Source organism: the organism of the source record quoted next, unplaced genomic scaffold, assembly GCF_019419815.1.
Source record: "Pyrus x bretschneideri cultivar Hongxiangsu unplaced genomic scaffold, Pyrus_bretschneideri_v1 Contig45, whole genome shotgun sequence".
In the NCBI taxonomy this organism is placed as follows: Eukaryota; Viridiplantae; Streptophyta; class Magnoliopsida; order Rosales; family Rosaceae; genus Pyrus; species Pyrus x bretschneideri.
In genome coordinates, this window is record NW_025999779.1 from 466,664 (window position 1) to 538,752 (window position 72,089).

Consider the following 72,089-nt stretch of genomic DNA (forward strand, 5'->3'; position numbering starts at 1 on the left):
TTAAGTATAACATCCACTAGTGTAAATATTTTAAATTGAAGATCGAATTCATTCATTGTATTCATATAGGGTCAAGGAGTGTAGATGTAAAAACTCATCAAAATCGGAGTTAAAATAACCATTAAATCGTGATTTTTCGTTGATAACCGTCTAACAAGTTTTGTCCCGTTACTTGATCTTTGAATGTTTGTTTTTTGCGATTTTTGGCGTATGTGATCTCGAAGCATATACAAATAAGTTTGACAGTTGGATTGTTGAAATTAGTTTCATAGAATACGTATCTCATCAAAACGATAGATTCATTAACACTTAGAGTTTATTTATACTTTCATTAAGTATAACATACGATTTTGTTGTATCCACTAGTGTAAATATTTTAAATTGAAGATCGAATTTATTCATTGTATTCATATAGGGTAAAGGAGTGTAGCTATAAAAAATCATCAAAATCGGAGTTAAAATAACCGTTAAATAGTGATTTTTCGTTTATAACCGTCGAAAAGTTTTATCCCGTTACTTGATTTCTGAATGTTTGTTTTTTTATGATTTTGGCGTACACAATCTCGAAGCATATACAAACAAGTTTGACGGTTGGATCATTAAAATTAGTTTCGTAGAATGTGTATCCCATCAAAACGATAGATTCACTAACACTTAAGAGTTTATTTATACTTTCATTAAGTATAACATCAGATTTTGTGGTATCTACTAGTGTAAATATTTTAAATTGAAGATCAAGTTCGTTCATTGTATTCATATAGGGTCAAGGAGTGTAGCTGTAAAAAATCATCAAAATCAGAGTTAAAATAACCGTTAAATCATGATTTTTCGTTGATAACCGTCGAAAGTTTTGTCCCGTTACTTGATCTCTGAATGTTTTTTTTTTTTTTTTTTGCGATTTTAGGCGTATGCGATCTCGAAGCATATACAAACAAGTTTGACAGTTGGATAATTGAAATTAGTTTTGTAGAATGCGTATCTCATCAAAACAATATATTCACTAACACTTGGAGTTTATTTATGCTTTCATTAAGTACAACATAAGATTTTGTGGTGTCTACTAGTGTAAATATTTTAAATTGAAGGTTGAATTCATTCATTGCATTCATATAGGGTCAAGGAGTGTAGCTGTAAAAAATCATCAAAATCGGAGTTAAAATAACTGTTAAATCGTGATTTTTCGTTTATAACCGTCGAAAAGTTTTGTCCCGTTACTTGATATCTGAATATTTGTTTTTTGCGATTTTAGGCGTATGCGATCTTGAAGCATATACAAACAAGTTTGACGGTTAGATCGTTGAAATTAGTTTCATAGGATGCGTATCCCATCAAAACGATAGATTCACTAACAATTAGAGTTTATTTATACTTTCATTAAGTATAACATAAGATTTTGTGGTATCCACTAGTGTCAATATTTTTAATTGAAGATCGAACTCATTCATTATATTCATATAGGATCAAGGAGTGTAGCTAGAAAAAAACAATCAAAATCGAAGTTAAAATAACCGTTAAATCATGATTTTTCATTTTATAACTTTTGAAAAGTTTTGTCATGTTACTTGATCTCTGAATGTTTTTTTTTTTTTGCGATTTTTTGCTGATGTGATCTCAAAGCATATACAAACTAGGGGTGGGCAAACGGGTCCTGGACCCGCGGGTAGGGGCAGGTACCCGTTGTTTGAGGCGGGTAAGGATCAGGTCCAAAATTTCTAAACACAAAACGGGTGGGGTGGTTCGAGTATACCATATTAGCGGGGTGGGGCGGATCTTGAAATAGAAGTGGACGGGCCCCCAGCCCGGCCCGTTTTTAGAATGAATAATAGAAGAAATTGTTTCCTCTTCCTGGTCTTCTCGAACTCTCCTCCCGACTCCTCTCATTTCACTCAGACTTCTCTCCTCCTAACTCTCTCCGATCGTCCTAACTCCATACACTGCTACCATCATCACTCATACCTCTCTCATCCTGATTTGCTTCTATCTTCCTCCCTTTGTCCGCTGCCATCATCATCAGGCTTCGATCTCTTTTCCTGACTCACTCTCTGGAAATCAGTTTCTCTCCCTCTAATGAACTTAAAGGGACGAACAACGAAGTCGAACAACTCGTGTACCCAGCAAGGTAAATATTTTCTTCTGATTCCTTTCATTTGCTGTGATTTTCACATGGATCTTGCTTGTTTTTTGGTTGTGATTTGATTGAAATGGTCATCTGGGTCTGTTTTTATTTGATTTTTGGAGCTGGGTTTTTGTTCTTTTGGGATTTAGTTTGGTTTCTCTGTTGAAATATGTTGGGGGTGAGCTGGATTTGCAGTGAGTGAGTTCTCTGGGGTGAAGGTTGATTGACTAGGGCAATGTTATTGGTGTGCTGGGTTTACATTTTTATATTCAAAATGAAATTAGGGTTTTCTAGATTTAGGGGTTTTGTTGAGTTCTTAAATTAGAGTGCTCATAGTCCTCTGATTCCAAGGTCCCAGACCATCATCGATTCACCATCGAGAACACTGCTACCATCATCATGCTAAAATTTAGGAAATTCTGAATTAGGGTATTTTTATTTATGTGAATTTTTGGTTTAGGAATTTAGGATTTTTTAATTAGATTTGTAGATGCTATTCTGGGTTCTCAAAGTGAGCAAGACCCCAATTGAAAATTCATGTGGTGAGGTCAGTGTCTATGCTTTTCCCAGTTTGCGTTTTGACCCGTGGGATGGCCTTGGTAGTCTTGTTACAATTTTTCTTCCCCCCTCCTCTCCTCTCTTGCTGATCTTAGGTCTTTTTGGATTTGGCCGAAAATGACATGAAACAAATCAATGCTTTAATCCGGGAGGTAATCTAAGTCTCTTTAGTGAAGTTGATAAGTTGAGAATAAGTAGCTATTGCCCTCTTAGAGTCCCCAACTAGCTGAAGTATGCTCATGTTTTGTTGTTCTGTTATCTTATATGAAGTCTTTTAATATCCTTTTTTCCCATATTTTATTATTTGTATGATTTCATTGATGTGGCACCATGGTTATACATTATTTATGTGGCTTGTAAAGTTTAATTGATACAAGGAAAATTATAATAGAGCATAGCTGATGTTTATCTCCTTTTTGTAGTTGGAACTTGGAAGTGGTGAAAGGGAAATTTAAGGCCTGCCAATCCAAAGAAGAGGTTGATTCACTGAAGTTTGCTGAGAAGGATCTCATTAATAAGGTATTCATGCATTACGCTCGCAGTGTGGGGCACATGGGCAAAGATAGTTCCTTTCTTGTACTGAAAATTCTGAAATAGTCATGCCATTTCTTCTTGTAGTTTTTCTTTTACAATTGAATAGCTTAATTTGAACAGTTTAACGCATTTGTCCTCCAGATATATACGGATTCTACTGAGGCTAAGATCCCAAAAGTTTTGGATTTTGGGCCAATTTTGCGATTTTCTTAATCAATTGTGCAGTTGATTCATCATGCTTGATATATAATACGTTCATAAATTAATCTTTAGCCTTAGAATATGCATGTTATGATTCTAATGGTGATAGCATCTGACTATGAAAGAGTGTGCCATGTAAACAAAGATACCTAATGTTGTCCACAGAAAGGAAACAAAGAGGAGAAAAAGAAGAAACCCACTATCTGATTCCAAACAAAAGGATTGAAAATAGAATACCCAGAAGAAATTAGAACAAAAAGTTGATGAATTTGATGGTGTTAAAGTTAAAGTACAAAGTGTGAATAATGTGTAGATTATTTGCTATTAGAACAAAAAGTTGATGAATTTGATGGTGTTAAAGTAATTATTTGCTATTTTATTTACATGGAGATTTTGCTTTTTTGGGTTTTAATTATGTATAATGTGTAGATTATGCTTACATGGAGATTATGCTATTTTATTTGATTAATGAATATAGTTCCATTATTTAATTTTTACAGATTTTTACATAATGTCTCAATCTCAAAGTCAAAGTACCCCTAGTAGTACTAATGTAGCATCATCTACGACTACATCACCATGTCCTCCACAACCAACACAAGCACAACCCACATAGTCAAAACCATCAATGCCTCCCCCAAACCCCTCATCCTCCAGAAAAAGAAAAGCACCACTTATTCCAAAGACAAAACAACCAACTATAATAGCTTCACGAGAGAGATCTTCTTCTGAGAGATCTTGGGTTTGGGATCATGTCACTAAGTGTACCGTCTCAGAAATACAAGAAGTAGAAAAGGATGGAAAGAAAGAGAAGGTGGAGGTACAAGTATTGAAGGCTAAGTGTAACCATTGTAACGCCCTTTTTGCATGTGATACTAGTGGGGGTGGAACTAGTACTTACATTAAACATATCAATAAACATTGCAAGTCATATAAACCAACTAATGAATTGCAAAAGGTTATAGGCAGTTCTGGACCTTCTGGGGATGTCAAAACATGCTTTTTGCTAAAGGGTGGAGCCAAGAAGAAAGTGTGGAAGGTATTATTGAGTTTATTGTGATCGAGGAGGTACCTTTTAGTATTGTGGAGAGTGAAGGGTTTAGGGGGATGATGTGCAAAGTCCAGCCTAGATTGCATGTTCCATCTTGGAGAACTATCGTGAGGGAGTTATTCAGTATGTATGATAGCATGAAAGATCAATTAAAAAAGGAGATACACAATCATAAAGTGAGTTTGACTACTGATACATGGACAAGTGTGCAAAATTTGAACTACATGGTGCTAACTACTCATTTTGTGGATGATGATTAGAATATGCACAAAAGGATTTTAAACTTTTGTTTGATTTTAAGTCATGAAGGCAAAGAAATAGGGAAGATGATTGAGCAATGTTTGGTTGAGTGGGGGATTGAAAAGGTAATGTGCATTTCAGTTGACAATGCATCGGCTAATAAGGTGGCAATTGAGTATGTTGTTCGTAAAATGCAGAAATGGCCTAATAGTAAAGTGACTATGAATGGCAAGTTTATGCATGTGAGATGGTTAGCTCATATTATGAACTTGGTAGTGAAACATGGGTTGAAAAGATTAGATACAAGTGTGGATGCTCTTAGAAATGCCGTGCGGTTTGTAAGATCAAGTCCCCGAAGGTTAAGTTATTTCAAGAAATGTGTGGAGAATAAGAAGTTGGATAGTAGGGGTCTAGTTGTTATGGATGTGCCTACTAGGTGGAATAGCACATACATGATGCTAGAATCTTGCTTGAAGTTTAAAAAAGCATTTGAAAGGATGATCGACGATGATTAAGCCAATATAAGTGAAAATGTGTTTAATGATGAAGGAGAAGAAGTGGCAGGTAAAGGGAGGGTTGGACCACCTAAGGAGGAAGATTAGGATAGTGCCGAAGTGTTTGTGAAATTTTTGAAGGTCTTCTATCTTGTAACTTTGAAAGTTAGTGCAAGTAAATATCCCACATCTAATACAGCTGTTCATGATGTCACTGCTGTGGAAAACAAGATTGAAAAACTTTTTTTGCCTGAATATATGCAAACTGGAAGACCTGCAGAGTTGGTGCTATGTGATATGGCATTCAACATGAAAGCCAAATATCGAAAGTATTTTGGTTCAATTGAGTCCCTTAATCAAATATTTGTAATTGCCCTTGTCTTAGACCCAAGGTTCAAATTGAGGCACTACATGCACTTGTGTAGAAAGCAATTACAACTTCTTGAAGAAGAGATTGAACAAAAAAGTAATCAAGTGAAGACATTGTTGAAGACAATGTGTGATGAATATGCTAGTCAAGCTTTCGATTCACAAACACAACAAAAGGGTAGAGAAGATTTAGTTCTTGACACTTCTTCTTCAAGGGTAAAACAATCATCTTCTAGTGTGCCAACAGAAAATCGAATGATATTTAGTCAAATCATGGATGAATGGGAAAAGGAACTAGAAGACACCGAGGATATTACACTTACACATGAGGTGGATAGGTATCTCCTTGACACTATAGAGAAAGTACCACATGGTTCACAATTTGACGTTTTGAAATAGTGGAAGTTGAAAGGGAGGAGCACATATCCCACACTTGCTTTGACAGCGAAAGATGTCTTGCCAATTCAAGTGTCAACAGTTGCCAGTGAGAGTGCATTTAGTGGAGGAAAGAGAGTAATTAACCCTTGTAGATCATGTCTCTTTCCTCAAACAGTGGAGTCATTGATGTGCCTTCAAAATTGGATAAGAAGTGAACCAATTGGCAACATTGAGTATGAAGCAAGTCCTGCGGAGCTTGAATTTTCTCAAGAGTGTGAAGAAGGTAATTATCTTGTTTTTTATAGTTTGATTTATAACTTTATATTAATTGGTTTACAATTAACGTTTGTTCTTTGTTGTAGAATATAAAAGAAAAAGAGCAAATACTATATCTACAAGTTCAACCATCTCATCAAGTGTTCCTGAAATTGAAACAACTCGAACGAATAAAGGAAAAGGGAATTGCGGTAATATTTTAAACTCAACTGAATAAACTTTAAATTTCAATAATTCAATTTGAATGAGGATAGATAATATGATGTTGGACATTAAAAATGTCAAGTTTATATTCTATTTTTGCTTACAGATTCAATGAAGATTGTTGTTGGAACTTGGATGTGGTTTTGGATGTTAATTTGAAATTGGATTATTTGATTCTTGGAATTTGGATGTCTTGGATTTTCAGATATTTTGTATGTTGATTTGATTTTTAGATGTTGGAAGATGTAATATTATTATTTTGGATGTATTGTTAATCTATGAATTTGGATGTTGGACTTTGTATTTAGATTGGATGTGAATAATGGTGAATTTGTGCAAAATCTGCATAAATGCAGTATGTGACTTTCTGCAATTGCAATCTGTGCAAATCTGTGCAGTTTGCATTTGCAATCTGTGCAATTTTGTGCTGTGCAGTTTTGTGCAGATTGCAATCTGTGCAAAATTCAATATGTGCAGTTTTTGTGCAGATTGCAATCTGTGCAGTTTTGTGCAGATTGCAATTTGTGCAAAATTCAATCTGTGCAGTTTGCAATCCGTACAATTCTATTTTTTTTTTTTCCAAAAAAAAAAAAAAAAAGGGACCCGTGGACCCGGCTCGAACCAGTGATGCGTGAATTATACGCACACAAATTAAACCCTCTTTTTGTCAATTGTAGTAAGTATGTAAGTAGGGATCGTTCTGGATCGGGGATTAGGAGGGATTGTTAATCACTTGGATTTGACTCAAAAACGTAAATACAAGTTTAAAACACTATACTAAACTCGAAGAATGCAAAACTAAACTTTAAAACACCAAAACAAACCAAAAGACTCAAAATACTTAAAAACACAAAATAAGATAGATTAAGACTAAACAAATATGGGGGGGGGGGATTGAGGTTTTGACGAAATTAAACTAAAATGCACAGATTGTAATTAAGGGCAAAATGTAAATATGAATGTGATGAAAATATGGATGAATGCTAGCTAGAAGGTTCTTCTCCACACATGTTACACTTGCATACAAGATGATTTTCGGTTGGTCTTTCGATGAATTATGAAAATCAACACCCCGGGTTAATTAGGTCCGCTTAAATTAACCGTCAAGTTTTCCTTAAGTTAATGAATTTGATGATTGCATACGACAACCCAAAGCATTCCCCACAAGTTCCCTACATGAATTGCATAATAGAGATACAAGCAAGAATCATTAAGTTCTTTGAAAACCATAAGTGTTGACGAGGCATTCGTTACTATGAATTGCATGAAACTTATGCCAAGAATTTACTTAACGCGATTGTTTATAAGCAACCTCCACTGCTTGTGAATATAAGTTCATAACTATTAGGTGAAACTTACTTATATTCTAGCGTTATATTCATGCATGAAAATTAAGCGTGCACTCTCAATAAACATACATAAATAGGTTATCAATCAAATAGTTAAACAAATTGAATCCACAACTTATGAAACGCAATTGGAAGTAATCAAATCATATTGCAAGCATAAACATGTATTTCGAATCCCCCCTAGCTAATGGGGGGTTTAGTTCCTCATACGTACAAAAGTAAATTTAACCATTGAAATCGAGGAAAAGAAACACCTAAACATTCCAACAACTCAAACTTGAATTGTATGAACGTTTAGGCACTCTTCTCCTCCTCTTTGTTGTAGCACAAGGTCTAAGGATAGTGTTTTGGAGGGGTGGAAGTGTGGAATGAAGTGGGGAGTTATGGAAATGGATGCAATGGTGTGAAATGTGTTGGAGGGATGGGAAGGCACGACACAAAATGATTGTGGATGCTGGAATTGTGTATGAAATGCACGGTTTTGGATTCTAAGGGGAAGATGGTTGTGTGTTTGTGTTGTGAATGGAGGTGTGGGAATGAATGACAATTGAATGATGTTTTGTGGCTGCAATGGATGCTTATTTATAGGTGGATGAATGATTAAAAGAGGGAATATGACAGCTAGGAGAGAATGTGGTTGCCATCATGAAGAGTGAAGCTGGAAATGCAAAGGGGAAAGCTGGAAAGGCAAAGGTTATGCACGGCAAAGGGTGTTTTGGTGCTTGAAATGCATGTGTTAGCATGTGAATTAAAACTAGAGTGAATGATGATGAATGTATGTGGATTAAAGAGTGAATGGTGGCTGCAATAATGAAATGGAATGGCTGGAAATGCAAGGGGAATGCATGTGGAATGACAGCTAGGTTGCTTGGTGGAAAGCTGGAATTTCAAGGGGGGGTGCACGGCAAGCTTTGTTTTGGGTGATGGGTGCATGTGTTGGCTGATTTATTTGTTGGGAATGCATGTGAAAAACAGCTAGGGTGAATGATTGAGGTGGGAATGGAAGAATGTGGCTGCAATGATGAATACATGTGGCTGAAATGAAAGGGAAATGCAATTGCAACACACGGCAAGGGATGTGTTGGTGTGTGTATGGGAATTTCTGGTTCTAAGGCTTTGTTTGATTGGGCTAGGCCCTTTGTTTTATGTCCTAAAGTGCATACAAGGCTTCAATTTCGTCCAACACTTTGGCTCCAAGCATAAGCTATCCATTCTAAGCCCAATTTTGCTCCAAAATGCTCCAAATTGCACCTTTTTGCTTCCTTAGCCACATGAACCTAGAAACACACGAAAATGGCATAAAAGACTAAAATAACTAAAGAAACACAACGTAAATGCATGAGAACAAGCCAATTAAGTCGCATAAATATGCTCCTATCAACCAGCCCGTTTCAACCGGGCCGGGTAATGTCCGGTTCTTATATTAGAAAATGTAATCCCCGGCCCGGCCCACCCCGCCCCGTTCCCTTTGAACCTAGGTCCGGTCCGATCCCTTCAAAATTGGACCCGGCCCGGCCCGTGCCCAGCCCTAATACAAACAAGTTTGACGGTTGGATCGTTAAAATTAGTTTCGTAGAATTCGTATCTCATCAAGTTCAATGGTGTGTGTGTGTGTGTATATATATATTTATTAAGTAGATTTAAATTTATTTATTTTGTACGTATATCTCTTAAGAAATTGAATAGTATGTATATTTAAGCCGATCCAATGGTCACCAATTTTTAAAATTTAATTTAATATATATATAATTATTATAGTTTTTAGGGGTATAAAATTGTTAAATTAATATATATATATATATATATAATTATTATAGTATTTTTTTAGGGTTATAAAATTATTAAATTAATATTTTGCTTATCGTGTATCGTGTTACCTACGTGTATATCCAAACCACCCCGTTATCTTAACACGTGCTTATCGGGTTACCCGATAACGACTCAACTCGTTATTGTGGCGATCCGAACACCTGTTAATTTCGTGTCGTGTCGTGTCGTATCGGGTTATCGTGTCATGTCGTATCGGGTTATCGAGTCGTGTCAAGAATTGACAGGCCTAATATCTACTGATATTTTTTTAATGTAATTCCCTTTTAATTGATAGTTATTCAATCCTAGTAACCCAAAAGCTACACAGACATATCTTTTTGCTTACAGGTGATTTTAGCAAAATCCCAGCAGTCTGCATAAATTTTCTAGAATATTCGATAATTATCTCTAGCAAGAATGCTATATTTTTCACTTTTACTTACCGAAACGTAATGAAAGTTCATAATAATCTTCACTGACCTAATGAAAGAGTAAGCAGCCTAATTAAGACAACATAAGAAAAAACGGGTAGAATGATTAAATGCCTCAATAGATCACTTGAGCCTTAATTTTGTATATATGTTTGGGAAATGATAAGCACACTTTTTTTTCTTTTTCCGCCCACTCATGTTTAATCGTGTCCGTTGTTTTTGTTTGATTTTGTGAGAATGTGAAGGTAAAAAAGTCTCACATCGGTGAAAGGAGATACCTTGCAAAAGCTTATGAGAGATTGAACCACTCTTCATATTATCAATTGGTTTTATGGGAGAACTCAACTTTGTTCATGGTGTCAAAGCAGGTTGGCTCACGTGTGAAGCCCAAAGGCAAAGTGCTCCATGTCACTCAAGTCATGTTGTCCATCTATTTGACTTGAAAATTTGTCACACGTAAGGGAAAATGTAAGGATATGAAGGTAAAAGAGTCTAACATCGATGAAAGGAAAAACTTTGCAATAGCTTATAAGTGGTTGAATTACTCCTCATATCCCCAATTAATTTTTTTGTCGAACCTCAACGTTCTTCAAATTTATTCAATCTAGTGGTCAAAAATAAAAAATGTGTGGGTGAGAAACTAAAAATGTAAGTCAAAATCAGCTCCCTGAAAATTATTGTACAAAAAGAAAATGTAATCCCCAAGCTTGGATTAAAGCCTAGATGAAAATTTATCCTTTCGGTGATTATAGTTGTCATCACTTGAAGGGAAAGCAAAATGATGAAGAGAGGAGTTGCTGTGTTTTTATTTCTCTTTTGTTTAGTATTGACACAATGTATTGCTTCTTCCGATAGTCATGGCAGAACCCTGATCCTAAGCTTGTCAATATAGAATGTAGAATTATTATTGTTTTCAACTTGGTAATTACTATCTGCACAAGCATTTAAGTGTAGGCTCTCATCACAAAAGGCCTTGGTATTAGTTTGAATGAAGTTATGATATTTAAACTCTTTTTTTCTCAAAGACACAGTCAATGTGGGATATTTGAACAGTCAAGTGCCTTGGAACTTACCACACTGCTTCTGCAACTTTTTACCATGAGATTTGCATATCTTACTGGACTCGCAAAGTCGCCATTCAACAAGATTGCTGCAAGACCATTGTGGAAATGGATGACAATTGAGCCAACTATGTTTTCTACAAGTTCAACAACTATTTCTTCCATGCTTTGTTAAAGAATCATTGCTGCAGTAAAGCTTCCCCGGCACCACCAAAAGCTTAAGATGGCTAGTTAGTTTTAGGACTACTAAAATATATAGCTCAGAATAAATGAGTACTATTTTATTTTCCCTGATGTTAGCACTTATTAGGTTTTTATTCCAGCATTCTCCCTTGGGGCATGTATGTATTAGATAGATGTGGTGTTGATGAGATTGAGTTATAACTTATATTCCTGCACCTCGGTGTTTGTGCTCTGCCAGAGTAGGGCCTAGCCTTCACATAATCGTTCGTGGTTCCGACTCGTAGGTGACTTGCGATACTTCACACAGCCTTCACGTGATCGTAGCACTTAAGCGTATTTATTTACACCCAACCTGTCATACAGACCACTTTAGGTGGTTCCGACTCGAGTGTAGGAATTGATTGATGAGTTATATATGCTAGCAATGATTGATGAGATATGTGATGAGATATGGATAAGTCGTACAGGTCACTATAGGTGACTCCAACTTATATATGCTAGCAATGATTAATGAGATATGGGATTGAGATAGATATGTATTCTATTTTCTAGAAAATTATACAAGTGTTATGGCGAGGGGCTACTGCCTTTGGTAATTGAAATTGGTTTGAAAAGTTTTGTTTCACTCACTCACATTTTCCATTTTTGTACCCCTCCAGGTTCTAACAGCAGAGTTCCATATCGACGAGGATTCGTGGCACTTTTCAGTACAGATGTCTTCTTATGTGGTATAATAATTATCTTACCTTACCGTACTATACTTATGCTATGTATCACATGTGAAATGGGTCCAGACCCGCTCATCGCGCACTTGTGTACTTTAGCACTTTTAGGTTTTAATTTATTAACATTTTATACACTATCACACTTAATGGCTTCGTCACCTTCCAGGTGTCGGCTAGCACAGCTCGATTCTGGGTCCTGGTGGACATTCCGGGTCGGGGTATGTCACGATAGTACTAAATGGCAGAATTTTAGTAATCTTTTAAATACATGGTAATAATTGTTGGAAATAAAATATAAAGAGAAAGAAAGAAATTAGAGAGATTAGGAGGAGAAATCAAAATATCTTCCTTCTTATTATAGTGCCTATTTACAAGGCCTAGTGTACATCGAAAATGTCTTAACTAAATACATATTACATATTGATCTAGAAGATGAACAGCCACATAATAAAAGTTATTTATAACACTTTCCCTTGGATGTTCACCAATTAATGAAAGTTGCCTCAATAAACCTTGCATGGAAAACAAGTGGCGTAGCCAGAAAAACTTTGAAAGAGGGTCAACTTTAAATAACTATAAGATTAAAAGATAAAGAAAAACTCATATAAAAATAATAATACTTAGTCTTAATAAGTATTCATAAAACATGATGTCATTCATCCACATCTCCCATTCGGTTTCGCAAATCACTTCCTAATATATTCATAGCAGAAAAAGTTATTTCGACACTAACTCTATGAATTACAATTTTTTTTTATTAAACAAAAAATAATTCTCACCTATAACCAACAAAACCACAAAGAAATTATAACTAAGAGTTAAGAATTACCTATTAATTGGTTGATTCAGAAAAGAATTCCAAGGATGAACTAATGAAGGCTTGCTATCTTGGAGTTGGAAATGCCCGATTCTCTAAATAGAGAGAAGTTTAAAAGTTTGTTTGATGATGGAGGAGAAGTTTAAAGTTTAATGCTAATTGATTGATTACCTTTTCAATTTTTGTAATTTCTCTAATTTTCAAAGTATTTTAAATGCATTAAATAATGAAAGAAGACAAAATTAAGAAATAATTCTTCCATATTAGGACTCTTCGGTCAACTAACAAATAGGGATTAAGTTGTTCAATGGGCTACAAGGGTCAATATATAACAATACAGTAGACCATTAATAAATTATAATATAATACATATTATTTTAATGAGGATCATTACAATTTCACAGGAGTCAAATGACCACTCTAATCACAAGGCGGCTCAGCCCCCATGGAAAACACAGTGGGAAAAAACCTAAGCGAAGGAGAAAAATCGAGCACCACGATTATGAAATATTGCTATGGTGTTGAACATGCATAATGTTGTCTCGCTAAAACCTTGACAAGAAAAAGCCAAGTGGGATATGTCCATTATAGCATATTGTCGAAGACTCCCCTTGATGAATAACTCCACTAAATAAGTGACTACTCCTGATAATAGTAAGTCTTGAATAGACTAGTCATCATTGTCAAGTTTGAAGTAATGTGCTTCAGTATTAAGCTTGAGTGCGATTGACTTAAGGAAGTGCGGAAGTTTATTGGGAGTTGACAATGGGCTTTTGTGTTCCTACAAAGAACAAATACAAAATAAACTCTAGTACTTAAAATAAACTAGGAGTAGTATAAAATTCCATCGTACATATAAACCATATATACAAATAGCCTTGTAGGCTCTCCAAGAGTCATAATAAAACTATTAACTCTTTTAAGAGTATGTTGCAACAATATAACTCAATTTGAACTAACAAAAGTACTCGTTGAGGCAATTGATACTAAATTTATCTAGAATAGGTATTGAGTATGTATTTTGAACTATATGCTCTTCATTTGAAATCTTTGATAAAGAATTTCATGGCATTCTCTATTCTTTATAAAATTGCTTCAAGGGAGATCAACACTTAAAAATCTCAAGTAGTTGCAGTCTCCACATGCCAGTCTCATGTTTAAAATAACACTGTACGTATAGAAATGTGGCTGCAGATATGATGACAAAATAAAAATACTCATGTCTCTACTATGAAGGACCATTCCATATAGTGAGTTTATTTCATTACAAACACATAAGAATAACGTTGGGGTATAAATTATATGTTCTTTTATTCCACGTTTTTCAGTGGCTCTTAAAATGGAATTTGCCTCTTCCAATTTGCCCAACCATTTTACAATTGTGGACATTTAAGGGAAAACGTGACTGAATAGCCCTTGATGACGTGAGTAGATCATCATTTGTGATCCAATTCTCATTTGCATGCTCATGCTTAATTTATAAGTACTTCATTACTTGGGTACAATGCCTCTTCGAGGCTTCCATTGTCAAATCTAGAACAAACATTTGAAGATGAATTACTTAGAGACTTGGACTATAACCTCTTATGGAGCGTTGTTTTCAATTAGGGCTTGAACTTTATTAATGAGACTTATGATGAGTTCAAAGTTTATAACCTCTCTCTCTCTCTCTCTCTCTCTCTCTCTCTCTATATATATATATATATATATAAGTCATGCTTTAGGCATGCAACAAATTAATTAACGTCACCTATGACTTTATATTGTTTGGATGAGATAAATGCAAATGTATCAATGCTAATTCTCGTCGTTCTTTGAAAATTGTCATTTTCCCTTAAAGTCGGGAATATTGTCTAATCAAAGTGACAACCCGCAAAACTGCAGTAACTATGAGCACAACTTAAAACAAATTGACTTGAATCCTAATTTTAGTGGATGAAAAACATCTTTGTACACAATTACTTATTGGTTGGAAAATATACCTCAACCGAACTGATCATTATGATGCATGTGATCAAGATGCATCTCCCAAGCGTCAATGAGCAATGAATAAAATGTGTAAAGCTTGTGGTAAGCCATAAGAAGTTGTGTGCTCAAAATTTATCCCAAGTGGCATGAAATAGCATAAAAATTTTGGGAAATGGTGCTTGTCATAGCAGGCGAATAATAAAAATGATCGTCTTGTAGATACACCTAGGTCACTAATCAAATAATCCACAATATGATGTTGAATAAGCTCACAAAAACACTTATAAGTTCTCAAGAAAAAATACGGGATCCAAAGTCAATTTTAGATGGCCAGAGGACCAAATTTTTGTGTGAGCAATCCTTACAAGGACGTGGACATTGCACTATGTTGAGGCCTCAAAATATGTCCATACATATTTGTAATAATCCTACACATCATTGTGGATATTGAATGGCCAGGATAATTATGCCATGATTTGGTCAATGAACTTCTGGTTTATGACAATGTAAGCATACACTACTTCTATAATTGTGCGATACAACTCATTAGAGAAAGTAGGAGCTTCTCAAATAAATAAAAAATTTAACTAACAAATTCAAAATAATATACGAAAATGAAATAAACAAAATTGAACCAACATAATAAAAGTGAAGAAAAATAAATAAAATGAAATGAAAAGCCAAGCTATTGAGAGATAACTCAACCGTTTATTGTTTGTAAGATCAAGGTGGGAGATAAATTTCAAACACTAAGAATGGAACAAAATGGTTTTCCATCTGTATTAGAGAACAAGTTTGAAAACTCAAAGTACGGGTAATATCCACCAAATTCAAAATTCATGGGAGAAATATCAATTTGTCTCAACAAGTTTTCATTTGTCTTTAACCAAGACTTGGTAAAACTACACCAAATTTTGGTTGGTGTCTGGCAAAGTTGTGCTCGTTGCCTAATTGTAACAGCATAAATACAACCACCGAAAAAAACTTCGTCTAATTTGGTTATGCAATTAAAATGGAGGTTTTAGGTCTCAATTACTTAGAATCAACAAATTCTAGGCTGATTTAATCTAATAACTTATCATCTAAGACGTACAATTTCATTCCTAAACTAAGGGACACAATAATTTTGTGATCAATGTTGAGAAAAAAAAAATACTCCAGGTGAATTGTATCCATCGAGTTCGAGATATTCATATTCCCATTTGAGTTTTGACGCATGCTTCAAATTGTATGAATAGGAACCTCTATATTCATATGTGGGTCTATAGGCCCTTTAACACCACTGACGAAAATTGGGATCAACGGACTAAGGTCCGGATCTAGCTTGTTTGATAGGGATCCTTCATGTCATGATCTTTTATGTGATATTATAATCTTTATCATATTATATTGCGCAGTCACATGCGTTTAACATACATAAGTCCTAAATCTTTTATCTTTTATATATAAAGCCGGCAGTCCCTATTGGGGTCATAGGCTTCACTAAAATAAAGTTGATAGAAATGCTCCTTAAACAAAAAAAAGTTCGAAAATAGTCTAAAATAATGTAGGAGTAACACTCAGTACTACGATCTAATAATATTTCTTTTTACTTGGAAGTGAAAGATCTTAAGTTCGAATTTCGTGGATGACGAATTCGATACCAAATTAGATTGCTCATTATATGGCTTAAGCCGAACTCCCATTCCCCTAGTATAAAAATATCGATGTACTAAAAAAAAATAATAATAATAATATAGGAGTAATTTCGTATTGAAAACAGTGTTTTTTTTTTTGTCATAGAATTTTTTTTTTATTTTTTATTTTTAAATTAGTATCTCACTATTATGTGGTCATGAAAACAAATTTTTTTTTTGTCATATAGAAGGTTTTTCATTTATTTATTTAATTAGTATTTTACCATTACGTGGAATATCCACGGATTTCTTCTAGCTTGATCTAATATTATTCATTTAGTTCAAACTTTCTCACAATGCAACAAGATTGTTTGATATTGTGTAATAAAAATTGATCCGTTTTTCAAAAATGAGACGCTTGCCAAACATATGGTTTGGACTTTGGACATACATAAAAGATCTTTAGGGGTGCGTAGCGCCCGTAATAAAATGTATAAGTCGCGCGTAACACGTCGTAATTCAAAAAATTGATTGCGATAGAAATGAGATTGCTTGTGATAAAGTAAATGCAAAGAAAGTCACATATAATTAATACTGCTTTTTCTCAATCATAGTATAGAGCACTGCTTTTTCTTTAATACTGAATCTGCAAAGAAAGTCACATATAATTAGAACAAATGCAGGTGGAAATAAAGGGCAAGTTACATACATCATCACTATAGAATTTTGAGCAAGAAATATAGCTGCAATGATCTCTCAAGGGGTTTTCTGCAACTGTTGTCTCTCTATTCTCTTCAGTTGAAATTTAAGAACGTCATCGTGTTGATAACGTGTTGGAAATAAAATATAAAAAGGAAAAGAGAGATTGAGAGGAGAACACATGACAAATGCAATGCACATTTCCGTTTCCTTTCGGGATTCCTTATTTACGCACAAATGCAATGCACATTTCCGTTTCCTTTCGGGATTCCTTATTTACGCACAAATGCAATGCACATTTCCATTTCCCTTCCCGACACCTACAGTGTGGGACCCCCAACAGAACGCAGAGTATCTCTTCATGTACCAACTGAATGTTCCTGTAAGCTAGCTATTATAAAATTTGGTCAAAAACCGCGCACTCGATTCCCATAATCTCACCCGCTGTTGAGTAACAGACCAATAACCATCCAACCTTCTGCACGTGTCGCTCTCTCATTTGCCGTTCGGACAATCTTAATTGTGAACTGCGTGTGACCAAAACCAGAAAGTAGAAGCAAACCCCCCAAAACCTCTGCGACTCCCCTCTCCTTCGCAATCAAAGCCGCCGCCCCCACCTTCAACCAACCGACAATGGAGGCCCTCCGCCTCTGCCCCGCCCATTCCCCCCTCATCCGCTCCAAACGCCTCCATTCTCATCACCTCCCCAGCGGGCCCCACAACCTCAGCACCCGCCGTCAGATCCGGCCCTTCGTTTGCGCCACCCTGTCCCGACCGACGGCCGATATTTCCGCCGAACCCTCCACCTCCGCTGCTTCATCGGAAACCATAAAGACGCCGTCCCCGCCTCCCAACCGGGTTTCCACCAATTCGCTCCAGTACCCGCCCGGCTTCCTGGGAGCCGTGCCCGACCGTTCGGCCACAGACGGAAACGACAATGGGAACATTGTCGACGCCATGGAATACTTGACGAACATTCTGTCGTCGAAGGTGTATGACGTGGCCATCGAATCCCCATTGGAACTGGCTACGAAGCTCTCGGAGCGATTGGGGGTGAAATTATGGATGAAAAGAGAGGACTTGCAGCCTGTAAGTGTGTTGCCCAAATGTTGATTTGAGTAGAATTGGATTGGAAAATTTGGGGATTTTTCGATTGAATGTTTTCGTGTTGGAATGTGTAGGTTTTCTCGTTCAAGCTTCGTGGGGCTTACAACATGATGGCAAAGCTTCCAAGGGAGCAATTGGATCGAGGGGTTATTTGCTCTTCGGCCGGAAACCATGCCCAGGGAGTTGCTTTGGCTGCTAAGAAGTTGAATTGCAGTGCCGTGATTGCAATGCCGGTCACCACGCCGGAGATTAAGGTACTTTTTTTTCATTTGGATCTTGTCTTTTGAAACTGTAAAATGTGGGTTTGTTGTTCTGAATTTTTTGAATTGTATATTGCTTGTGTATAGTGGAAGTCGGTGGAGAGATTGGGAGCCACGGTTGTTCTTATAGGGGATTCATATGACGAGGCTCAAGCGTATGCTAAGAAGCGGGCAAAGGAGGAGGAAAGGACCTTCATACCTCCTTTTGATCACCCGGATGTTATTATCGGCCAGGGCACCGTTGGGATGGAAATTATGCGCCAAACAAAGGTTCCATTGCATGCAATTTTTGTGCCTGTTGGGGGCGGTGGTCTTATAGCTGGTATTGCTGCATATGTAAAGAGGGTTGCTCCAAAGGTTTGTCTGGTTTTGGTGTTTTCAACTTTCTTATTATGTCTGTTGAGTTTACATTGCTGGGCAACTGAATTTTTCAAGTTCGTAGGTTTTCTTCTCGGAAAGATTTGATATTTTATTTGTTTTTTTTTTTTTAATGATTCTTTAGTTTCACATCATATAATTCTGAAAGAGCGCTGATTGTGGCATCTCTTATACAGGTGAAGATTATTGGTGTGGAGCCCTCTGATGCAAATGCACTGGCATTGTCACTACATCATGGCCAGAGAATAATGTTGGACCAGGTGGGTGGTTTTGCAGATGGTGTGGCTGTGAAAGAGGTTGGTGAAGAGACCTTCCGCTTGTGCAAGGACATGGTTGACGGTGTAGTTCTTGTCAGCCGCGATGCTATCTGCGGTTCAATAAAGGTGAAATTTCTTTCGAGTCTTGAAACTTGCATGAGTGAGTGTCTTTTGCTTCTCATGCATTCTTTGGTAGTTGGCTTCTTAAAGAAGCCTTCTGGTTGCATTTGCATGTTATAGATTGTAAACCTACTTCTAGCTTTGTAACTGTACATACGCTACCTGCCTTCTTTGGTGTAATAATTGACATATTTACGTACATATGAAGAAATTGAATTCATGGCATCAGAAGCTAAAATTCTTTGTCAGCAGTTAGAATGTGTTTGGGTGAAGAACTAAAGGGTTCGTCGTACAATCTCGGCGATTACTAAAATCAAGGAATATATCCCTCTCCCTTAGTGTCTTTCTACTTAAGGAATTGTGGATTTACTTGAGGACTTCTAAATATGATAATCAGGTCGAGTGAATGTTCTGTTTCTGCATGGGTGGTTTCTGGTGGCAATTAGGTACTGTATATTGGTTACTAGATTATAAATGTATGATTAGAATGTCCAAATAGCCAAAAAAATATTGCTTGTTGTTGTGAATGTTGCTTTTAAGAATAGGAAAAACAGAACAAACTTGGACATCAAAAACAAATAATCAAGATTAGCAACACCAAAAATTAACGTGGTTCGGCTTTATGTGCCTTCGTCCACGGGGCAGCAACAACAATCTTTCACTATATCAATAATGAGTACAACGAATAATCTTGCCAAGAGAGCTTCTTGCTAATGTTGGTTCATTCATGTTCAGGAGTAACCTCTTTCCTTTATTTGACTGTTTGTGACACTGATCGGTTCAAATGCAATTATTGTGCTAGTATACCCAATAGGGAAATGATGAGCAGAACAGTAGGTTACCATTTGAGAGTTTTGAATTCTTAGATTAGAACTAACAATCCTATTGCTTCTTTTGCAGGATATGTTTGAGGAGACAAGGAGCATTTTAGAACCGGCAGGTGCTCTTTCTCTTGCTGGTGCTGAAGCTTATTGCAAGTATTATGGTCTTAAAGGAGAAAATGTTGTTGCAATAACGAGTGGGGCAAATATGAACTTTGATAAATTGAGAGTGGTGACTGAACTTGCTAATGTTGGTCGACAACAAGAGGCTGTACTCGCAACTGTTATGCCCGAGGAGCCTGGGAGCTTTAAACATTTTTGTGAACTGGTATGCTGATGGAGCCAAGTTACACATGCATTCTGCAAGCTCATTGTCTTTGAGTCTCTCTATGTTAAAATATTAATGTATTAGATATCATAAATTAGTATATTAATGTGGATCTTTCCAGATTCATGTACCTAGTAGCCTATCAAAAGGTCTACTTCGTAATCTTTTAAATAAGTATTAGTAAAATGAAATTCTGGGTTTCTGCTTGTGCGTGAGGAACAACAACCTTGGAGTGATTCCAATGCACCTTCAGTGTGAGGCTGAAGGCCGGTGTGATTTTTTTTCTGATTTCTCCAGTTGGAGTGCTTCCATTACACCTTTGGTGCGATGCCAAAGGCCGGGTGTGTCCAGATCTTCTTCTCTGTTCATATCTAGTCCTGTTGTCCTACACCATATGCTAATAATGCTTTAGTCGATTGGTCTTTTTGTTTTCCCCATCGTATTAAAGTTGTCTTCATGGTTTGAACTGAATCACTTTGGTTGACAGGTGGGCCCAATGAATATCAGTGAATTCAAATACAGACACAATTCTGATAAAGAGGCTATGGTATTGTACAGGTAAGCCTTAAGAAGGTTTTAGTGATCACTGTCGTTACTTTTTCCGAATTCAGGGCCAATTTCTTTTGCTTGGTTTAGATGTGTTTAGTACGGTCGTGTTGACTCCCATCAAATGGTATTTTTACTTAGGGCTGATAATACATGCAGAAGTGAGATAGTTATTTATCCTTTGTATGTTATATGCAGTGTTGGTGTGCATACAGCCTCTGAACTTCAAGAAATGCAAGAGCGCCTGGAGTCTTCTCAACTCAAGACTTACAATCTCACGAAAAGTGACTTAGTCAAAGATCACTTGCGTTACTTGGTAATTCTTCTACTTATAATTGTCTTCTTGTATGTGCACGTGTGTGTATAGAATTAATGTTCCCTTCCCAAACAGTGTGGCATGCTATGCTGCTCGACCATAGCAACACCATACAGTATGTGGAAAAGTAACAATTTCATTTTTGTTTAGTCGATCAAATGACATTTTTTGATGGTCACAAGTTCCAAACACAGCACTTACCCCTATGCCATGGTGAGAGTTTGATTCTCATAATTGTCTTCCTTTGCAAGACTGATTTCTTTTGACCCAAAAATTAGCACGTCATTTATGTCAACGGTGTAAAAAGGGACTTGTTTCCTGTCCTGGCTGCAGTTGTGCATCTTGGTCCTAAGTTTACTTTGTTTGCATCATTCAGATGGGTGGCAGATCAAATCTTCAAAATGAGATTCTTTGTCGCTTTGTCTTCCCAGAAAGACCCGGTGCTCTGATGAAGTTCTTGGACGCTTTTAGTCCACGTTGGGATATTAGTTTGTTCCACTACCGCGGAGAGGTTGTAATTCAACATCTTTTCCTTTTTAAAGATTTTATATTTCAATATGATTATAGTAAGAAATTTAAATTCGGTTTTTTTTCTTCTTATTATTAACAATAGTTTGATTGTGTACTTGCCCTTCCTCTGCAACAGGGTGAAACCGGGGCAAATGTGTTGGTTGGGATCCAAGTTACCCAAAGCGAGATCGACGAGTTCCATGCTCGAGCCAATACTCTTGGATACGACTATGTAGTAGTGACCGATGATATTGAGTTCAAGCTTTTGATGCATTGATAAGACCATCTTGTTACGAAATCATGTATCTCTGGCGTTCGACTTGTGCATCGCTACGTTGTTTGGTCGTGCTTTATATGTATGCTTCTACTGCAGAAACTTTGGGTCAGTTTTATAGCATGTAATGCATTAATTTCACTTAGAATTTAAGAGAAGTATGTATTCAAGGGCAAACTATGATATTCTGATTCTCTATCTTAAGAATACTGGCGTTTTAGAATTTCTAATCCTCTGTCTCGCATGTGAGGACCGACATAAGTCTCTTAGAACCTTGCTGTAATATAATCATATAATCTCAAATTTATTATTTTGTTTTTTAAAAAAAATTTAACCAACACAAAAAATCTAAATGGGCGAGTTTGGTATGCCTCATTCCCCATGTTTAGAAACTAGAATGAGGAGAAATGCACCAAATGTTAAGGAATGAAATATCTTTTATTTACGTTCCTATGTTTGGTTTGTGATGTCTGATGTTGGAAAACAGGCTGTACGTGCCTCAGGATAACAAAGCAGTGAAGAAGGAAATCCTGGATGAAGTGCATATTTCAGCATATGCCATGCATCCAGGAAGCACCGAACTATATCGCACTATCCATCCGTTCTACTAGTGGGTTGGAATGAAACGAGATGTGGCGGATTATGTGAGTAGATGTATCATTTGTCAACAGGTGAAGGCTGAGAGAACGACATGGGGGACTAATGCAGAATCTTCCGATACCCGTATGGAAATGGGAAGACATCACCATGGAAATGGGTACTCAGTTACTGTTCAACACTGCCTACCATCCACAGACCGATGGTCAGTATGAGCGGACAATTCAGACATTGGAGGACATGTTGAGAATGTTTGTTCTCCAATGGAAAGGTAGTTGGGATAGCTATCTGCCGTTGGTTGAGTTTGCATACAATAACAGTTGTCATTTGAGTATCGACATGGCACCTTATGAGGCTTTGTATGGGAAAGTGTGTCGGATGCCGTTGTGTTGGACAAAGGTCGACAAACGGGTGTTAGTGGGACCAGAGATTGTGGACACCAGAAATGCTAACATCCAGCTGATTAAGAGAAATCTAAAGGCAGCACAAGACCGACAGAAAAGCATTGCGAACAAACATTCCAAGGACCGTGAGTATAAGGTAGGTGACTTTGTGTTCTTGAATTTGTCTCCCTGGAAAGGTGTTGTTCGTTTTGGTAAGTAAGGGAAGTTGAGTCCTCGATACGTCGGTCCTTACTAGACTACTGAGAGAATTGGTGCGGTTGCCTATAGGTTGGAGCTACCACCGGAGTTGTCTTTTATTCACAACGTTTTTCATGTTTCCATGCTTTGGAAATACGTACCAGATCCCTTTCATATCATTCAATTAGAGCCGCTAGAAGTAAATCAGGATGTTAGCTATGTCGAAGAACCAGTGGCTATCCTTGACTGGCAAGTAAAGTATTGAGGAACAAAGTTATTTCATTGGTGAAAGTGCTTTGGAAGAACCACGCTGTCAAGGAAACGACGTGGGAAACAAAGGATTTGATGAGGAGTCAGTATCTGTTTTTATTTGGTTAAGGTTGTAAATTTCAGGGACGAAATTTTTATAAGGGGGTAGATTGTTACATCCCACCCCCAATTATATGAATAATTTTGTTTTTTTCCCCAAAACTTAATGGAATTAACTATTAAAACCCTTAGCTTTTCACCCAATCAGGATCTAACAGTGGGATTTTTCTTCACCGTCAAACTACCACGTGCAGCACCCCAACACTCCCCACTTCTCTCTCTCTCCCCCCACCCGGTGACCTTCTTTCCTCTCTTTCACTTTCAACTCTTTTTCTCTACGCTTTCTCCCTCTCTCGAAACCCTCTCGTCCCTCTCCCTTTCCTTCACTTGTGAGAACCCAAGTATACCCACACTCTCACCATCGTTCCAGCATCGTCATCATCATCATCATCATCTTCACCCCGTCGTCTCTCTCTCTCTCTCTCTCTCTCTTTCTCTCTCTTCCGTCGCTGAAAGGAATGGCGAAACCAAGAAAATACTCTCCGGCGAGATTTTCTTTTTTTTTTTTCAATTAGGTAAGCCTCGAGTTTCCCTCTATCTGTTTTAGTTTGATGCTTGGATGTGATTATTGAGTGTTATCTCATTGTGGTCAAGGTTTTAAGGCGAGATCGGCTCGGGGAAAAGCAAAACCCATCTACGGCAAGCCCATGAGTGTCGAGGAGTTTTCCGACCACCACCGACTGTTTCCCGGTGAACCAAAGGTATAATCTCACTCCTCTCACCTTCTTCTTCACGTTGGTATCTAGATCGGAGCCTAAGGTTCACATTTGCAGTTGGGCGGAGCTGGGAAAACTCTGACGTTCATCTCCGTCAATCCAGGCCTTTCAGGCCGTTTCCAAGACCTTCAGGCCTTAGGCCCGTTTTGATTCAGCCCAAAAATCCTTTCTTTTTGTTTTATTTTATTTTCCTTTTAGTTTTGAAGGGCCTTTGGGCCATATCTGCTAAGGGCTTGAGCCCAATTCCTTAAACCTATTTTTCCCTTAAGCACAGCCTACCTAATTACCTAAAGCCTTAAACTTAAACCCAAACCCTAGGGCCCAAACTCGATCCAACCTTAAGCCCAGACTTGTTTGACCCGGTCCAACCTGGACCCTTGACCCGTTGACTTTGACCCGATCAACGTTGACCGTTGACTGTTGACTTTGACTTTCGGGTTGACTTTTCGAATTTTTGTCCGGGACCTCTCCTAGGCTAATTTCGACATTCTGGACCCGTTTTTGAAGTCCATGTTTCCAAATTCAATCATTTGAGTAGAATTTGACTAAATGTACCATTTATGTACATAGGTGCAATTAATAGCGGCGATTCCATTGTTCCTTTTTGGTACGGTTTTGAACCAACGGTGTATGGTGAGTGGACACCTTCTAGAAATGAATGTTTGATAGTAGAAAAGCATACACAAAAAGCATGATTTGACGACTATGTTTTATGAAACATTTTATAAGATAACATGCTTACTGAGACTAGTTTGAATTATTACTATTTTTTCTATAACCCGTGTTCTTATAGAATATCTGATAGATGACATTATGATATTTAGAACATGTTTAGAACATCTCTTTATAGTATAGATGATGGATGACTTTATACTATGAAGTTGCTTTTCAATATATGTATGTTCAATGATTTTGTACTTACCTAGTGGTCATTATTCCGCTACAGGACGTAGGGATAGATTCCAGTCCATCCCGGGTGACGGTTTAGTATTGGCATAGGGCCTGGAGTGTGTCTTCTCTGGTTATTAAAACAGGGACGGGGAGCCGGCATGGGGCCTGAAGTGTATTTTCCTGACTGTCTGCTCAGATATGGGAAGTCGGGGAGCCGACGAGTCGGCATGGGGGTTATCGGACATTCACTAGTGATTATTATATATACAAGTTATGATTTGAGACATTGCACAGCATGCTAGGTTTCAAAAAACCTATGTTTATCATAATATATGTGTTTTCATAAAACTTGGGGGTTAGTATGTTGATAACTATTTTATTTACTATATATATATATATATATATATATATATCAACTTGGTCCACTCATATTTGTTTTGCGCCCCCTTCAGGATTTAGAATTGAGGCATACAATCCTGACGTCCAGGCACTTCCGCATTGAAATCTTTGAGTCCTCTCGATGTAGGATCCATCCTTTGTTTCATTCAATTTTATATTATTTCTTTTAGTGTTCTAGTTAGTTGTATACTCTGAACACGTCCTTAAATGCATATTCATTATTCTTTTATATTTATAAGCCTTATCTACCCCTTGTTTTCAGCATTTGCACTCAATAAATGGATTTCGTCACCCTTGGGTGTCCACCAGCATGTGCTTATCCTAGTATTCGGGAATATTCGGGATCGAGGCGTGTCAGTGATGCATACCTCTTTGAGGCTAAATGCGTAATAAAAACTTTTCAATCTAATTCCAAAGTAAGTATTAATGTCTTAGTAAGTTTAACTGTCCTTGACTTGAGCAATTGTTTCTACACCCAACTTACACTCTACACCTATATTATTTTTAATGAAATAATTAATATCTCTTTAAACCCAATTTTATACCTAAATTACCCTCACAAACCCAATTCAAAATGTGAATTTATCTTTACATCCATTTAAAAAAATAAAATCTCAATTGAATAATTTGGTGAAGTTTCTACTTGTTTAGGAATCTTCCATATACTTTCTTGATATCCATTTCCACGTGATTGTATTTGCATAAGCATAAAGTACATGCTTTCATATGTCTATTCTTAAAACACCATAGAAAATAAACTAATAATAACTTTTCTTTCTATGCAGATATTGTGATATGCGGCAGTTAGGCGGGAATGCTAGGGGTATCGACGAAGCTGCCACAGGTATAGAGAATGGTGATGGCCAATTTGTGTGGCCTGTAGTTGTGGAGGATGAACTTGCCAAGCTCAACCATGGAGATGATGTGTTATACTTAGAGGTGACTTATCGTCGGGAACACTCACCTCCTTCTCAAGCTGGGAAACCACTTCTTTTCCGTTGAAATATTCAACCAAGAATAGAGTCTTAAGTCCAAGGTGGAGCTTCGCCACCACCTACACAATCATCTTCTCAACTATATAAAATATAGAAACCAAACGAAGAAAATAAAAAAATAAAAAAACATTTCAACGTAAGGTTTTAGCCATCGTAGGATAAACATTACATGTTGGTAAGGTTTTATTTGAGTGTGGGTTTATTGATAAATTTTATTTTGTTATTAATTTCATCTTGTACTTAATGGTAATCATGCAATAAGGTAAAAATGACAAGTCACATTTAAAGTTTAAGTTGGATGAAAGAGGTTATATGAGTTCAAATAAAATTTCCCAAGCCAAATCGTATCCATCCAAACCGTAAGTGCCACTTATCTAATATGTGTCATTCTATCGGTAGCACTAATTTATTAATGAAAAGGAAAAATTGAACCTACTAGAATGCACCTTCCAATAATATTTGTGACAAACATTAACTATATTCAATTGGGGCAACATACCCCTGTTTGTGACCATAAGTTGTGGATGAAATAGGGTGAGTGAGATCCTCTCTCTCCTCTATCAAAACCGACACTCTCTCTCCCTCTCTCTCGAAAAACCAAACCGCTGAAGCCTGAAACCAACTGATTCTCCAACGGCCACTCTAACCATTTGCAGCATGGAGCTTTTCCTTCTTCCTTGTCACCATCACAACCCAACTCTGCTCCACAGGCCTCTCTTCCCACAACCCATCACAAGTAACTCTCTCTCTCTCTCTCTCTCTAAAAGCTTGTCTTTTGGGGTGCATTGAGACTTCTAATTACCAATTTTATTTGGGTTCTTCACAGGCAACAGCAAGAGATTCCTCAAGAGGAAGTCACATGTGTTGCCATGTCAATGCTCACTGCCTTCCTCAGATGATTCTGCAAAACCAACCAACCAAATTACACCATTTGAGGGCAGGAGGGCTTTGATTGGCACTCTCTTAGCCTCAGGTTTTTTTCTAATCTAACTTCTTCCTTAAGTTTTAATTTCATCTGGTTCAAAGAAAAAAGATAGTGAATTAACATAATTTTGAAGCCAGAATTAAAGTAGAAGTTGGTGGTAATTCCAGTTGGTTTCTTTTTATTTTATTTTGGTCTTTCTATATCTTCATATGATACTTTATAAACTGGTATATTGACTTTTGTTCTTGTTTTTTTAACTGAGTAAGCTGCTGGCATTTATGTGTGTGATGGGGCTGAAGCTGTTAGCACAAGTAGGAGAGCTGTGAGTTCTGAAATTTTACTGTGTTTTCGAAATCTTTTATCTTTTCTTTCGTATATATTTTAGTGATTATTTCTTCTGGTATATTAAATTTGAGGAGAAAGGAAAGAACTCTTTATTTTGATGATATCAAAGTTTGTGACATTCATTTATTTGCTGCAGCTAAGAGGAGCGAAAATACCCGAGAGTGAATTTACAACCCTTCCCAATGGCCTGAAGTTAGTAAACTATCATTACTTCTAACATCTCTGATCACCTTTTAAATTTCGTCTTTCGCCTTTTGTAATCCATATTCGTCGTATATGAGCTAGTGTTGCCTTTCATTGCAGCTTTCATGTTGATGATAGAAATTCTCTCTCGAATTCATAATTTTCTTATCTAGCATAGAGTGAAATTTTCAAGAGTTTTTGAAGCTCTGTCTCTGATTATATAGGATACAATGTACTGCATTTAGCTCATAACCCACTATCCCTATCGATAAAAGTTTCAACAGGTTTATTGACTTCATCTGTGGAAACTTAATGGCTTTTTCAATACACAGAGTAATAAACTGATGGTTTTATTCTTCTCTCCTCAGGTATTATGACTTGAAGGTCGGGGGTGGAGTTGAGGCGGTGACAGGATCCCGGGTTGCAGTATGGTTGTGATCAAGTTAAATTTCAATAATTGAGTATACATAAGTAATTCTGTATCCTAGAATATTCCAAACTAAGCATGAAAAGGTATCCTCATTTTTGCAGGTTCATTATGTTGCGAAGTGGAAGGGTATCACTTTTATGACAAGTAGACAAGGACTTGGTGTTGGTGGAGGAACGGTGAGATTTGAGTGGTGCTGCTATTCACATTTATATGTAGAAATAAGCCGGCACCTTCAAATTTCCTTTTAAAATTAGGATAAAATGAACCAACCAATTTTACGGTTATATGATTTAACTTCTGGAATAACTATCTTGACCATAAACCAAAACTTGGAACATTGTTTTGCACTCTTGTGTATAAAATGTTTCTGCTTAATAAAAATGCACTGGAGTTCGGAACAGTTATATTTATTCAGTTAAAGTGCTGACTGGTGTTAACATCCCATCTTGCATATGATGCACCACCAGTTATCCGATTCTCATTGATACCTGCTCATAAAGTTAGAAGGAATTACTTAAACCTGGTCTTAAACTCTTGACCAAAAATGTCACTGAATACATTACTTCGGATTTTCAATTGTCTCCATGAAGCAATTGTTGGAGATTGTGGAATCTTAGTTTAAAGAAAACTTAATCTGAGCTTTAAGTGAGTGCATATGTTAATTATGATATAGAAAGGAAAAATATGGCATTCAAGACAAAGCAATCTCTCTCAGTATTGTTTGAGTCGCATGTGTGTGTTTCTTATATCATGCACTTGTAACATTCATGCTTGGATGCTGCAGCCATACGGATTTGACGTAGGCCAATCTGAGAGGGGATCAGTCCTTAAAGGATTAGATCTTGGTGTAAAAGGCATGCGGGTAGGAGGCCAGGTGAGATTAGTTTATTGGCATGAAATTTATTTGTTATGTCTTGAAGCAGAATTTAAATTTACACTTTGTGGAAGAAAATTAAAGTTCTTACTTATTTTATGCTGTTTAGTAGTAAGCCTTGAGTAGAATACCGTCATGGAGTTGATTTATGCACAGAAAAATAGTTTTGAGTCTCAAGTGTGTGCTGGAGATATTTTGATCTTTGTGATGAGGAAATAGCAGCTTGAAGTCGGTGGCATTTTCCTTATTCGACTAGATCACTTAAAACAACTGCAATAACAACACCCTCTCGTTCTTTTCCTTTTTGGCGCTCAGCTTGAAAAGTACCCTTTTGGGTTCCTTTTGTTTTAAATTATTTATTTTGCAGCGATTGCTAATAGTTCCTCCCGAGCTAGCGTATGGAAGCAAAGGAGTACAGGAAATTCCTCCAAATGCAACCATAGAGGTAACAAAATTTCATCTCTAAATCTCCAAAAGGACTTCATCCACAAATCTCTCCGCATCTCTCTTCTTCTCTCTTAGGCTTATTCTATGGTAATAAGTACAAATACACATATGCACCACACTCCAGATGTTGTTCACAATCGACTTCCTTTGCCATTCTCTTTCATACAAAGTGTAGGATTCTAAATGTATTTTTTTTCTTGTATTTCTTGGAGCTAATCTATCTCTATCGCTGTTCTCTTTCGTGTTGCGATTATATTCTTTTCATCTTTTTGATACCTTTCTTTCATGAGCCCTTCCCTATATTCGTCTTCACTGTTCTGTATATTCTTTTTATCTGCAGTTGGACGTTGAACTACTCGCCATTAAACAAACCCCATTTGGGTAAGTAATGGATTCCGTGAAGTTTAATTATCCATTTTTTGTGCACATATTAGAAGATACGTAGCAATTGTTTCATCTTGTTGCTCTCTTGTGCAGGTCTCCTGTAAAAATTGTCGAAGGTTAATGAAACTAAGCTCTTCCTACTGATTGTCATGCCTCTTGTGTAATTTAAATGAGGAAACATTATCTTGCTATTCTCTTCATTGTAAACCGTAAAGGTGTCCTTTTGTTCGACACTAAAACAAGGGTAACTGCATAAATGATACAAATATCATTAGCGTTGTAAGTTTCATTCAGAACCTCAAAATATTTCTCGGAAATTCTCTTTTTTGGAAGTACTATCCTTGAATGATCAGATCATCGTTTGCTTATTCATGAATTTTCTTTACATTTGACTCACTTTCTTGTTATGAATCTTGAATCTTTCCTCTTTTATGCAGAACATTAGTTTTTTTCTGCATAATTCTGTATTCTGATCGCTCTAACTTATCTCGTCGATGATACACGTGTACATTTATCCGAGAACAGAACATTGAAAAAATTCTAGCTAGATGTGATTAGCCATTATGTTATGGAATTAATTCTTTTATTTTTCTAATAGATTTTTATTCTCCAATTCAGTGATTTGTTCCTCAACTTAGTGAAGGAAAGCACAAAAGTTGATATATCATTAGTTTTCCCTAATGCCCTTTGTAGTAAGAGCTTTCCTTAAGTAGAGGTCACACTACAAAGGAGGAATCCACTTTATTCTCTTGTTGTTTCCTTTTTTTTAACTTTTGACAAAGCGATATTTTAAACTACTCCATTCACAAGAGTGGAATTCGAGCTTAGTGTAACGAGGCATTCACACTTCCCTAGCCAACCTACTTAACCTCTTGTTGTATCCTTTTATTTACCCCATCTTTGTTTCCCATAAGCTTTTCATTGCTTCTCCTTTGTTCATGCAAATATGGTCACCAAGGCAAACATAATGCCAGGCTTCCTCTGCTGCTGTTTCTTCATCATCCTTTTTGTCGATCTTCGCTGCTCCTCCCAAAATACCTGCCCCGGGTGTGGCAGCATGAAGGTTCCGTACCCCCTAAGCACAAACCCCGACTGCGGTGACCCCAACTACTCTCTCCATTGCGACCCTTCCTCTAAGAAACTCTACTTTGATGCCCTCAATGGAAGTTACTATCTTGTGCTTCAAATCATGGCTCCATATCAGCGTATGGTGGTACAACCATCACCATGGCTGCCCGGCAAATGTGTTACTCGAGACTTGGTGGTGAGTGAGGGCCTCTGGTTGAATCAGTCACTTCCTTTCAACATCACTTCATCAAATACCATCTTCCTCTACAACTGCTCTCCGCGGCTCTTGGTATCTCCTCTCAATTGCACTCCATCTAGCCTCTGTCACCGGTACTTGGAAAGCTCAGGACACATTGACACAAACCGAGCGCTACAGTGCAAAAACAGGCTTAATCTTTGCTGCACATTTGTTGCCGGTGGTATGCCTTCAGCATACAAGATTCGGCTTCACAACTCAGGCTGCAAAGCCTTCAGAAGCATCATTCATTTGGATATAAACAAGCCTCCGAGCCAATGGGGCGAGGGGTTGGAAATTCAATGGGCACCTCCACTTGAACCAATTTGTAGAACACAACTTGATTGCTCTTCAGCTTCCAAATGTTTGCCTACTGGTTCGAGTGGCGTCTCACGCTGCCTTTGCAATAGAGACTACTATTGGGATCATCTTCTTGGCACTTGCTCAAGGAACAAGAGGAACATGAAAGCCGGTCTGAGCCTAAAGGTCTCGATTGGGGTAATCTCATTTTTCGTTGTAGCCGCAGTTGTAGCAATAGTCACGGTGAAAAGATCCTGCAAATTCTCGAAGCAGGAGAAACTTACCAGGGCAAGAGAGGACATTTTGAAGAGCAACAATGATGGGAAATCGGCTCGAATATTTAGCTTGAAAGAAGTGAAGAAAGCCACCAATGGTTTCTCCAAAGACAAACTTTTGGGGAGTGGTGGTTTTGGAGAAGTGTACAAAGGAGAGCTCGAAGATAGGACTCTCATCGCCGTCAAGTCTGCGAAAGTTGGCAACATCAAGAGCACAGAACATGTACTAAATGAAGTTGGGATACTTTCCCAAGTCAATCACAAGAACCTGGTCAGACTCTTGGGCTATTGTGTGGAAGCTGAGCAGCCATTGATGATCTATGAGTACATCTCCAATGGCACTCTCAGTGACCATTTACACGGTAAGTTTTCGACATTTCTTGACTGGAAAACTAGGCTCAGAATTGCCGTGCAAACTGCTGAAGCATTGACTTATTTACACTCCGCGGCGCACACTCCCATCTACCATAGAGATGTCAAGTCAACCAACATACTTCTGGACAGCGATTTCAACGCCAAAGTTTCAGATTTCGGGCTGTCCAGGTTGGCTTGTCCGGGGTTGAGTCATGTCTCGACATGTGCTCAGGGAACATTAGGATACTTAGACCCCGAATATTATCGGAACTACCAGTTAACTGACAAGAGTGATGTTTATAGCTATGGAGTCGTCCTGCTTGAGCTTTTGACATCACAAAAGGCCATTGATTTCTCGCGGGATCAGGACGACGTGAACTTAGCCATTTATGCGAGAGTAAGAGCCAACAATGGTGCAGCTATGGAGGTTGTGGATCACCGGCTGCTCAGCGACGAGCCTTCGGGGAATACAGTAGCGAGTGTAAAGCTTTTCTTCGAGCTTGGACTTGCATGTCTGAGGGAAAAGAAGGGAGAGAGACCAGCCATGAAGGATGTTGTTCAAGAACTCCACTGCATAATTCAAGTTTTAGATGAACAAGTGGTTCATAATTAATGACATTATTAGTTATCATCATGAAATTTTATCAATGTCCTATGTAACTATAGTACTAGTGGAGTTTGAAAATGTTCTGTCATATCTTGTTATGTTGTCAGATTGTAATCTAAACTATTCGTGGTCATATGAATACATATATCTTAACGTGTTTTAGTGTCAAAATGTCATACAACTTTTCTTTACACAATCGATACTGAAGGAGAGAGAAATCGAACAAAGGTCTTCTCAAACACATGAACGGAAGCTCTTAACCAACTTAAATCGCTAGCCCCTTACAAGTATCATACAACTTAACATACATGTAACAAGATAGCATATACATTGTGTCAACAGAGGATAATATGTGTGGAGTATTTCTTTGAATATTCATGTAAAAGAAAGGAGTGGAGATGAAAGGCAAAGAATCATTGTTTTTGCAGCCCGGCCCACAGAAGCCAAAAGTAGTGATTCCATTCCAAAGAAGGAAGAAGGAAGGATGGGCTTTGAATGGAGGGAAGAGACAAGGGCCCTTGGGATCAGATGCTTTCTCTGGATTTTGATTGGTTGCCATGGACACAGAAAGCAAGCAAGCTTTTTCAAAACGACAAAAGCATTTTGCTTACAAAGTTCGAATGTAAACGTTATAATTATAATAGACGAATGGTTCATAAGATTATCATAATTTTTCATCTTAGTTTTTAGATTTAAAATAGATGGGAGTGGTGTGTGAGATTGTCCATCGTCAATCACTTTAGTCATTTTATGAAAAATCTAGAGAATTTTAACGAAAAATCCGCGTTACTGTTCACTTTAACGAAAAATCACATTTTTACACTAAAAAGTCAAACCTAGTACTATTCACTTTACTCTTTATTTTGTCCTTATCTTTAAAACTCAAAGTTTTCAAATTATTTTCATTAGTTTTCCTAAAAATCTATGTTAAATTGAAGAAACCACCAATTAAAGTAGAGGAGTTGATTTAACAAAACTACCCTGTATTTAGCAGAGATTTTTAACAAAATGACCAAAAGACAATCTCAATGACCACTTCTATTGATTTTAAATTGCAAAGATTAAATTGAGAAGTTATATCAATCTCAATGATCATTTTGATTAAAAAGCAATAGAATACTCATGTTTACTTTGTTTGAGATTGTAGTGAGTTTTAGCCCGATTTTAATTTGTGAGTAATTAAAGTTGTGGAGTTGTGGTTAAAGCAGATCATTATTAAAATGCAGGTTGTTAAGTGCTCTTGCATATTCTAAGTCCACCAAACTTAAGTGGAATATTCACTTGAAAAAAGATTAATTTGAGCTTGAAAAATAGGGACAGATTGTATGAGAGGCTAAATAAATTAAATGAAAATAACAGATAAGATTAAATAGTAGTGTGTGAAAGGCTAAAAAAATTATTTGTTTATTATTTTCCTTATTTGAACTTAAAATATCTTGCACCAAAGTAATTAAAGTAGAAACTAAGCATGCTTAAGACGGATTAATAGTGTTGGCAGATTAATAGTGTTGGCAAGGCAATATTAAAATGAAACGTTATACTCATGGATGCGATAATAATGTTACCCAAAAATAATGTGATTTCCAACGAGATTTAACTATTCAAAAGGGGTCAAGAGTGGGCATGTTTATAAAGATAAAAAGCCACTTTTTAATTGGGATTAGTCAAAAGCACAACCTCATTACATTCGCTTTTATTATAATGCTAAGTAGACTAAATTTACAAATTAAATAAAGGGAATTGTTATTGGTATTCCAAAAATCTCATTTTACACTCCAAACTTTCTATATGTGGAAAGAAAAATACACATGTGAGAAGTGTAGAATGAGATTTTTGGAGTGACAATAACACTTCCCTAAATAAAGTGTCATCAATAAAAAAGGGTAAATTACATTTTACCCCCTCAGGTTTGGAATCAATTTCAATTCCTTACAACATCTTTAAAACATTTCAATTTCATATATTTACTTATCATTTTATTTCAATTTCATACATCCATTAGAAAATTCGTTAAGTAAATCGTTAAGTGATGACGTTGCAAATATGGGATCCACATTTATGCTGATGTGTTAGGGTTTGAGGACTGATCTCCTAGAGAGAGAGAAGCAATCATAAATGGTGAGTGAGGAGAGGACTAAGAATGGGATTTTTGGGAAGGGAGTTGGCAGCCACGTGGCACAAATGTAGCAGCCACATTAACTCTTAACAGATCAATGGATGGAAAATGTAACGGATGTATTATATTGAAATAAAATAGTACTTGAGGTATGAAAATGAAATGTTTTGAAGATATTGTATGAGGTTGCAATAGACCTCAAACCTGAGGTGGCAAAGTGTAATTTACCCAAAAATAAGCATGTTAATCAACACTTAAGTAATAATCCAATTATCAACATCCATGTCATTTAGTTTATAAAATTTGGTCTACAAATTTAGTCTGCCTAGCATTATAATATGGTTGACTACATTTTATACCTTTTAAGTTTTTGGTGATTTTCAAAATGTACCATAAGGTTTCAACTTTCCAATATTGCATTGAAATTGTAACAATTTACACCTTTTGTCTCTTTGAGCTTCTAAATCATCTATTAAATTGATAAGTTTTTTCGTTAATGTGGGGCAAATGTGGTTTACATGATAACCCATATAAGAGCATTAAGCTAACCGGCCATAAGTTTCAACGAATTATCATACAATCAATCATACTAAAGATACAAATTGATACAATTTCAATACTTGAGATGTAATATGAGAAAGTTAAAACTTCGTATCCTATTTTAAAAATAATTTAAAATTTAAAAGGTGTAAATGGTACTTTAACCCTATGTAATATGAAACACTATTGTTCTCATTTATTCATTATTATAGTTCTGCGGACGACATTGAACTAAAATCAATTGTTTTTGTTTTGTTTTGGCAAGTAAATATAAAAATCAATACAAAAAGCACTAACCCGAAGTAGCAGCGCATAATGGACCATTTGGAATCTCTTTGATGATACACGCCAAATTGTACAGAGCTTCACAAAGTGGAAAATCTCTTTTGGACCACAGGATGCGAATAAGGTGGCTCATCGTCTAACCATATTAAGTTTAACTCTTGATCACCCAGTTTTATGGTACGAAAAACTTTTTGATTTAATTTATGATCTTTTATTGGAGGATAGTATTAGTAGTTAAGTTGTTGCTGCAGGACAATCTTGCTCTCTTCAATCAGGGTTAAAATCTCTGACAAAATTTTTATCGCGGCTCATTGTTAGCACCCTATTTTCCGTTTGTATGTATTTCTTTATTCCATGAATATCGTACTTGAACTTAAAAATAAAAAAATAAAAAAAAAAACCCCACTTACACGAGTACTATTAACAATTTTAGTTGTGGATTGACAGAGTGAGTGAGATACCACAACAACCCGCAACTTCTACAGAAAGAAACGAAGCGACACGCGTGATGCGATTGCCATTTTATGCTCGCATAACCTTTTTGCAGTGGAAGGATAAATTGGTAATTAAGAACAACCACAAAAACTTGAGTGGAAGGTGAAAAACAAACACTTCCCTAGCACAAAGGATTATGGACTAGTGGGATAATTTCAGTCCTAATCAAACACTAACTGGAGCCTATGAACTAGACTCTCACTACGCTTTCACACGCCTATCAAGGCGTCGGCTTTATTGGTGATCTCTAATCCAACACTAAGCCAAAATTCTCTCCCTCAGTGTTGATTGTATAGAATAGAACATGAGACAGACTTTCATGCATTGCTCTAAAAATTACCGCCTAAGCCTTGACTAGGCACTGGGTAACTGACCACCGTCCCGATTAGTTCCTTGCCGTTTGAAAATTAAGCATGTGCACCTAGGCTCGCTTAAGCTTCCGCCTAGATCACCTATGCGCCCGCCTAAGCACGCACCTAAATCGCGACTCTCACTTAAATAGAAAATCGATAGCTCTCATTTAACATTTTATTTCTTCAATAAAATGTAAGAGGCTTGTTAAATACTTGGACAAACATTCATTTCCCTATGTTTTCAATATATACTAATACTTTATAATCTATTTGTTATTCTATTTTGCAATTTATGTATCCCAGTATAATTGTGTGTGTGTGTGTGTTTTTTTTTTTTTTTGAAAAAACAATATTATCTATGTTAAGAGGGAAGGAGTGAGCTTAATCTCACAATGAACTAATAATAATATGGTTCAAATTTCCATTTGGCTAGAATTGAACTTAAGATCTCTCACTTACAAGTGAAAATGAATATCACTAAACATTAGTACTAAGTGGTAATTGTGTGTCTTTGTAAGTATAAATAGACAATTATTATACAATATATAATAAATTACATAAATTTGCCTAAGCCACACCTAGCCACCTAGGCATTAAGCCTCTACCCACTGCCCGACTACCGTCCTCCAGAACCTTGCTTCCATGCCGTTGTAAAATGCATTACAGCATGACTTATTCTTGTCGTGCGTAGTACTTCTGAATTTGGTTTGTTCTTTTAACCGAGTTCTCAAACTTCAGTTAAACGAGCCGTTGCCCGCATATTGGACATGCACATATGGCAGTATCGAGACTACAAGCCACTTAAACTCAAAATTTTGTATTACATAGGAAGAAAATTAATCAGGATTAGCTTGTATTACATATATGTCAGCTTCAGAAGGAAAAGTAGCAACACTACCAGCATATCACCTACGATAGCGGTGTCGTTTGAAGTTGAAGTACACGTGCAAAATTCCGCGTTCAAACGTTCATTTGAACCCCTTTTTGTTCCAGTATTCCCATTCTTTGTTTACTATCCAGAACGCCTGCAATGCAATTAGATGAATGATAAGTAATTTCATCCTCAACAGGATCATAACCGACAAAGTTCAATTACCAGATCAAGAAAACTTACAATGTCCTCGTAGGGTGGCCCTGCTTGGAACCTTATAATGCATGTCTCACTGCTGTCGCCATCCTTCTCTATCGTATAATGTGGGGCCTTCGTCTTGTCAACAAGGTCCGGATCAAAGATGTTGAACTTGTATCCTTGCACAATCTTCGGAGGAGGGTTATCATGATCATAGTGAGTCTGATTGTACTTGTTCCATTCGTATGCGGTGTGAACACGGTTAAAATATATCGGCTTTCTAGGTCGGTACTTGTCATGCCACCGTACCTGCATCCACATTTATTTCATCAAATTCTGCAGAAAGACGCGGTAGATATGCCCAACTACAGTTTCATTTTTCCTTGAGTATAACTGAGGGGAAAAAATAAAGTGCAAATGAAGATAATGGACAAGATAAAGTACCTGCGAGTCGAGGTTCACTTCAGAACCCATGCCAAAAACTGCATCTCCATCAACCATGTCTCCCATGAATTTCATGACCTTCTCAAAATTATCTTCTGGTGGAGCTGGCTTTGATGTCGTAGCTTCTTGAATCCGCCTCTGTTGTTCTTCTAACACAGCCACACGCTTACTTTCCTGTTAACACAGCACAAGACTAGTGCGGTTACACCAATGCACTTGTGCAAAGAAACCTTGCCAGTATTAGAACCTGAATATTACTAGTATAGCCTTGTCCTCTTCAGGCTCGATTACTTCCTCATTTTCATCTCCATGCAACAGCTCTGGTGAAAATGACCCGGCCTCTTCCTCAGCCACATGAATCTCCCCTCCATGGGTTCTGGAGAAAATGTTTGAGCATCTATATACAAAAATGTATTAGCAAACGTTTTGGTAATAAAATCCTAAACCTACAGGTCAAAAGTGTGCATACCTTGGACATCAGGCTCACTCTTCTCCTCTTCGGGTTGTGAATCATGAACCCTATCCAAGTTCTTTTCAGCATCCTCCCGTTTCACAAGCCGTTGCAAATGCTTGTGCAACATTTTAGCATGAATTTCTTTCAAACAAGCCTGTATTGGAAGGAGTTAAATAATGAGTCCAAACACTGTAGCTGAGATAAAATGCAAAGACATTAAAGAATGTACGGATAAAGTACCTTGGCCTTGAATATATGGAGGCATGTGAGAACAGCCTCCCAATACTCAACAACCTTGGCTGTTCCAGAATGCATTTCTGACTCGATTTTGGACTGTAATTCCTCTAATTCGCTGAAAGTCTTTCCTTCCAAGAGGTTCTTGGCATCTGCTTCAATGCTAGTATGCAAGCCTCTTTGTTTTGCAAGCAACTCAGAAGGAGGTTCCTATCCACGAACCTTAGCTCGATCTATTGCATCTTTTTTCCGACCTTCAGCAAGCTCCCAATCACAAACCACTAAAAGTGCCTGTCATATTGTATAGTAGGAATTTAGGATACAGTCCCAAAACAAATCTAGCTTGTAACATATAATTATTTAGGTAATATCTAGATTTAATTACTAAATTTTTTGGCAATTAAATGAAGTCCAAGTAATAACTATTGTTTGCAGCTGGCAAAGTTGCAACCCCGCACTCCTTTGATTTTCTGATTAGCTCGTTGAGTAAGCTAACTCACTCTAGGCAACTCAATGGACAAAATAAATTTTGAATATAAAGAAAATAACCAAATAAAGGAGCATCATTACTGCTATATTTATTTTGTTCTTTTTTTTTTTTTTTAACTGAAACGATGATGTATTAAACATCAAGATAATGTACACAGGTTAGCACAAATTATTCAAACCCAGACGTGAATGTCAAGAATTATGGTTGTGTCTTTATAAAAGACAAGCGCCCTGATTACCATCATGGGCATCAAATACAAAAAAGATCTCCTTACTAGATACAAAACTGCCAAAAGAGAAATACAACAGACTAGGTAGTGTACATTATCGGTGTGGGCCTTGTTAAAAAGCCTTCCCAAAAAAAACCACATGAGACAAAACTTCGGGATATGGAAAAAAGAGCGCTGCACATGCCAGCAATATAAAACCACTTGGAAATTATCTACCAATAATGTCTTTATAAGACGACCACATCGATAATACAAAAATATTAAAGTAATCAAACCATATCATAAACCAGGAGACAGTAACTAATTAGCATGACTAGATTAATTTGAAGCACTCGTATCTGGGGGTAAAGTATCCATGAGAAACATTGTAAGAGGTAGAAAGTCACTAAAAGGAAAAGAAAGAAAATAATACCTCCCAGTACTTCACATGTGCTTCCGTTGCCCTGTCCAGATCAAGATGCATTTTGATGTCATCTCGAAGCTCTTCCATTTCCTTTACAGTCAATCCCTGCATTGTCCATGTAATGTGAATTATGATTGCTAAAACAGTTCAATCTATGTCATGATTATGTTTAGGGGTGTGCTATCCACACAACCCTTTTTACTTCTCACACACCACTTGTTGATTTCTATCCTTTGATCTTCTTCAATTCATCCAATATGACGGCCGAAAATTATAAGAGTGCGTGAGAAGTAAAAAGGGGTGTGTGGATATCACACCCCTTATGTTTATTAATGCTTCAATATCAAATTATGACATTGAAACAGAAGACACGCTGAACATTAAATAGAGAGAAAAACATTTGACTTGAAATGGAAATGCTAATGCTTATTTCATGTATTCAACTTTATAACATCCGTTTCGAGATGGAGAACTGAAAGTAATAATTTCCTAAATAGTGAAAAAATAAAATAAAAATTGATGGTTCAGGCTGCTATTGCAAGAATTAAGACTCTTGCTACTTGAGAGCTCTAATTAAGAACCAACTCGATCAACAAGAACAGAAGCCCTTCCAGATAACCCACCCACCCCCCACACAAGCGCACACACATCTAAAAGCCCTGGAAGGAAACATTCATTAACTCTCTATCTCCACTCATTGCAAAGAACAGGTGCCTAACAATTTCCGTACAAAATATAAATGAAAAGCAAATTAATTGCCATGAAGAATAAATAAATTTTGTGAAAGCATGCACAAGTCTCTCAGAAATATTTACCATGAACACTATATATGGCTTGTCTATCTCAATCTCAAAGTCATCTGAGCCACTGAGATGTTTAGACAGTACATTAATTGGCTTAATACGCCCTTCTCGCAATCTGATCTCTAACCTGACTTTGCTTTGATCGAAGTGGAACTGTACGCAGAACATGTAGATTATCAAAGTGGCAGGTAAAAGAAAATGTGTTGAGATTCACACATTCACATTCACATAAGCTACAGCATTGGAAAAGAAAAATGCAGATTCAACGCAAAAATTGGCAAGAATAGGAATCTATTGATTGAATTCGGCACCACACCTCTTCTTCTTTTTTCTCCCAGTCTTGGAACTCAGCCCGAGCACATTCTCTGACTAGCAGTGCCTGTAGAAAGAAATCAACTTTACTTAAACGAAAAGCTATGCTAGACCAATTAGGAAAACAAGAAACCATAGAAGTATCATTTCCAATGGGAAAATGCATTTAGAGTTCCACTCCCAAGGGTTGTGTTTGGAAGTGCTTTTACAATAACTGAAAGCACCTTTGATGAAAGTGCTTTTGGAACCAACCCTTAGTAAAAATGCAAGTGAATCCAGAAAAGCACTTGAAGTGCTTCCTGCAAGAAGCACACTAGTGCTTCTTCCAAAATGCACTTCAAGTGCTTTTGGAACCCAGAAACACTTTCACCAAAAGCACTTTAATCTTGAAAGCACTTCCAAACATGCCCAAGATCTTCAATGAAAAAACATAATCCATACCAGGCAATAAACTTACCATTTCTTCCTCATGTTGTGCTTTCTCAAGTGCCCTTTCTTCCCTTCTTTGACCTTTTCAATCTCTGCCTGAAGAATGAATTTGTAATAAATACATGCAACTGAACAATGGTTAATTACTGAAGCCAAAAATCCCATGCTTTATCATAGAATTCATTTATTTTGCAACCTCAGGCAGCAAGGTGGCATCTGAAAAGGAAATGGTCTTGTGATATATTAAATAGTTGTAACAAAGCCTAAGTGATATGTTCAAAAATTATAGTAAAGCCAAAGTCTTCATTAAAATTATACGCTATCATGTTACTATTTTATCTTCCTATTTAGCTAACTTCTGCAGCACGTCCTCTATGAAAACACTTCTTTAGCACATGGGTTACTGGATAATGGGATGGTTTCTACACTCTTGTTGTCCCTCATGCTAGCTAAGCACGTGCTCCATTAAAAAGTAATTTTGCAGGCGGGTAAATATGTGTGTGTGTGTGTGTGTGTGTGTGTGTGTGTGTAATACCAACCCACTCTAACAGTCAGGTAAAAATTAATACAGGATAAGTATAACATGAATAAAAGCAGAAAGTCGGTAAGGTAGTAAACTTGATTAGTGCCTCATGATATAAGACAACTTGCCACACGTCCAAATCTCCTTTCCATATTAATGAGCCATTCACATAAGTGCAGTACACAATTACCTAAGAGAAAGAGCAACCTTGAGAAAAGGAAAGAGCCTTAGCCTCGCAGGGCTTAGTTCCCTTTGTATTCGTAGCAATTTCAAATGCCTCTCTTGCCTCATAATTATCCTAAATGGTTTATTGAGATACCAAATTGATTATGCACTAGTAAATTCCTTTTCTATCTACATCCAATCCCTGGTGAGTGGTGGTGGGCACCTGGAACTGAAAATCGAAAGCGAAATACGGACCAAATTGGACCACACCGAACAGTTTGATTTTTGCAGTTATGAAACAGTTTGGGGTTGAAACTGAACTGCAGGCTAAAAAAAAAAAAGTTTGGTTTCGGTTCTTATTTCTTAACATCTAGAGCCGAACCAAAACCAAACCGCACCTCATAATATAAAAAAATATATTTAATTTAATAGCCAATTAAGTGTTGGAGTGTAAGTGGTTATTTGTGAACTTGTCTTGCACTCAAAGATACTAAATTTCCTTGTAATCTTATATTTCTTAGGTACCAAGTAGCATAATATATTAGAGTAGGCTTTTTAAAGTTTATAACAACTAATGTACCTTATATTGTTTATGTTTTTGTACTGTGTAGAGTTGGCCAATTTGAATTTAAGCATCGCCACTCTTACACTTTATTCACAACTAAACAACAAGCTCCAAGGCAACAAGCTTCTAGTTCTCAAGCTTCTAGTTCACAAGGTTCAATCAATGGATTATCCATCGGTTTCACTTTCACAAGGTCCAAGGAATCCCCAAGTATAGCATTCTCAAGCTCAAAGGCCTCCTAAACCTTCGAAGAGTAAGTGTCCAAAAGGAAAAGGACCAGGATAAGGTTGAACGATTCAAAGTAGTGACTCGAAACAACAAAATTTTTTTGTTGAATTGCATGATCAATTTATTTTTTGGGGTTGTACTCATGCCATAAGGCATTTTGGCGTTGAACTTTGTTTGAATTTAATTTTAGTATGGTAAACTTCACTTTTTCAATTGGATTTTACTAAAGTAATGTCATAAGGCATTTTGAACTTTGTTTCAAGTTGAATTTTAGTGTGGTGATCATCATGAATTTTTTTTTTTTTTTTTTTCAATTGGGTTGTATTAATGGCATAAAGCATTTAGTCTGCAAATGACTAGGTTTTGAACTTTTGAGTTTCTTTGAATGTTGAATACTTGTACTAATGCCAACCTTTTAACGGGCCTACAAGTGAGGCACAAACCAAAACCAAGACGTGCCCACCCCTACTAGTGACTCAGGACTGTGTTCAGTTATGAAAATGCTAATATAATAGAAAAGAGCTGTCTTTTCTGTATTCTTTCCTGGGTTCCGTTGCTATTGCGGGCTTTTTGACATCAATCAGAGCATATAGATATCCCATCAACACAACATATGTCTCTGAAAGGATCTCAACTAGCCACCAAAGCACGAAATCCATTATCCTTCAGAAAATTGATCCTATTCGAAGGGTGCATAATCGCATGGATAGGCTCATACTAACCCGTCAATTTGTAATACAACTTGGAATTTTCCTTTGGAGGTGTTGGGAAGGAATTGGAATGTAATATATACAGATACAGGAAAAAAAATTCCCAGTCTCTATTAGACTTAGTACAACGCCAGCAAACGTCAGCAGCTAAGCTTGTCATTCCATGTAATCCATCTTATAGTGCTCCAACAACTAATGCTGATTCCAGTAACTTATGAGATAAAATCGAATATTTAGGTCATGAATTTCAATCAAATTCTTCATGGACCTTCCAACAATGGGATAAAATCTTAGGAGATTGAAGATTACGAAAACTTTCTCGAACAGGTAGAATTAGCAACTATAAGAACAAGAGAAAGTCCTTATGGAAGATAGATTTACCAGATTATTTCCACAACCTCATATGAAATTCTATGCTGAGCATAGTCTCTAGCTTATGTCTCTGACATTTTAACTGATTGGAACTTAAAGTCCAAAATACATAAACTTTTATTTAAGACTAATACCGCCATAACCACAAGGAATAGAACACAACAATTAAAAAGTAACAAAAGAGAAGTAATTTTGGGCTAGAATTACGTACCATTCTTTCTCTCTGTCTTTTTCTCTCAGCCTTAACTGTAAACTCATCAAGCGGAACACCGTGTGACACATCACGCTCACTCTTCTTTCGCCAGACAAACCTGAAAACAGCATAGTGCAAACTCAAAAATTATCTTACAAACAATAAGCATCTCCTATTGAAACATACGTATTTGTCAGCCACCACATACAAGATAGATAGTTTAGTCAATGAGATATTCCAATAAGACTACACAGTTATAGCTGTACTAAAATAAATTATTCAAATCGGAAACTTACTAAATGCAGAAATTCAGAAGAAATTCAATGTCATAGAAATTCCAATCAAAACCAAGCCCGCCACACATTCAATGTCATAGAAATTCAGAAGAAAAAAACAAACAAAACAAAACCCTAATGTACAAAATTGCAACCTTCTTCTCTGCCTTCTTAGCCAAGTACTCAGAGATTTGCTCCTCCATAACGCTCTTCGACGACCTCTTCGTCTTGCGGTCACGGTCCTCGCTCTCATCGCTGTCGTACGACCCGTCGTCGGAGTCCTCCCGGCGGCTGCTCTTTCTGCGGGTGCTTCGTTCCTTGCGCTTCCTGGAGCTCCTCGCCGGAGAGGAGTCGCGGATGTCGGAATCATCGGACTCGGTATACGATGCAGAATCGGAGTCGTCGGATCTTCTTCTGTGGCGTCTCTTGGAGGACAACGACGGCGCATCCTTACTGCTGCCACTGCGTCCGTAAGATCCATATTTCGCGGCAAAAATTTTCCAGGGGTTTATTTGGGTTTGTATCGAAACAAATGGATATACAAAATTAAAATTGGACAATATCGGGTCATATTTCAGAGGCCCAAACCCGGCCCATATTTATTATCATATGCCTTTAAAACAAAAAAGCGGGAAAGCTGTGACACAGGGATAGAGAGTGACAAGTTGCCTTTTTATTTCAAAGGTTTTGCCGCTAAAATTTAAATTTTTTTTTTTTTTTATACCTTAAGAATGAGGGTACGGCACGACACGTAGTGGTTTGGTTCCGTCAATAGTGTTAGAGGACAATTCAGAAATAATCAGAATTTGAAATCATAATATTTTATTAATAAAAAATATTTGCTATGCAGAATGAAATTTTACAATAAATACAGAAATTAATATAAGAATATCAATGGTACTAACTTGATTACAGAAGGTAGAGGCTAGCATATAAGCTATGTCCTTTGAACAGTATTTCCGTCCCATTCTTGTGCTTGTGGTTCTACAACGTCTGCTCGATCAGGATTCAACTACCTAATTCTACAACTTGCACTAGATTCTAGAATTCTAGTGAATTTGCTTTGTGTGCTTACTCTCTGGAAAATTCGTACAGAAGAAGAAAAAAAAAAAAAGAAGAGGAAGAAGGGATGATTTCACTTAGATACTGTGATTGCAAATACATAGGTTGTTTCACACCCTTTCAAATACATGTTCAGCGTATTTGAAAGTACACAACTCTTTTCTAAGAGCTATGTCTTTTAATCAAAACATTTTTAATTAAAAACTTTATCCAAAAATTAAGATTAATGAATCAGATTAATTTTAAATTACAAGGGCCTTGATTAATTAATATTAATTGCATTTAAGCTATATTATACAAGCCTAATCCACACAACCACAACGTCCAAACCTTCAATCTATTTCCAAATAACCCATGTTCTACTTAGTAAATTAAAGCACTAAATCTATATAAAGGGCAATGAACCTTTAGTGTTTCCCGATGTGGGACACCAAAGTCTCAAAACCCTACAAATATCTTTAAAATGCACACTAAACCAATATCATAATATGAGTAAGACGTCTTACTTTTTGCCCATGCTTCTCCACTTACTTTGGATATCACCTCAACAATTTTCAAGTTACTCGCTTAAAATGTAATTGACGGGGGAGGTTTCAAACAAAATCACAAAGCAAGATGAAAAGTTTTCAAAGCGCATACTTAACCATCATAATATGGCTTTTTGAATGTCATTATCGAATCCAATTCAAGGGAAGTGATCTCGTGGGTGAATTGATGCATCGATAATGGAAGTTGGGAGACATTTCCTACTCTGTGCAAAATCTAGGGGCTAGGAAACTCCTTCCATGTGTGTGACTAGTCTTGGGTCCCAAGATAGGCAAATGAAGCGACGGATTTCGTGGCGTTGCATGTAAGACTAGAGATGTGTGACTTAGTTTGGGTCAACAGACCCCATCCTCACTCGTTTGAATTCTGAACAAAGATGGGCTTCCATGGCCTTCAACCTAGTGTCGGTTTTTTGTTAGTTGTAAGGATGTGTCGTGGTTTGTTGATCTCACGTCTCTCTCCAGCTCCCTTACTCCTTTTGTTTATGCTTCTACTACTGTTAGCCTAGTTTGACTTTCTCTGTTTTCTTTGACTTCAGCCCTGGTAATGAAATATTTTTAGTTTCCGAGAAAAATAATAAATAGAACCATCGTAACTTCGGGGTTTAAGTTGGAGCCCAACCAATCCATTAGTAACCAGTTTTGTTCTATTGTTTCGTCTCCCTTGACAATCAATGTATCAAACAGAAGTACGTCTGTGAAATTCGAGCTCTATCTTTCGTCAATTGATGAGATTATGCAACAGAAAATTAAAATCAAAACAGAGAATTATGTTTGCCAAAATATTAAAAGCACTTGAATCCAAAACCGCAAAATATTAAGTTCCGAAACTTCATCAATTCTATCATTCCTACAACGATACCAGAGTAATCTATAGCAAAGAAACGCTTAACGTTCTATGAAGGAAGAAAAATACTCGGCTGTGCGAACATAAGACCAGTAAAAGCAAACACTGTGCCAATCTGGTATAAAAAACTCTCTCTCCCGGAGCTTGAGCTATGGAAAAGCCTTTAACCATCGCCTATTTTCAATTGACTGCAACCTCAGCAGAGAGATAACTCGGATGATTGTTATCTTTGTTAGGTACTTTGGTCTTCGATATCCTGAGCACCTGAACTGCTTCTTCCACTTTCGCAATCAAAGAGTCCGGTGACTCCAATAAATTCAGCAGCTCTGAGTTGTCCATTTCAAGTAGCATCCCAGTTATCTTTGAAGCTAGGTCGGGCTGCACGTAAAAGTGTTGAGTAAATGTTAGTCTCAGTCCTCAAGCAGCCATTGCGTTTGGTTGATGGTGTATTCGGAAATTTTAAGAAGTGTTAAAAACAGCATCAAGAAGATTGGAATTTCTGATGGAGCATTAATACTGCTAGAGATGACAACTATAGAAACTTCTAAACGGGTCAATGTGGAGAAAGCGTGACCTTTTGTTTATGGACAAGTGGATAGAGCTGCTCGCCAAGTATCTGTTTCTGCTGCTCGGGAGAAGCGGCAGCAAGCATGCTACTCAGCATCTCCGGTTGAATAACAACTCCAACAGAATTGGAGGCAGCAGACGAGACTCCTCCTTTATTCATTTCTCGTTGACGCCCAGTAGGAACAGACTTAGCCTGCCCTGTCTGCTGCATGAAAGGCTTGCACGGATTAGAACTTCACGAGTAACAGATGGACACATCAGGCATACTTGAAAGCCGGGGAAACAAATATTCATCTCGGTCCTAAAGACTACTAAACTTGTTGGTTTTTTATTCATTATTATTTTCGAAGAAACCAAACAAGAATAAAAGCAGAAATTGTTTTATAGGTTCGTTAAGTGCTGAAAGGTATAAAGTCTGCAGCTATATACAAGGCCGACGCACACACGAGTAACAAAAGCTTGTTAGTCAAAGAAAAAAAACCTGCTGATTGTTTGAATCTTTTGCAGAGTGTGGCAACGGATTGGGCTGTTGTAAATGTGGCATATATGCGCCTCCCTGAGGAATCATATGCCCGTTCATTCTTCCCCTATTTTGCCTATGTTGTCGTGGAGCATTAGGAATCTGCAGATGCGATTTTTAAGTTAGCATAAGCATAATTGCTATGACAACTAGGCATAGGAAAAATGGTACTCACTACAGGACCCAGTGGTGGTTGATAGGCTGGTCCAGATGTAGGTAAAAAGCCATTGGGTCTCCATCCTGGCCACAATCCCAAAGGTTGATACATCAATCCCGCTCGAGGAGGCACTTGTGGAGCAACCCCAGATGGAGCTTGATAGTAGATAGGAGGGTATCCACCAGGGATCACAGTTGGTGAAGGACCTGCAAATCCTGCCATACGCTGTGCATGCTGAAGCTGCAGCTGCGCTTGTCTCTCCTCTTTCCGTTGGGCAATAGCCACATACAATGGCTTCCGATGAAACATATATCCTGTGAAATAACAATGGCAACATGATTAGCAGCGCGAAGAAAACATGAGATACAAAGGCATTAGGTAATCCGAGGTTAAAATACTTACTGTGAAACAAAAACCATAAATTGAAACACAAACTTAAAAGTGTATGCATAAAAATTATAGAGCAGCAGTTATTGCAAGATTAAAGAAGAAGAACTTAGAACATGTGTGTTCGATTGTCATAAAACGTTGTAAAGAAAACCGCCAATTATCAAAACTGAGGAATGTTACCATATAAAGATTCTTAGGTTAAAAGCAACAGATCTGTGCAATCAACTTATTACCATGAAAAGTATTCACAGCTTTATTGCCCTCCTCAGGGGTAGAGAAGCAGATAAAACCAAACCCCTTGCTTATTCCTTTGTCGTCTCGCATAATTTTTGCAGAAGTAATCGTACCACATTGACCAAAGTGTTCTGCCAGCTCTTCTTCACTGACATCGTCATCAATGTTCTTCACATACACATTTGATCCCTACATATAAAACAAAGAAACACAAAGATGAGATGCTACTATAACCCTGTTTGATTCACGGATATGAATTGGTGGGAAATCAATCCCCATGTCATTTCCCAGGAGATGGGAAATGAATGGGATTTAGGGTTTAGGGTCCTAAACCCTAAACCGAATATGCCCACTATTCATTTCCCATGTTTGGTGATGTTGGGAAAGTAAACCAAACATAGGAAAGTAAATTATACCAAACATGGGAAAGTAAATGATTTCCATGCCCTTTTCTTGTAAACCTAATGGAGGCAAGAAATCTTTGGGAGAGAAATGAGAAATCAAAACTACCTTGAATTTTAACATTTGCTCTTTTCGTTTTTCCTCAAACTGCCAACGCAAAAGATGCTCGCGCTCTGCCTTTTTCTGAGCCCTTGCAACATATAGAACCTTGGAGCCTATTCAAAATAAACCGCCGGACCAAATATTAAAGGTCTGTATAAACAAATCCATATTTCCAATCAAATTAATGCCATAAAAAAGATGCGTAACTTACCAAGTTGTGATCCATTCATTCCTTCCATTGCTCGTCTAGCATCATCTGGGTTCTCGAAGTTCACAAAACCAAAACCTCTAGAGTTCCCATGGTCGTCCTTTGCAATCGCGAAGCTAACAATTTTCCCAAACTCAGAGAACTTCTCATCCACAAGCTCTTCCTTGAGAGTTGGATCCAAATTCTTCATATACAAATTTGTATATTTAATATCAGGATTGGGCAAAACGCGATCGCTCTTTCTAACAAATTTCGCAACATACCTGTTACATGAGTTGTAATTATTGTATGGTTAATACCCAGAAGACATCTTTCAACAGAACAGGAAACAATAAATAAAAAAGCTGCACATACAGCTGCTTGTTTTCGACAGTGGTGCCATTTAGCGCCTCAATAGCGGCAATCGCAGATTCCTCAGACTCGAACTGAACAAAGCCATAGCCTTTACTCTTCCCGTCATCAAACATGGCCACTTTGCAAGACAAAGTACGTCCGAACTTCTTAAACATTTCTTCAAGCTCTACACTATTAATTGATTCGCTCAAGTTCTGCAACAGAAAACCAAATACTTTTACCATAAATATTCACGTCAGAGAAAACTACACATAATATGGAAGTATGTTCTCCATGACTTAGGGTTAAAGCAACATGACATACCTTGACAAACACGTTCCCAATTCCACTTCTTCTTGCATCGGGATCACGATGAGACCACATGACCCTTATCACTCTTCCATTAAGAATTGAATGGTTCATCACTTCAAGAGCTCGAATTGCTATTTGAGAAAAACCAAACGTGATAAGAATAAAATTAAGACCACATACTCAAGAACTTAACATTTGTGTATGTGCCCGCGCGCGCAAATTCATGTGTATGCGCTGCGTGAGTGCATGAGAGGAGTTGTCCCTCTTTACAAACCAAACAGATCAGTTAAGAAAGCGCACACAGCCCAATTACTATCAAACAGATCAAAATTACAGAATCGTAATTCATAGTTTTCTATTTCACAGTGCATATGGATTTCCAAATTCCAACAATAAGAACAAAAGAATCTCAACACAAATCATATATTAAAAAGGTAAATAAATAAAAACTCGATTCAAAATTTAAAAAGAAAAAATTAAGAAAAATTTATCCTATGTTTCCATTCAGGAACAAAATCAAATTGCTGCAAACAAAAAACGACCTTCTTCAGGTGTGGTGAAGTTGACGTAGCCGTAGCAGAGAGAACAGTTGGTGGCGGTGGCGGTGTCCCTGCAGAGCCGAACGGACGTGACACCTTTGAAGCCTTTGAAAGCCTCCTCCAGCTGAACTTCGGTCATGTACGGATGGAGGTCTCCGACGTACAGCGACGCTGCAGGAACACCCCCCGCCGTCGGCCCAGCCCCCACCACCGTCTGGGAATTATTAGCAGCCATGATCGCACGCAGAAATTTCAAAAACAACCAAAAAAAACAACGCCCGGCCGGCGTTCTCTTGGGTTCTTTAATGTACAGTAATTGCACCACCAACTCTTAGAGAGAAAGAGAGAGCGAGAGAGTGGTTCTGATGAGTTAGAAAGTAGAGAGGGGAACGGATGGGAATTTTCTCTCTTTTTGGGTATTTTTTTTGGATTTTTTCTGGAGAATTTTGGAGAGGTTAGAGAGAGACTCAAACTCTGTGAAGATTAAGGTTTTTTATTTTTATTTTATATATTTGTATTTGCATGGAGGTTGTTGGGGTCCTTTTCCACAAGGATTCATTCCCACAAGAGGAGTGTGGACGCGCGATTCGGCGCGTGTTGGTACGCGCCGTGAAACGACGTGGCGTTCCTTGAATCGTAAGCCCCGTTTAAGGAAATTCCCAATTTTTAAGGATATTTGTTGGTTTTGTTTGGAGGACATTTGGAATTTACACAATTTTAAGGAATTTTTCGCAATTTAAAGGAAATTTGGTATTTTTGGTAATAAAAGTTTTAAGGAATGTTATCTATTTTCTAAATAATTCATCATTATTATTTTGCCTAAAAAAATTTATTTACGTTGAATTATGTATGAAAAAGTAAGAGTTAGCAATGAACACTACGAGAGCATGCTATGTACTATTGTGATTAAGTATTATTCTTCACACATTCATAATATATAAGAGTGCGTAAATTACACTACTTTGAATGCGGCTTCTCAAATTCAAGAACACTTAAATGATAATTTTTTGTAAAGCGATTAACAGTTTATTATTACTGACATTATCTACACTCTTTCAAAGTGTGCTTAAATTTGCGAGTGTATAAAATCGAGATTAAACAAGAAGTCCTCATAGAACTAAAGCCTTATATTTTTTTTATACAAAAAAATTCAATTTTGAGTTAGATATGAACTAAAACTAATTGAAATTAAAATTAAAATTAAAAAAAAATAAAGAATAAAAGGATTGTGATCTCCCAAGTCCTAATCGGACCAAGCCCAGAAGAAGCATGAAAATAGGTCCCACATGTAGAATGAGAATGCCACGTGTAAACGAGAGAGTGGGGAGCGGGGTAAATAAGTGGGGCCCAAGAGCGTAAGACTACTTCAACTGTTCACACAACCATTTGTTCGTAGGGATTATCGGCATTTTTCACAACCAGGATTTTAACCCAAACATTGCCCTTTTTCACGCTCACAATCCCTTTCCCTCACTGATTTTCTCCTTTAAAAAAAAAAATATATATATATATATATATATAATTTAAAAAAGAAGAAAATTTGTAGTTCGCACATGTAGCTTTTGATATAAGTCACACAATGAGTGACTATAATAATTTGGTTTTGATTTTGTCAATTTTTTTTAACAAACGATACCAACTACACTAAGGGGGCGATAATGGGCTTAGCCTCACAATGAGTTAGCAATAATGTGGTTCAAATTCGCCTTTGGCAAGAATTGAACCTAAAACCTCTCACTTACAAGTAAAGATGAATACTACTAGATCGTAGTACTAAATGACTTGAATTTGTCAATTAAACCTCTTACTTATAAGGGTAAATTACACTTTCACACCTCAGGTTTAGGGTCTATTTCAATTCCTTACAACATTTTCAAAACATTTCACTTTCATACCTTAAGTACTATTTTATTTCAAAATAATACCTCTGTTACATTTTTCATCCAGTGATTCGTTAAGTGCTGACGTGGCTGCCAAATGTATTACACGTGGCAAAAAAAATATTAAATTTTTTTTTTTTTAAAACCTTAATCTTCAAAAAAAAAAAAAATAATCAAAAGCTGCAACCAAAATCCCATCCCCTTCATCATCATCCCCATTCATTGTCCTTCCCTGCAACCTAAATCCAAAACCACTCCCACCCATCCTCCACATCGTCCTCCGCACCTATCCTCTGCGCACCCATCTTCCCATCCCCCCAACCCGCAACCCAGAAGAAGGAAAAAAAAAAAAAAACCACCCCTTTCTTCTCCTTCCCGTCTTCCCCAAACCCACTGTACACCCATCCTCCACGTCGTTCTTCGCACCCACTACTTGCAACCCAGAAAAGAAAAGGAAAAAAAAAAAAAAAACCCATATCCTTTCCCTGCAACCCAGATCCTCCCAATAGGTGTGGATTTAAGGAGTGGGATGTGTAGAAGAGGGTGGTGTTTTGAAGATGTTGTAAGAAATTGAAATAGACCCCAAACCTGAGGTATAAAAGTGTAATTTACCCTACTTATAAAGAAGAAAAATATCACTAAATCGTAGTGCTAAGTGATTGATTGAGCGATAAATAAGATAGGTTAGTTTAAAAAAGAAAGTTTCCATGCTTGTATCATAATTCCAATTCATGATTTATAAGTTGGTAACAGTTAGCAGTAGTAGGAAAATATCTCATGTGTTTATATTTCCCGATGTCTCTCTTTTCACGTAACAAGAAATTCTAATACATCAAATTGTTCTCTCTCCAACTCTCTCCTTGCCTGATAGAGAGGAGGGAGATGCGCCTATTATATGAAAATCACTAAGAAGTTGTCGCATTAACACAAGAAGTGCCAAATGTTGAGAGGCTTGGGAGCGAGAGTTTCATTGGCACAGGACGCCATATTTCGATGTATACGTGTCGTATGACACAAGTGCATTGACCACATTATGTAGAATGGTGCTACTATGTTGAACAGTTGTAGGGGCTTCATATGATTACAATAATGGTACCCAAAAGTACAATTCCAACTGAATTAATTCAACTGAATCATCAAACTACAACACTTTGAGTTCTCTGCAACATTTCCAGACAACAACAATGGACAATTTTCCAAGTTTCTTGGAGGACAAAATACGTGTCAACATCGAGAAACTGTTAAAAGTTTCAGTTATGTACAAGGCTTGGAATCATCAAGTAAACAAAAATGATATCGACTCAGACTGACGTACAGAATTTCTATATGCCTAAGCTAAGTCAGCAATAGCTACAATAAATTTGCTCTGCTTCCACTCGAATACTAACTTCATTAAACTTGTGGAAAGATGGATTACCATTCTGGCAATGCTGAAGATGGAGAGCGCTTTATGACGCTCCCATTCACCAGTCAGAAGTAGAGCAGAACGATATACACTCGGAACCAGGTGCTTGGCAATACAACAAACAATAGCGGAAGGCTCCGCTGATCACGATAAATAAAAGATCAGCCAACCAAGACGCTTTCAACGGAGAATGGAACTTAGAATCTTATGTTTATATTACAGCAAGGGAACTCGTTAGCTCCACAGTAGGTGCATTAAGAAAACCAGAGTTCCTGTTGTTAGATGCTTGAAAAGGATGTCTCCCGATGAGCTGCTATGATTCAGCTGTCCTGCATTAATATATTCGTCTTTGCTAGAAGTTACAGAGACGTTTACTGACATTGAGCCTGTAAAGGAGAAACTCAAAAAATATGACATAAGTATTGGTAACTGGCCCAAAGTTGTAAAGGAAGTGAAACTCGTTATTCAACTTACAATCGTAGTTAGCCCACCCAATCCTTTGGCGAGCTAAGTCATAGACAAATATCTTGTCTTTTAGAACAAGATCTGCAATTGAAGAAACGAAAGGTCATCAGATGGCACATTGATGATTAGCATACATGTTTAAGTACTATTCGTAAACACAAATTATGATAATCAATTCTATCAGATGCTATAGAAAGAAACTGCAGATTGCTCAGAAGCCATTGCAGATTCTTTCGAACTATTGAAAGCTCCAGACCTGCACAACATGCCATGCAAGCCTGCACTTGAAATTTATCATCTACCAACTCAAACCTAAACTACAGAGCCTTAACCCTTGCTCAGGTTTTTTAAATTTGCCTCTAAACTTTATTCATTTATTAGAAATCAGCCTAGTTTGAGTTTTATAAATCAAATTCAACAGAATAACAAAATGCTCCGTATGTTCTGCACACACAATATGACTTCCAACTTTCGGCCATAAAGTTAATCAACCAGCCTAAATTTGGGGCCTAACCTCCTAAAATCGTCACCCCTCCCTGAACCTTCTGAAAGCCAATGCACCACATAGCAGCACCTTCCTGTTACAATAGAAATAACCCATTAGACTTACGCCATGTAATTTGCAGTCATGATGTCTAAAGAAACTATTTAAATAAGAAGTTTAAAGGAAGCCAGAGAATACTTACAATGATACCTGTATGCATAAGGTACTCCTCTGGTTTCAACACCATCGATGCACCTCCGGCAAAGTTTAGACTAACCGAAGGAAATACATCAGCCAAACTGAAAAATAAAATAGATGTCATTCAGATTTATTTATTTTTAAAAACATAAACAGAAAGAAACAAATTGCCACAATTATGCGCACCCTCCATGGTCCACCATTGTTCTTATGGAAAACTTCAAAGATATTTAGACAAAGAACCAACCTGGTGGAAACTAGATAACACTGGTTTCCTTTGAAATGGTGGGAGTCACGGTTTGTGAAGCAGCCGAAGTTATCTACAGATACAATCATAAAATCAGTTTTAAGTACGGAGATGAAATCATATTGTTTCCATGCAATATTATATCTGATGTCAAATAGAAAGGAAGGAGCAGATATTTCACAATCACATCAAAGTCAAGTTGGCCCCATCAGAAACTAAACCAAGAGATTAAATGAATCAAATGATGAAGAAAGAAAGAAAGAATTACAATAGGAACGAAGCTTAACTGTGCCTTAATTAATGTAGCTTCTGCCCATGAAATTACATCATAGATCAAGCAACACAGAAGACTCAAACACCATCAAATTGATATATATATATATATGTATATATGTGTATATATATATGTATATATGTATATATATATATATGTATATATATATGTATATATGTGTATATATATATGTATATATGTGTATATATATATGTATATATGTGTATATATATATGTATATGTGTATATATATATGTATATATATATATGTATATATATATATGTTCTTTTCCTCTAACAAAATGACATTTTTCGTCCCAATGCTAATGATGAAAATTATTTAAGTGAATTAACGTATCAAATCAAGTGAACAAACTTACGGCACTAACGAAAGGATCAAATGCTTCTTCCACAAGGTATGACAACGTTGTTCCTGAGTCAACAATAGTTCCTCGACTGTTTGATGTTGTAAAGGCTGCTGGATCAATTGGCAAGGTTTGCCCATTGACAGCGATGCTTTGCAGATTTAAATTGTAATGTGGCCTGAAAATAACAAAAAACAAAACTATATTACCGAAAAAATTACAGATGAAGGGACAAAAAATAATAACTGTTATAAATCGTTGCAATTAAAAGAACAATATTAAAAGTAATAGTGAGGTTGACAGAGTATAAATTTTTACGTTTGATGTTTCTGCACAGAGAGAAACCAGACTTCCTCGGTGAAACAACAATCTTATTATTATCAGATAATGTTAAAAACAAATCACTAGCACAATGGGGATGAATGAAGCTGAATCCTATCCAGATATCAAATAGCCAAGCACAAAAAGTTTAATAAGCCAAAAGTGATATGACTCAATGTTAAGTTGCAGCATCCTTGGTGCATAAAATATATTTGGAGTCCTTGGTGCATAAAATATATTTGGAGTCAAGGTCCATTGCTGACCAAATAAATTGTGCGTTTAAATGAAATACGACAGATATAGAAACACAAAAACACGAACAATGATTTAAATGTGTAGTAGAAATTAAGTTCCACTTCATAGACTGGGTTATACTTATATCTTAGAACTTTTAACCTAAATCAAACATCACAACCATAAATAAATTCCAACAGGGTAGAGACATACTGTGACGGGACAAGGGGACTATATACAATGCTTGGCTCCAAAATCTCGCCAAGAACAAGTATACCTCCTCCATTTCCATCTCCCTTCAAGCAATGGGAAAACACTCTGGGAGTCATCCCTCGAGATGACAATTGTGATATAACAGAGAGAGACCCTTGGCCGAACCCAAATATCCCATCCACTGCTTTATCTGTCTTAGTCAAATCACCAGACTGATACGTACTACACCTGCACGACCATCTGAGGCAATAAGCTTCAATAAAAAGAAACATGAAAAATGATGTAAGCATCCAAAGAAAATGAAGAGAAATTACAATATAGAATATCCCATTACTCTTGTTTTAGTCAGATATAACAAGTATTGAACAGGTATTAAACCCCGACCCCCCTCCCACCCCCACACACCAACAAATCAGAGAAATTCTGCACAATCAATTACGGTTCTTCTGGCACACATCATGCTTAGTGTTATTTATGAAGCAGAGTCACTATTACTGCTAAATGATGGGACTGGTCAGCCATACCATTTTAAATTTACCGTAAATACGGATAAATTATGTACACCTGAAACAAAACATGAATTATTTGTTGATAAAACCTGATCAATCTTCATATTTATTGATAAAACCTGATCAATCTTCATACTAAGTTATTTATTATATTTTGCCTGTATCATTTGTTTGTCAATGATTTCTTTATAAGCCTCATTTGTTGTGCACACCATTTCATTATAAGTTGAAACACTCACCCGAAAACAACAAATGCTGATGAGTTAGCGATATAAGACTGCCCCAGAATCATGTCAAAGTATAGTGCATCCAATACATAATAACCAGTCGTCCCACTTCCATCACCATATTGGAAGGTATAACCGCACTGATTGCTCTGAGTTAAACATTCAGTTGACGAAGTATGAAATGAGGAAGTGCACATTGGGTCTGTACAGGGGATCAGCCCTGCAGTTGAAGAGCTAGCAGAATCATAGAAATTGAGCTGAATCTGCCAAAAAAGGAGCAGAAATTCGAGAGTTTGTTACGCTTTAACTTGCCCCTTTACTCTACAAACTTCTTAGAGTGACAGCAAGCAACAAAACGAAACAGAACTTACACCAAGTCCGCTAGATTGGGGGCAATCACTGCACGAATTGCAGGTAATCCACAGGATGTCACTTCCGGTATCAATCTGCACATTGAATTCTTTCGGTGGAGAGCCCAATTTCACTTTGGTAAAATAAAGCCTAGATAAAACAAAGATAGAACGAAAAATCATTAATCTTAGTTGCATAATAAAATAAGAAGAAAACTGAATAGAAACAAGAAAAAAAATCCAGAAGAACACTAAAAAAGTCCAGAGAAAGCATTGAAGAACTCATTGGCAGAGGAACTGAAAACAGCAAGAATCAGCAAGCTTCGAGCTTTTTGTAATTTTCTTTCTTATTTTCATTTTCTCAGCAACCAAACAGAGCTAGAAATAGAAAATACAAACACGTAGAGACAATAAATGCTTACCCAATTAAGAACCCACAAAGACTAACAAACACCCAGAAGAACACTCAACTCACCCAACAAAATCTACCTAAAATTCAGACAAACCCATTAATCCAAACGCATTAAAAGCTTCATTTAAGAGAACCCAGATGATAAAATTACCCGACTAGGTAGGGATCGGAGGTGCCTTCGACTGAGAAGTTGACAACGCCGCCCACCACGTTCTGCAAGAGCCGGGCGTGCCTGACTCGGTCCCGGGCTAGGAGCTGGTCGAGCTCCACTCGGTGGCTCGGGGGAAGAGCACGCTCTAAAGAAAGAAAGGCGGCCGGGAAGCTGCAGTAGACGACGGAGAGAGAGAGCAGCGCAGCGAGGGAGGCCAAGATCGGAACTTTGGAGACCCGCATTTCGGCGAAACGGATAGTTCTTTTAGTTGGGTGAGAGGGAAATTCAGTGGCAAAGATGGAGGAGGTGGTGGTGCTTCTTGCTTTTGTTCATTGACAGAGGATAGACTGTCAGAGTTTAAATAGAGACTACAACGACTATTATACCCTAAATGCTGACTGAGGCATTGACGTTGAAACAAGCGCCCTTTAGGCAGTTGGATTACAATCATAAAATACCTCACTTTCTTGAAAGCCAGTGAAGTGACATTTTTAGGCCAAAGAATTAAAAATGGAAAGTTGTAAATCGCCCAATTCTACCGCTCGCTTTCGAGTGATGTTAATCCAAATGGATAATGTCATTGGTGGTTAACACAGTATTATTTATCTAAATTGAAGATGTGTTGACTGAGGTTATTAGAATAATTAATATTTTTCTTAGGAGTTTGAAAAGGGTTTCGCGTTGAGTATTTTGAGTTTTTGTTGAGTTAAAGGGGCCTCTCATGTTGTAGAACCACTTCTATGTATAGGATGGATTTCATGATAACCAGGTTTCTAGAGGTAGAGTTTTGATATGATTATGGGTTGGTTTGGTATTGTTATGCTTTAAAAAAAAAAAAAACTACTTCTGCTGTGCTGTGAGAATAAGCAGCTGTGAAATAAAGCAGCAGAGTGTTTGGTAAACCTTTTTTGTAAAAGTGCTTTTGAAAAATAAAAAAAAACAGTATTATAGTGTTTGATAAACTTTTATGTAAAACAAATATGAAAAAAAATTGATTTTTCAAAGCTGGGTTTTGCAACTTTGTTTTTGGCCTTTTTTCACCAAAAACTGTGAAAAAAAAGCTGAAACTGAATGTTTACCAAACATAAAAAAGCTCCCAGCTTTTTTTAACAGTCAATTTTTTCAGAATCACCTCAGTCTCAAGCTAGGATTATGTCGGCACTCACCTAGATATCCTCTGACTTCATCTCTTTACATGCGGTTATTCATGCAGTGGATTTTGCCTAGGCAAAAGGTTGGACGAATTTCTAGATTGAATGTGACTCTTCTTTAGTAGTACTCATTATGATAGGATGCCAAGGCTTATACGTAATAGTTGGATTACTTGTCTTACTCTTCTTTTTGGCATGCATATTCATGTCACCTATATTTTTTCGATAGGGAAATTTACTCATAATTAATTGGCTAGTTTTGGCATGAGTACAGAGAAATTTTTAGTTATGACGGAAACACAAATAGTACATCACGTGTTTTAATAAAAGTGATGTGAAATTTTATTTTTTAAGTTATTAAATTTTTAGCACACATATTCATCATTTGTATAGTGATACGTAGTACCATCCCGTATATCGATCACATTGAAGAATCTCTGACGGGTGCGCTGCTATGGCTTAAGTTCACGACCTTTCTTCTCGACCTAATTACAGAATTTTCTAGTTTGGTTGCTTTTTGGTTTCCTTCTATTGAGAGAAGGCTTGTCATTTTCCTCTATATTGCTCACTTAGCATCATTTTTCCATGCCCTTTCGCTCTTGTTTGTAATTTTTTTATTTAATAATTTTGAAATGGAAGGATGGCCTGTGGGCTATCAGATTGTGCAGGACCCTTTGCTTTTGGGTGAGGGTGGTCATTTTTCAGGTCCTACATCGTCATACTCCAAGACGCTAACATCGCCTAAATTTATATTTTAATTATTTAAAAAATATTTTTTTGTTAAGTTAGACGAAGACTAGCATTTTGTATTTGGATGTAGTCTTTTAGCTAGCCAGTATCATTTTCATTTTTCGAAAATGCCATATTATTCAATTTGAAATTTTGAATGGTGCATGTTATGGTGTTAACTTTTTTCAATGACGATATGTATATGCCAAAAGGTAAAACTCTCGTCTAAAAGTTAAAAATCATATGATCTCACTGAACCATAGTATTAAGTGGTGTTGTCATGCTAATTATAATGTGAATTTGGAAGCAAAGCCCGCGAAATTTTGAAGAAGATGTGGTAAGATTGTATTTTCTTCTGCTTTATGTATGTGGGGAGCAAATGGGGAAGTTTAATATATGGAGGAAAAAGTAACAGAGGAGGATTCTCTCCCCTCCTAATCTCTCCTCTCCTCCTACTTGAATGGTTATAGTTAAGCCACGTCAACATCTTATATTGATTTTTTTATAAAAACAATAAGATAAAAAGTAAAGTGTGAGAGGAATGAAGGGAAGGAGATGAGAATAGGAAGGAATAATCATACTCAAAAGTAACAACCCTATCCAGCTCAAGTGCCACCTAAAAGAAACGAGTTGGATCATGTAGTAGCTTTAAATGGAGGGGGTTAGATGAAAGAGTTCTTTCTGAGATCTCTTTGTGGGAATTTCAAGAACAACTTTAATCTGTTTACCTTATACATTGCGATCAGTTTTCGTCATATATTATTTATGTTCAATTTTAAATAGAAAAATTTAAAATAATTTCTAACCACAGAATAACAGATAAATGAATACGATGAAGTAATCACCAAAATCTTCACAAAGAGAATCCAAATAAAATCGTATTCCTGTCAAGTATTGTTCAGAAACCAAATGTATCATTCTTTGTGAAGTTGCATTTCCCACACTCAAACCCCAATTATAATGTTCATATATTGATATGTCATGTCATTTAATCCGTAATAATAGTTAACTTCAAGTTGTCACTCAACGCAACAAACATCCTCCTTCAAAAGTACGCCTCCATGATCAACCCCTCACGTAATCCACACCAAAAATAACAAAAAAAAAGCTGCAAAATCCTATACTCATCCATAATTTACGTTAAGATTTCGAAGTCGAGTAGTAGTACATAATAATTATATTAATATTGTCTCAGTTTAATTATATGCACAGTTTGAGAGGTGTTGAATTTTATCACAAAAACATTGTTAGGTGTTTAATTTTAAATAAAAAAAATTGAAAATGATTTATGACCACATGATGTACGACGAACAGATATGATGTAAGAATATCTAGGATCCTCACAAAGAGAATCCGGATGAGGTACAAATCCATATATCTTGTCAAGTTTCTAACAAGAGATTGCATTGTTTAACAATATATTTGATCAATTAGATAGCCATTTTTGCATTGTTTAACAATATATTTGATCAATTAGATAGCCATTTTTCCTGCGATCGAGTCGTTCTGCAAATTTCAGCAACCAAATTATTTAAGAAATAAATTTGAGGAAGAAACATGGAAACTTTAATTAATAGAGTATGATTTGCTTTTCTTGTTAACATACCTTTTTCTTTTGTATTTGGAAATTGACGTGTGTGTCTTTGTTTAAAATTAATTAAATAGTTCAAAGGTCGATTCCATGCGTGGACCAATACATTAGCAATAATACAATGGACTTTGATCCAGGATATAAGTAAATTGTGATCATCAACCATTCAATCTTAACCAATTGTAGATGATTGATCCGTCAATTAGAGCAACCTAAAATAGATTAATTCTAATCACATTTATCCGCAAGTGCACTGTTCGTAGATAGTATAGAAGCACAAGTATGGAGTCAAATCCTACAAGGAACTGTGATTTAATTTGATAACTACCAACTTAACGCACAAGTGAAAATGAAAATATTATTGAGCAAAGGAGATATTGGTTGTGAAGATTAATACTAAAAGATAAAATTGCTGAAAGTTTAAGGAAATAAATAAACCAATAACTGTAAAACTTAAGAACAAACAAGACGTTAAGGGCTAAGGCATCTAATTTCACCAATAACAATCCTATTCTGATTCTTAGCCATCAACTATCCATTTAACAACTCCTATGTTGATGATTAAGTTTCCTAACTCTATAATCCGATCATGATGTATGCATCAAATTATATTCTTCTAAGAAGCAACCTAGCATGGTGTATGCCTAGATTTCACAACTTGAAGTTCCCCAAGTACAATGGAAACTTTTATAGAACCACACAAAACCTAGAACATGGTGTATGCTTCTAGTAAATTGTGATCTCAAATTCATGATTCGAACAAGAATATAACATGGATGTATGCCTATGAACCTGCAACAAACACTTATTAATTCATACAAGTGATAGCCAATAGTCAAGAACGAAAGAACAAGTGAATTAAGCCCAAAATTTAAGATTCAACATAACGAAAATTGTCTTGGATAATCAAATAGCTAAAAACACAAAATATTATTGTTATGGCTACATTGTAGCCTTAGCAAAAGAATTTAGAAACACATAGTCATGGAATACATAATTAAAGATAACCTCTTCTGCGTTTTTTTCTTTTCTTTTTCTTTTCTCCTCTTCAAGTCTGCAGCCGTTCTCCCCCCCTTGCTCTGTAGCAACAGCCACTTCGAACCAAACTGTTCAATCCCCCCAATTTTATTTTATTTTTGGCTTTTCATCTCCACCCCTCCACTTGTATTTTGACGAGGATTAAGTGCATTATTGGGCCTAAAAACACTGCTCATATTTCTCTATCAAACTGGTCAGACTAATTTACTTGTTGGGCTTTAAATCTCCAACTTAAATGAACTGCACAGATTTGGTTCAAATCACTTAAAATGCAAAGTTAACAAAATCTGGAAATCCTAACAGCAATCATTAAGATGATCATAATTCATTACAGGAGCATCGGATTGACATAATTCCAACTCCATTTGAAAGAAGACTTCCATATCTTTTCATCCATATATGGTATGCAATGAGGTTCCTCTGGATGAATAAATGGCAGCATCAAAGTCACTGGACAGAAACTCCCATATCCCAGATTTTCCAAATTGTGTCACCTCCATGTCTTAGGCATCGCTTTGATATCCTATGATCTTCCTTTGAATGTTTATGGACCGTTTTAGGCTCTCAAAACTCCTCTTTTTAGCCTCAAAATCCCTTTCTTTGCAATTAATCCTACAAAATAAGAAAACCACAAGTAAACTACTACTAAGGGATGAAAACTATACATAATTCAAATACTAAGGTGATAAAAACTTGTATAAATATGATTGTATCAATGATTATTTAATTTTTTATTGTATTTTCTTCTTTATTATTAAATTAAGAACAAACAATGAGTGATCACGATTTTTTTTAGACTCTGGTATACAACAGAAGGGGACTTCGGTGATGATGACAATCGCATCCTTCCACGTTAAACTCAAATCATGCACGACCAGAATAATTTTAATTTTATATGTAAAACTTGAACTTGTTTTGGTTGTAAATTAATACTCGCTCTGTGCTTTATGGCTAATTAAGTTAATAGCAAACTTTTAGCTTTAATAAAACACAATGGTAATCTTATCACATATTTGTACAATCATTCGTACATAGAAATGGGATCCACATATGTTGTGGGTTCTAACTCTATTCGAAAGATGATACGAATAATAATATGAATATGTGATAAGTGTAACATAACTCTTGATAAAAAGAGCTTTAGGAATGGCCAATAGGATGACTCTTGTCCCGTGACTAAATTTTGCTATTGCACTATATATACACATATATATTGCCTTTGGATCAAAGGGATCCCCATTTTTTTGGAGGGATCAGTTGTAGGGCTCACTCTACGTCGAATTTCAACGATTCGAACCGTCCATTTTGTAAGTCTCGGTTCATAAAATTATCCTTGCAAAAATTCAATTTAATCTGAAACTATTTGCCTATTTAATTATCACGTTGGAATTTCATTGTTTCTTAGAGAACAAAGTGTTCTTCAATTTCTTTAACTTAATTAGATGCCTCAAATATTTTCGATTTTGCTAATATTTTGTCAGGATGATTTATGAAGTGTAACTTAAAAAAATAGATAATTCAGAACGTTAAAGTTCAATGTGGTCCTAATCCCAATATATATAGGCCCTTTAACAAGAGGATCCCCATTTTTCAAAAAAAAATAGTGACATCCTTTTGACCGTTGGATTGGCTTCAATGAAATTGTGTGAATGAGATTAAATCACAGGCCATACAATTTCGACCACACAATTTCATTAAAGTCAAATCTAACAGTCAAAAGGGTGTTCCTATTTTTATTTTTTTATTTTTTTTGAAAAATAGGAATTCCTCTTGTTAAAGGATTCCTCTATGCATACACTTTTTGTTGACTGCTTTTAGGCTTATTTTTCTTATGCATAGTTTCTTACCCACGGATTTATCAATGCAATAGAAAAATGATTTTTTCACCCACAGTTTGTCCACTTCTCTTACACGTATTATTCTTTATTTTTTTTTATCTTTAAATAGAATAATAATCAAATAATTACAATTAAAAGGAATGTGCACATAGCACAAAAGGTGTGTCAAAATCATGTCCGTAAATCACATGTCAATTTTCTAAGTCTTCTTTTAACTCTCTCTTGCTGCTCCATTTTCTATATTTATAAAGAAAAGAGAGCAACGAGACAAGAGTTATGACAATTTTTATTAAATGCTAAATTTGTCCTTAATTTTAACAGCAAACTGGATGAAAATTGAGAAACTTAACGGCAGGGTTCAAATTGGCCTCTTTTATATAGTTTAGGTGATAAGTACTATAAACAAATTTGTGTGTGAGTACTTGATCCATTTCCGTAAATCATTTCCGAAAACATGTGTCACTTTTTTTAACTACCTATTAATAAAATCTTTTTTGTCAATCAAAAGAGGATGAAAAGAGCAAATGACCCTTTACCATACTGGAGGAAAGAAGTTGAGCCTCTGCATGACGATGTGGGTTCAAACCCGTCGGTGACTAATCTAACATTTAATCTAACAAAATCTATCATTTGACCAAAAATTAAAAAAAAAAAAAAAAAAAAGCGTGCAAAGATTATTAAGTCTTATATCACAAAATAAGATTATGGGCAATAATGAAATTTCGAAAAATCAAATGTTGCTTTTTTTTTTTTAATTATTATTCACTCACATGTAATCATAGCATATCTCTAAAATTAAAGTGTACCTTCGGATCATATAACACATCTCCAAGAATCATTTGATATGCTCGAAAAGTACAATATTAAGCAGAACCCAGAAAAGTGTACCTTCAGAGTATCATTAGGAAAGTTCTTGGGTAATATGGTTACTAAGTGTGGAATTAAGGCTAACCCAGATAAGATCAAAGCCACCATATAAATGAGATAGCCCAGAACCAAAAAGGAAATACAAAGCCTTACAGGGCGAACGACAACCCTCATCAATTTCTTATCACGATCCACCGACAAGTGCAAACCATTCTTCACAACGATAAAAAAGACCAAGGGTCTACTCTGGACGGATGAATGTGAAGAAGCATTCTCTAAACTTAAGGAATTCCTTTCCAAACCCTTAATGCTACCTAAACCGATGGATGGAGAAAACTTGTAATTGTACTTCGCTGTATCCGACTGTGCGGTAAGCACAACTCTAATTCAAGAAGGCTCAGGGGAGTAGAAACCGGCATACTACATATCAAAGGCTCTTCTTGAACTAGAGATGAGGTATCAGAAAATGGATAAACTCATCTTAGCACTAGTAGCAACATTTAGAACACTCCGACCGTATTTCCAGTCATTCAAAGTAATCTACATGGCAGAGTACCCACTGAGATCTATCTTGCATAGCCTCGACGTCTCATCCAGAGTCACCAAATGGGCAATCGAACTAGGAGAACATGAGATAATCTACCGAACCATGACATCAATCAAGGGCCAAGCATTGGCGAACTTTGTACTGAATTCACGCCGACAACCTAATATACCATAGACGCAGTAAGTCCTAAGGCCCTCCAAAAAATCCACGCCTTTGGAAGCTTTACGTAGACGGGTCGTCCAACATATATGGGGCTGCCGCAGGGATGGTACTGCAAATATCGGATAATCTATACTTGAACAGGCTTTGAAAGTTGGGTTTAAAGAAAGCAACAATGGAGCATAGTACGAAGCCCTCATGGCAGGGCTCAGAATCGCAAAAGAACTCCAGGTAAAAAAATGCTAATTCATTGTGACTCGATCTCATAGTTAATTAGGTCACAAGGGACTACATCGCCCACCATCCTGTTATGGGGCTTTACCTGGACATAGTTAAAATGCTACTTGAGAAGTTCAACAAATACGAAATCTCACAGATCCCCAGATAACAGAAGAGCCACGCCGATGCACTCGCCGAGGTAGCTTCAAACGTAGATTACTCTTTTTAACGAATGATCCCCTTTGAATATCTAGAAACCCATAGTATCCATGAGATGGAGCCTGAGGTAGTTGTTGTTATTGACGCTTGAGAAAATTGGATGGATGAAATAACGACTACATATGAGACAGAAAACTACTAGAGGACCGCAACTTGACCAGAAAGCTAATCTAGAAGGTGTCAAGATACACAGTCATTCACGGAAAGCTTTATCGACATTCATACTCCAAACCTCATACCTTGTGTGTCACACCAATGATTGGCCTACAAATTTTAATTGACAACTCCGGGGTCTAAGACAATCATGCTGGAGGAAGGTCGTTGGCCCATAAACCAATAAGTGCGGGTTACTATTGGCCCATAGTTGCGACAAATGTCAAAGGTATGTCTCTATGAATCATCAACACGCGGAAGAACTCAATACTTTGAAGCCTTTCAGGCAATGGGGATCTAGTAGGACTCCTTACGAACGCACTAGGAAACAGGTAGTACCTGATAGTGGCAACAAACTACTTTTTGAAATGGGTAGATACCAAGCCCCAAACAAGAATCACAGCCATAATCGTCAAGTTTTTTGTTTGGAAGAACATCATCAATCGATTCAGAATTCCCCACACTATACTAACCGACAACCGACTACAGTTCATTAGCTCTAAGGTCACTGACTGGTACAAAGAACTCAAGATCTGTCACCTCACCTCCACTCTGAGATATCCACAAGGCAACGGACAAGCAGAAGCCTCGAACAAACCCATCTTGCAATGTTTTAAGAAAAGACTGAAAGAAAAGAAAAGCAAGTGGCTAGAAGAAACTGCCTGGAGTCTTATGGGCTTATCGCATGACAATCTGGAAAGCTGAAGCCTCGAACAAAACCATCTTACATGTTTTGTTTATATTCATTGTTAATGTGTGCGTGTGTGCATATATTATAACCAATATATATGGGTCAATTTGACAAATTTGCACATCCTATGGATGTCTTATGTTAAAAGGCAATAAGCGTGGGATGAATTCCATTTTATTTGTTTAATATTTATACCTTCCTCACATTAGCGGAGCCACATAGAGGGCAGTGCAGACCATGCCTATCCTGAAATTTCACCTTTTGTATGCACTCTATGCAAACTTTTACAAAAAATGAGCATGTGGCCCATTCGCTACTGGGGTTTTGTAATTCCAAATGGCCATGGTTCAAAACTTACTAGTGTTCCAACATTCATTTATTTATTTAAAAAAAAACTGAAAAAAAAAAAAAAAACCCCTTGTTATTTGCCATATTTTTACCATATTAAAACTAAGTCCTCTTTTTTTTTTTTTTTTTAATTTAAAAATCATACCATATTTTTTTGGACAGTTGATAATAAACAAAGGCCTATACAGTTTAGAGTAAGATCTAATTTTAAGTCATGATCTTAAATTTTTGTTCGAATCTCTTGTCTTAGTTTTTTTCTTTTTTTTTTTTTTTTTTTTAATTTTTTAATTTTTTATCAAAGCCTGTAAATAAGTTTTGTTCTTATGATATAATCATTTCAATACTAGGCTTTTCATACAAAACTTAAATTGTGACAGCCCGTCCCGAAAATATCAAAAACGTACGCGTGAAAAGACTATTTTGCCCCTACTTTGTTTTCTTTACGTTTGTTGGTTGTTTTGAGTTGGTTGGCATGTTTGGAGCCACACACACACTCCCACACTGCACTCCCTTCTTTCCCTTTCCCTGTGACTGTCCCGAGTCCCCAGTTCCCTTCCCATTTCCTTCGAACGTACGGACACACACCCAAAACCCATCAAACGTCCACAGATCGAGGGAACCAAGACCATATTCGAGCTCGTGAGGCTTGTACGAGTCCAACCGTACCATTTCCAGGTAAGAACTCCATCGTTTTCACGTCGAATCAACGATGTCCGATTTGAGGTACTATTCATGCACGCGTGATTTCTCACGTTTTAGGAAATTTTAAGCTTGTAGATAGCTTGGTGAGGTCCCAAGGAGGCTCGGAGTAGTTCGTTTGAAGGAATTGGACGTCGGGATCGTTGGTTTCGAAGTTGGCCGGAGTTGGATAGATTTTTCAGGTGAGATTTCGTAGTTTTTAACCCTTGAAAGTGGTATGATTGTGTTCCTCTAGTTCTAAGCTTCATTTTGGTACCAAAATCGTGAAAATTGGTTGAAAAACGAGAAGATATCGAAGTTTAAAGTTTTCGCGATTTTCCAGCGCCGGCGACGGCGCCGGAGGTTCGCCGGGGAAGAAGACGGAATATTCCGTCAAGTCTGACGGAATATTCCTGACGCCGTTGACGGAATCTGTCAAAACTGACGGAATATTCCCTACGGCGTCAGTTGACGCCGTCAGCGTGCCAGGCACGTGCCTGCGCGTGGCCGGCGCGTGAGGGCGCGTGCGGCGGTGAAAAATTATTTTAAAAACTTGGGGATGTTCGTGAGGTTGAGTTGATCACGTTGGTGTATTCATACACCCCATTTGAGCAATGTATGAGAAGTTATTTCAAAAGTTTGGTTATGTGCTTTAAAATTAACGTTTTTATAGTTATTTCGCATATAGGTGAGACGTATCCCGAGGACGAGCGTGGTCACTCGAGGCAGGGGGGTTACGACCCTTCCACTTATCAGTGAGTGGGCTTTTGGTTTTCTGTATATACCTATATACTTATATTTTCCCAGAAATTGAATTAAATGTTTATTTGTTATATGCCATGCATTATATTATCGTCATTTATGCATCATTAGTTGCATTATTGGGCGTATACATATTTATATACATATGCATGTTTGGTGCTGTGGACGCAGAGGTAAGTGCCAGGTAAGTGTTATTCACGTTTATATTCAGTAGTGATTCGAGATGCTTAGAGAGCTCATAACCTGCACCCCCGGTGTTAGTGCTCCCGCCCAGAGTAGGTCACAGTCTTTCACGTGTTGTTTACCTCCCGCACCACACGCTCAGCTTGGATCCAAGTTAGGTGCACAGTCCTGTCGTACAGACCACTTCACAGCATTCACGTGATCGTAGCACTAGAGCGTTTATATGTATTACACCCAGGCCTGTCGTACAGACCACTTTAGGTGGTTCCGACTCGTGGGCAGGTTTAGTTATTGTGATTGAGACCTGAGCTCTAGATACAGTCGTACATGTCACGTTAGGTGACTCCGGCTGCCAGATTATATGTTATTGATATGATTTATACCTGAGCACTTGCATTTCATTCTGAGGTTCCGATGTGGCATATATTTGAGCATGATTGGCATATTTATATCTACGTACATATGTTTATTTTCTGGGAAGTATACAGGTTTTACGGCGAGGGGTTAGAATCTTGATTTTGAAATGGTTTTCGAAAAGCTTTGTTTTTGCCCACTCACGCTTTTGTTTTGCGCCCCTCCAGGTTCTAGCTATCTAGCAAGTTTGGTGGTTTCCCAGAGGGGTTTTCCGGCATTTCTGACAGACGATCACCAGCGTAGGGCCACCTGCGGGTGTACTGTTGTAGTGTCATTTTAGTTTGGACTGCTTTAGGCTTTCTGCTCTGAACTTGTGTCTCACTTACGCTAGCACTTATTACTTCTACCTTATGTATGCTAGTTTTGATTTATCCATACTTTCATGTTACTACTTTATTAGCTTCCGCACTGTGCACATGGTTACGTCACCTTCACGTGACGACCAGCACGCCCTGATCTCGTTCGGGGTGTGTCAGTTTGGTATCAGAGCCTAGGTTTGGCAGTCCTGTACTTTTGTGAGTATTCTATTGGTTTTGGTGTCTTCTGTCAGAACTATGCTGCCTTGTCGGGAACCACGTCACTCTGTTGAGCCTAGTTTCCCCGATATTGCTCAGCTGGGGGAAGCTATTGCTACAACTATTCAGTCGGCGATCCGCCCTCCCCAGAGGACTCCTCTGGAGACTATGTATAATTTGAAGTTGGATAAGTTTGAGGGTAATGAAGGGCATGAGGGTGCAGAGCGATGGTTAGAGCACATTGAGAAGACTTTTCGTGTTCTGAACAATCAGGGGAATCTCCCTGTTGAGAAGTGGGTAGAGACGACCTCATGGTTTCTGGGTTCGGAGTCTGCGGCCTGGTGGGAGCAGGAACTCCGTCGTTTGACTCCAGCTGAGAAGACTGATTAGGATGTTTTCATTAATTTATTCAAGAGAAGGTTTGTGCCACCTGAGTACATTGATCGTAAGAAGCATGAATTTACTGAGTTGAAACAGAGGAAGCTGACAGCGAATGAGTACTATCGGAAGTTCACTGATTTGTCTCGCTATCATCCTGAGATTGCTGGTAATCCGGCGGAGATGCTTCGTCGTTTTCGCTTAGGCACTAAGAAGAAATGGCGTTCGATGGCGACCACTACTCATTGTAATACTTACCAGGACTTCTATGAGATTCTGCTGAGAGTTGAGGATTCAGAAAACATGTCGAGCGAGAGTGATGAGGAAGAAAATAACGGTAATCAGAAGAAAGATGATAAGGGTAAAGGTCAAGCGTTGCTCAGGCCTCGTCGGACTCAGAATTTCAAGAGGGGTGGTACTAGTTCTAGCTCTTCTAGCAGTGGTTTCAGCACCACTGGTTAGGAACGTGGAGGTAGGTTTGCTGGTGGTGCTAGAGGCCAGAGACAGGGTGATGGTGGCCGAGGTAGGGCCCCACTTTACTGCAGGTGTAATAATCGGCACTTTAGTGAGTGTAGGTGTGGCAGCAGTGGTTGTTTTACGTGTGGGCAGATGGGACATCGGGCTGCAAATTGTCCCTAGAGTCAGCAGCAGAAGCCGCAGCAGACTTTCTTGCCGCCACCTACGCCGATTCAGCAGATTCAGGGTCAGGGTAGTTATGGACAGGCAGGTCGAGGTGGTGCCTATCACTATCAGGGTGATGCTGTTCCTTATGCCCCGGGACAGTATCAGTATCCCCAAGACCCATATTCTCAGGGTAGTTATCCTCCGTATTCTGGTGGCTATATGCCGTATCCTCCGGCTCCTGCAGGCGGTTCTCAGTGGTTTCAGGGAGGACAGTTTCAGCAGGGAGAGATTGCTTCAAGTAGTGCGGGGTCTTCGAGGCAGTCTGGTTAGCCCAGTCAGGGGCGTGGTACTCAGAGTCGTGGTGGTCAGACGAG

At 37.2% G+C, this 72,089-nt stretch overlaps 5 protein-coding genes and 1 pseudogene across 6 annotated transcripts; 3 read left to right on the plus strand and 3 right to left on the minus strand.

Moving 5' to 3' along the window:
• The first annotated feature begins 17,605 nt into the window (after positions 1–17,605).
• LOC103933038 (threonine dehydratase biosynthetic, chloroplastic) lies at positions 17,606–22,226 on the plus strand. 2 transcript variants are annotated; one of them, XM_009342691.3, is made up of 9 exons: positions 17,607–18,168; positions 18,261–18,440; positions 18,534–18,803; positions 19,001–19,207; positions 20,102–20,350; positions 20,838–20,908; positions 21,095–21,212; positions 21,589–21,723; positions 21,859–22,226. In XM_009342691.3, exons 1-9 carry the CDS (start codon positions 17,713–17,715, stop codon positions 21,997–21,999), a joined length of 1,827 nt encoding a protein of 608 aa, XP_009340966.2. In that variant the 5' UTR covers positions 17,607–17,712; the 3' UTR covers positions 22,000–22,226. The 2 variants fall into 2 exon arrangements, with proteins under 2 accessions (XP_048423550.1, XP_009340966.2); XM_048567593.1 differs by lacking the exons at positions 21,589–21,723; positions 21,859–22,226 and adding an exon at positions 21,363–21,516 and having other exon boundaries at positions 17,606–18,168.
• Positions 22,227–27,053: 4,827 nt separating this feature from the next.
• LOC103933037 (peptidyl-prolyl cis-trans isomerase FKBP16-4, chloroplastic) lies at positions 27,054–30,500 on the plus strand. The gene is made up of 10 exons (XM_009342690.3): positions 27,054–27,280; positions 27,371–27,517; positions 27,736–27,791; positions 27,951–28,006; positions 28,366–28,423; positions 28,529–28,603; positions 29,212–29,301; positions 29,669–29,746; positions 30,089–30,129; positions 30,226–30,500. The coding sequence occupies exons 1-10, from the start codon at positions 27,202–27,204 to the stop codon at positions 30,251–30,253; spliced, it is 708 nt and encodes a 235-aa protein (XP_009340965.2). The 5' UTR covers positions 27,054–27,201; the 3' UTR covers positions 30,254–30,500.
• A 402-nt stretch (positions 30,501–30,902) lies between these two features.
• On the plus strand, positions 30,903–33,120 carry LOC103933036 (wall-associated receptor kinase-like 20). The gene has a single exon (XM_009342689.3). It carries the CDS (start codon positions 31,079–31,081, stop codon positions 32,975–32,977), a length of 1,899 nt encoding a protein of 632 aa, XP_009340964.2. The 5' UTR covers positions 30,903–31,078; the 3' UTR covers positions 32,978–33,120.
• A 3,982-nt stretch (positions 33,121–37,102) lies between these two features.
• LOC103933047 lies at positions 37,103–45,167 on the minus strand (annotated as a pseudogene).
• Positions 45,168–47,292: 2,125 nt separating this feature from the next.
• On the minus strand, positions 47,293–51,111 carry LOC103933035 (polyadenylate-binding protein 7). The gene is made up of 10 exons (XM_018643944.2): positions 50,880–51,111; positions 50,350–50,468; positions 50,047–50,240; positions 49,696–49,955; positions 49,491–49,597; positions 48,980–49,169; positions 48,375–48,670; positions 48,161–48,301; positions 47,687–47,884; positions 47,293–47,490 (listed from the first exon to the last, which is right to left on the minus strand). Exons 1-10 carry the CDS (start codon positions 51,109–51,111, stop codon positions 47,293–47,295), a joined length of 1,935 nt encoding a protein of 644 aa, XP_018499460.2.
• Positions 51,112–53,859: 2,748 nt separating this feature from the next.
• Positions 53,860–58,984, minus strand: LOC103933034 (aspartic proteinase 36). The gene is given in 11 exon segments (XM_009342687.3): positions 53,860–54,547; positions 54,636–54,707; positions 55,141–55,204; positions 55,313–55,409; positions 55,556–55,589; positions 55,592–55,628; positions 56,210–56,372; positions 56,963–57,190; positions 57,711–57,961; positions 58,070–58,199; positions 58,612–58,984. Coding segments are annotated over 11 exon segments (1,470 nt in total). The 5' UTR covers positions 58,854–58,984; the 3' UTR covers positions 53,860–54,395.
• Between the last annotated feature and the right edge of the window lie 13,105 nt (positions 58,985–72,089).

Coding starts and splice junctions, on each gene's coding strand:
- LOC103933038 (XM_009342691.3), top strand. CDS start 17,713: ATGGAGGCCCTCCGCCTCTGCCCCGCCCATTCCCCCCTCATCCGCTCC. Junction 18,169..18,260: donor AAAGAGAGGACTTGCAGCCT/GTAAGTGTGTTG, acceptor TGGAATGTGTAG/GTTTTCTCGTTCAAGCTTCG. Junction 18,804..19,000: donor TAAAGAGGGTTGCTCCAAAG/GTTTGTCTGGTT, acceptor TCTCTTATACAG/GTGAAGATTATTGGTGTGGA.
- LOC103933037 (XM_009342690.3), top strand. CDS start 27,202: ATGGAGCTTTTCCTTCTTCCTTGTCACCATCACAACCCAACTCTGCTC. Junction 27,518..27,735: donor TGGCACTCTCTTAGCCTCAG/GTTTTTTTCTAA, acceptor TAACTGAGTAAG/CTGCTGGCATTTATGTGTGT. Junction 28,604..29,211: donor TTGGTGTTGGTGGAGGAACG/GTGAGATTTGAG, acceptor TGGATGCTGCAG/CCATACGGATTTGACGTAGG.
- LOC103933036 (XM_009342689.3), top strand. CDS start 31,079: ATGGTCACCAAGGCAAACATAATGCCAGGCTTCCTCTGCTGCTGTTTC.
- LOC103933035 (XM_018643944.2), bottom strand. CDS start 51,111: ATGGCTGCTAATAATTCCCAGACGGTGGTGGGGGCTGGGCCGACGGCG. Junction 50,241..50,349: donor TTGGGAACGTGTTTGTCAAG/GTATGTCATGTT, acceptor TTTCTGTTGCAG/AACTTGAGCGAATCAATTAA. Junction 48,302..48,374: donor AACCACCACTGGGTCCTGTA/GTGAGTACCATT, acceptor TCGCATCTGCAG/ATTCCTAATGCTCCACGACA.